This window comes from Triticum urartu, chromosome 7A (genome assembly GCF_056163025.1).
Source record: "Triticum urartu cultivar PI428250 chromosome 7A, HENAU_Tu73, whole genome shotgun sequence".
Taxonomy (NCBI): domain Eukaryota; kingdom Viridiplantae; phylum Streptophyta; class Magnoliopsida; order Poales; family Poaceae; genus Triticum; species Triticum urartu.
The window spans coordinates 411,512,377-411,584,465 of NC_141879.1; the positions used below are offsets into that span (position 1 = coordinate 411,512,377).

Consider the following 72,089-nt stretch of genomic DNA (forward strand, 5'->3'; position numbering starts at 1 on the left):
CTAGAGGGGGGGTGATTAGACACTTAATGCTAAAGTTGCAATTTTTAAGCTTTTTCAGTTTAAGTGGAGTTTAGGCATAATTTCAACATTCACAATACATATCAAGCAAGCATGCAAAGAGTGTATAGGCAGCGGAAAATAAAGCATGCAACTTGCAAGAATGTAAAGGGAAGGGTTTGGAGAATTCAAACGCAATTGGAGACACGGATGTTTTTCCCGTGGTTCGGATAGGTGGTGCTATCCTACATCCACGTTGATGGAGACTTCAACCCACGAAGGGTAATGGTTGCACGAGTCCACGGAGGGCTCCACCCACGAAGGTTAATGGTTGCGCGAGTCCACGGAGGGCTCCACCCATGAAGGGTCCACGAAGAAGCAACCACCCACGAAGGGTCCACGAAGAAGCAACCTTGTCTATCCCACCATGGCCATCGCCCACGAAGGACTTGCCTCACTAGCGGTAGATCTTCACGAAGTAGGCGATCTCCTTGCCCTTACAAACTCCTTGGTTCAACTCCACAATCTTGTCGGAGGCTCCCAAGTGACACCTAGCCAATCTAGGAGACACCACTCTCCAAGAAGTAACAAATGGTGTGTTGATGATGAACTCCTTGCTCTTGTGCTTCAAATGATAGTCTCCCCAACACTCAACTCTCTCTCATAGGATTTGGATTTTGTGGAAAGAAGATTTGAGTGGAAAGCAACTTGGGGAAGGCTAGAGATCAAGATTCATATGGTAGGAATGGAATATCTTGGTCTCAACACATGAGTAGGTGGTTCTCTCTCAGAACATATGAGTTGGAATTGTGTATGTGTTCTGATGGCTCTCTCCACGAATGAAGAGGAGGTGGAGGGGTATATATAGCCTCCACACAAAATCCAACTGTTACACACAGTTTTCCAATCTCGGTGGGACCGAATCAACAAACTCGGTCGGACCGAACAGGTAAACCTAGTGACCGTTAGAGATTTTTGGTGGGACCGACTGGATCAACTCGGTGGGACCGATGTGCTAGGGTTAGGGTAAATCCAAAACTCGGTTTGACCGATTACTCAAACTCGGTGGGACCAATTTGGGTAATAAGTGAAACAGAGAGTTGGCCAAGCAAACTCGGTGGGGCCGATTGCATATCTCGGTGGGACCGAAAATATTGCAATAGGTAACAGAGAGTTTGCAAGCCCATCTCGGTGAGACCGAGATCCCATCGGTGAGACCGAACTTTCTGGCAGTGGCTATGACAGGTGAAACTCGGTGGCGCCGGATAGGAATAATCGGTAGGTCCGAGTTTGGCTTTGGGTTTAGGTCATATGTGGAAGTGGGAAAGTAGCTGAGGATTTTGGAGCATATCATTAAGCACATGAAGCAAGAGGCTCATTAAGCAACACCTCATCCCTCCTTGATAGTATTGGCTTTTCCTATGGACTCAATGTGATCTTGGATCACTAAAATGTAAAATGAAGAGTCTTGAGCTTGAAGCTTTAGCCAATCCTTTGTCCTTAGCATCTTGAAGGAGTTCCCACAACCTTTAGTCCATGCCACTCCATTGTTGAACTTATCTGAAACATGCTAGATAGAAATGTTAGTCCAACAAGAGATATGTTGTCATCAATTATAAAAACCACCTAGGGAGCACTTGTGCTTTCAATCTCCCCCTTTTTGGTAATTGATGGAAACATACATCAAAGCTTTAGATAAAGATATAAAGAACAACAAGTAAAGCTTTGGAAGGACATGTAACAAGCATAGGCTCCCCCTACATGTATGCAGTCATGTAAATATGAAATATAGAGGCATGTGAGAGCATAACCATGACATAGTAGGCAATGTGTTACATGTATCTTGGCCATATGCATCAGAGCAAAAGATTATCAAGGAAAGTACCTTCATGCTCATGAGTCCTTCTTGCAAACAGTATGTACATAAGCAAGAACTCCTCATACTCATGATTTTGATGCATATACTTACCTTGTGGTCTTGAGTTGGCTTAGGATGGAATGAACCTGCACAAACAAAGTTAGATAACACAGGTACATCCACTAGCCAGAGCAAACAAAAGAAACCACAAGAATACCAAGACTGGGATGACATGTAGAGAGTGAGTACAAGGTACCACATTGGATTCAACATGTCCCCAAGAATAAAGGTATGCAATGAATTTGACTGATTTCTTTCCCTTAGGTGTCTTGCTCCCCCTGAATCTTACATGGGATATTGGGAGAAGAAAGGGAACAGAAAATCAGAGCTGAAAGATACAAATGGATAGAACTTAATGCAAATACATGTCTTTCCCCCAAAAAGGCATGTGACATCTCTCCTCTTGAACATCAAGCATCTGGGATCCTTGAGTATTCTCTCCCCCTAGAAGTCTCTCTCTCCCCCTTAATACTTTCTCTCTTGTAGGTTTGGTCCTTGAGACTTTTTCTCTCCCTTGATGTGATCTCTCTCTCCTACAAGCTTTGATGTGATCTCTCTCTCCCCCTTTGACATCAATTTCCAAGAAGGGCTTTCTGGAATCCGTCGTATAGGTTTGGTCCTTGAGACTCAGCACAAAGCAATGGATAAAACTGTGATGCTTGTAGAGGACAAGATTCATTGAGTAGAGCTGGATCAGAAGAAATATAGAACAAGTGGCAAACTATTTTTCCTGTTGCGAAGTCAGTGGCACCGAGTGGTATGTTTCGGTGGCACCGAAAAGATTCGGTTGGACCGAAAATTACAAGTCGGTGAAACCGAGTTCACACAGAGAAAAACACTTGTCACCTCAGCTCACTAGACATGTAGGATCTCACAAAGATTTGCAATGAATTACCTGAAGGATTTGCAAGGAATTAAATGCAGAAAATGCAGAACATAAACAGAAAGAAAAGAGAAGAGACTGAAAAATCTAGATGGAGTTTTTTTTGTTTTTGAAAAAGAGAAAGAAATTAAACATGCATGAGATACACACAAAAAGAACACAAGAGAACTTCATCTAGAGTTGGCGGTGACATAGTCACCTATGTTAGAGTATATTGACTTAGGAGTCAAGTGAGAACACTTGAGCATAGCTCATACTCATCGTTTAAGCTCAAAATGGGGTTACCATTTTTCGTTTAAGCATCTTGATGTATTCACATCTTGTTGAGTTGCTTTGACTCATGTCTTGGAGTAAAGCTTCTCTAAGATGGAATAACATACCTTGGGTGGTGGTGTGGTTCTTGCTCATGTAGTTGAACTTGTGTGGGTGCTCAAGGTTGATGTAGCTCATCAAGAGTTGGGAGCACCACTTGGAGTTTGAGTTCATCTACCTACATGGGTTAGTTCTTGCAAGGAAGAGCACTTGTGTATCCAAAAATGACAATCATGAAGCTCAACATAGAATTTGTCAAAGGATATGTTTGAATGGTTTTGTGCTTCCTTGTCTTCAACCACCATTGTGTAGAGTCTTGGTGATGTAGAGATTGCTCAAGATGTGAGTGAGTCGCAATCTCATGGAATTAGATTCAACCAAGCACCTACATGGGTTAGACAACATGCAAGGTGCAAATATATCCAAGACATAAGATAGTTATCATAAGAGATATATCATGGATTAGTCATAAGCTCATGTCTTGCATGTATCCAATGGAGTTTCTACTCCAAGTTCGAAGCATCAATGATGTTCAATTCTCCTCTCAACCTGCAAAACACTTTCTCATCAAGAGGTTTAGTAAATATATCCGCTAATTGCTTATCGGTGCGAACATGCTTAAGATCAATGTCACCCTTAGCAACATGATCTCGAATGAAATGATGACGAACTTCAATATGCTTAGTTCGAGAATGTTGTACAGGATTATGACCAATTTTGATAGCACTTTCATTGTCACAAAGTAGTGGAACATGTTTCACATAGATCCCATAATCTTTAAGAGTTTGGGCCATCCAAAGTAATTGAGCACAACATGAACCAGCGGCAATGTATTCTGCTTCGGCGGTGGATAAGGATACCGAGTTTTGTTTCTTGGAAGACCAAGACACAAGAGATCTACCAAGAAATTGACAAGTACCCGAAGTGGACTTTCTATCAACCTTATCTCCGGCATAATCCGAGTCGGAATAGCCAACAAGATCAAAAGAAGACCTCTTAGGATACCAAATGCCAAAATTTGGTGTATGGATTAAATATCTCACTATCCTTTTCACAGCCTTAAGATGACATTCTTTAGGAGCAGCTTGATATCGTGCACACATGCACACACTTAGCATAATATCGGGACGTGAAGCACATAGGTATAACAATGAACCAATCATAGAGCGATAAACCTTTTGATAAACCGGTTCACCATCTTTGGTCAAATCATTATGTCCACTAGTAGGCATGGGTGTAGACATACCTTTGCATTCTTGCATATTGAACTTCTTGAATAAGTCCTTGGTGTACTTTGTTTGAGAGACAAATGTACCTTCCTTAGTTTGCTTGATTTGCAAACCGAGAAAGAATTTGAGTTCACTCATCATAGACATCTCAAACTTCTCTGACATTAGCTTTCCAAACTTTTCACTAAAGAGAGGGTTAGTTGAACCAAATATGATATCATCAACATAAATTTGGCATACAAATAGTTCTCCATTAACCCTTTTAGTAAAAAGAGTAGAATCAATTTTACCAATTTCAAAACCACTTGTAGTAAGGAACTTGGTCAAGCATTTATACCATGCTCTAGGAGCTTGTTTAAGACCATAAAGAGCTTTGTGAAGTTTGTAAACATGATTTGGTTTCTTAGGATTGATAAAACCGGGAGGTTGTTTGACATAAACTTCCTCCTCTATTTCACCATTTAGAAAAGCACTTTTGATGTCCATTTGGTACAAGGTGATATTATGGTGATTAGCATAGGCAAGTAAGATGCGAATGGACTCAAGTCTAGCAACGGGAGCATATGTCTCACCATAGTCCATACCTTCGACTTGTGTGTATCCTTGGGCGACGAGACGTGCTTTGTTGCGAACCACTTGTCCATCTTCATCTTGCTTGTTGCGAAACACCCATTTGGTACCAATGATGTTGTGGTTGTTTTCGGGCTTCTCAACTAATGTCCAAACTTGGTTTCTCTCAAAGTTGTGTAGCTCTTCATGCATAGCGTTTATCCAATCCGGATCTTCCAATGCTTCTTCAACCTTCATAGGTTCAATGCTAGAGATGAATGAATAGTTTTCACAAAAGTTAGCTAAACGAGTCTTTGAGCGAGTGATTCTCCCGGTTTGTATATCATTTAAGATTTGCTCGACAGGATGATCTTTGGCAATTCTTGCTCGAACTCGTGAGAGCTTTTGCTTGGGTCTTTGTCGAACATATTCTTCATCTTGTTCTTCTTCATGGTCTTCTTCATTGTTGACGTTGTCGTTCTCTTGTCGTGGTGGAGAAGCAGGTTGTTGATGTTCGTCTTGATGTATTTCCTCGTTTTCTTCATCTTGGTGTGTCCCACTTGTGGATGCTTCCGTGTCAATTCTTGGTTCACTTTGTCGTGAAGTAGAAGCTTCCACTTGGACGAATGAAGTACTCTCCTTCACCTCCGTTGGACGAATTTTGCCAATGGACAAGTCTTGGATTGCTTCTGAAGGGTCTTTGTCTCCTACATCAATTGGCAATTGCTCTACTTGCGAGCCATTAGATTCATCAAACTTCACATCTACCGTCTCTTCAACCTTTCGGGTGAAATTGTTGTAGACACAGTAAGTGTGAGAGTTTGAGCCATAACCAAGTAGGAAACCTTCATGAGATTTAGGAGCAAACTTTGAATGACGATGCTTATCAAGAATGTAGCACTTTGAGCCGAATACTCGAAAGTATCCAACTTGGGGTTTGTTACCGGTGAGAAGCTCGTATGCCGTCTTGCCGAGTAGCTTGTGAAGATATAAGCGATTTGTTGCGTGACAAGCTGTCTCAACTGCTTCTTCCCAAAAGTGCTTCGGCGTCTTGTATTCATCAAGCATCGTTCTTGCCATTTCGATGAGCGTCCGGTTCTTCCTCTCAACAACTCCATTTTGTTGAGGTGTGTACGTAGCCGAGAACTCGTGTGAAATCCCTTCTTCGTCAAGAAAGGTGTCCACATTTGCGTTCTTGAACTCCATTCCGTTGTCACTCCGAACCTTCTTGATCTTCACGTCAAACTGATTTTGGGCCTTCCTAGTGAAGTTTCTGAAGATCTTCTGGACCTGCGACTTGTCATTAAGAAAGAACACCCACGTAAATCTTGAAAAATCATCAACTATAACTAGACCAAAAGAATTTCCACCGAGACTCTTGTAGGCGTTGGGACCAAAAAGATCCATATGAAGTAGCTCGAGTGGCCTCCTTGTGGTCATGATGTTCTTCACGGGATGTCTTCCTCCAACCTGTTTACCTGCTTGACAAGCACTGCAAAGTCTATCCTTATCAAATATGACATCGTTAACTCCAAGGATATGATTTCCTTTAATAAGCTTGTCAAGGTTTCTCATGCCAACGTGACCTAGTCGTCTATGCCACAACCAACCTTTTGAGGATTTAGCAATAAAGCAAGTTTTAGGTTGTGCCTTTTTAGAGAAATCGACAATGTAAAGATCACCTCTACGCATACCGGTAAAGACCATTTTATGATTGTCTCGACGAAATACTTGGCACTCTACCTCAGTAAATAGGACATTCAAACCGAAATCAGCAAGTCTAGATACTGAAAGTAAGTTGTAGCCAAGAGATTCAACAAGCATGACATTTTGAATGGAACTATCATGTGAGATGGCCACCTTACCAAGGACAACCACTTTACCCTTTGAATTATCACCAAAGGTGACATATTTTCGAGGGTCGTCATTTTCAGCAAGCTCACGGAACATCTCTTCATCTCTGGTCATATGATCAGTACATCCACTATCAAGAACCCATTCCTTTCCTCCTGACTCATATCCCCGAAGATTTGCCATACGACCAAAATGTCTTATTGCATCATCAAGATCGAATCACTATCATCATCATCATCATAGTATCCATGTTCACCATGATCTTGTGACTCATCATTTCCTAGAGAGGGTAATTCATTAGATAAATGATCATCAAAGTGGTCACCTTTATGAATTCTTATAGCTTCAAATATGATATCACTAATGATTCCAACATCTCCTTTAGCATGCTTAAGATTGGTAAGTTCAAATAGAAAATTACCAAAACTAGGATCACTAGAGTTCATCTTACTCAAGGCAATAGATTTATGGAGAATTTCATCCAAAGTTTTCAAGGAATGATCGGGAAATCGTTCCTCAAGAAATTTCCATATAGTATAGGCACAATTAAGAGTAGGCAAACTAGCAATCAAATTTTTGGGCAATCCTCTAATGATGAGCTCAATAGTTCTAAGATTGCGAATCATGTCAATATCTTCATCTAGGGTAGGATGCAAAGGATCAATATGAGGTGCACAAGGGCTAGCAATATACTTGTTCAAATGATATTGATTGAAAATTACAAGCATCTCATTTTTCCACTCATGAAAATATCTCCATCAAGAATAGGCACTCTATGTCTAAGACTCCCTAAGGTAGACATATCCATCTTCCTCCAATGGTGATTAAACCAAGGCAATGGAGACCAAAGCTCTGATACCACTTGTAGGATCTTGAAGTAGATGTGTCTAGAGGGGGGTGATTAGACACTTAATGCTAAAGTTGCAATTTTTAAGCTTTTTCGGTTTAAGTGGAGTTTAGGCATAATTTCAACATTCACAATACATATCAAGCAAGTATGCAAAGAGTGTATAGGCAGCGGAAAATAAAGCATGCAACTTGCAAGAATGTAAAGGGAAGGGTTTGGAGAATTCAAACGCAATTGGAGACACGGATGTTTTTCCCGTGGTTCGGATAGGTGGTGCTATCCTACATCCACGTTGATGGAGACTTCAACCCACCAAGGGTAACGGTTGCGCGAGTCCACGGAGGGCTCCACCCACGAAGGGTAATGGTTGCGCGAGTCCACGAAGGGCTCCACCCACAAAGGGTCCACGAAGAAGCAACCACCCACGAAGGGTCCACGAAGAAGCAACCTTGTCTATCCCACCATGGCCATCGCCCACGAAGGACTTGCCTCACTAGCGGTAGATCTTCATGAAGTAGGCGATCTCCTTGCCCTTACAAACTCCTTGGTTCAACTCCACAATCTTGTCGGAGGCTCCCAAGTGACACCTAGCCAATCTAGGAGACACCACTCTCCAAGAAGTAACAAATGGTGTGTTGATGATGAACTCCTTGCTCTTGTGCTTCAAATGATAGTCTCCCCAACACTCAACTCTCTCTCATAGGATTTGGATTTTGTGGAAAGAAGATTTGAGTGGAAAGCAACTTGGGGAAGGCTAGAGATCAAGATTCATATGGTAGGAATGGAATATCTTGGTCTCAACACATGAGTAGGTGGTTCTCTCTCAGAACATATGAGTTGGAATTGTGTATGTGTTCTGATGGCTCTCTCCACGAATGAAGAGGAGGTGGAGGGGTATATATAGCCTCCACACAAAATCCAACCGTTACACACAGTTTTCCAATCTCGGTGGGACCGAATCAACAAACTCGGTCGGACCGAAAAGGTAAACCTAGTGACCGTTAGAGATTTTCGGTGGGACCGACTGGATCAACTCGGTGGGACCGATGTGCTAGGGTTAGGGTAAATCCAAAACTCGGTTTGACCGATTACTCAAACTCGGTGGGACCGATTTGGGTAATAAGTGAAAGAGAGAGTTGGCCAAGCAAACTCGGTGGGGCCGATTGCATATCTCGGTGGGACCGAAAATATTGCAATAGGTAACAGAGAGTTTACAAGCCCATCTCGATGAGACCGAGATCCCATCGGTGAGACCGAACTTTCTGGCAGTGGCTATGACAGGTGAAACTCGGTGGCGCCGGATAGGAATAATCGGTAGGTCCGAGTTTGGCTTTGGGTTTAGGTCATATGTGGAAGTGGGAAAGTAGCTGAGGATTTTGGAGCATATCATTAAGCACATGAAGCAAGAGGCTCATTAAGCAACACCTCATCCCTCCTTGATAGTATTGGCTTTTCCTATGGACTCAATGTGATCTTGGATCACTAAAATGTAAAATGAAGAGTCTTGAGCTTGAAGCTTTAGCCAATCCTTTGTCCTTAGCATCTTGAAGGAGTTCCCACTACCTTTAGTCCATGCCACTCCATTGTTGAACTTATCTGAAACATGCTAGATAGAAATGTTAGTCCAACAAGAGATATGTTGTCATCAATTATCAAAACCACCTAGGGAGCACTTGTGCTTTCAGCTGTGCACCTACAACCATCGCCGGCCACGCGCCTACCCGCTCACAGCCGCGCTCCTGCCCACCCCCGGCCTCGCGCCTCACACCGCCCGCGCCTTCCTTGTCGCGACTGGAACCTCGCACCGCTGACCGCACGCCTCTCTCATTGTGAGCCGCGAGCCTCCCTCGCTGCGAGCTACACACCTACCCACCTCCAAGGCTACCCATCGTCCTTCCCGTGGCGGGCGACGACGTCTCCCCAGATCACTGTCGTGCGATGGCGGCCAGCGGTGTCCTTTGGCGCACAGGGCACGACTACCTGTCGGAGTTGGCTGGGTGCCGGTCGCTATGATTCGCCAAAAGACGATCTAATCGATCAGTCGCTAGCTTAACTAGCTCTGCTAAGCTCGTATGTATACGTGAGTTTACAGCTGCATGTGCATGTACTGCTACCTAACCAAGCATCGATTAAGCTGCTGGTCTACTTTGTTGAAGTTAGCTTGCAGCGTACGTGTGTTTGCCTACTGAAGTATACGAACTAGCACTCTAAATATCGACATGGCTCATGCGGGGGCGCCGCCGCGTGGTGGCAGCTCAGCTGACTGGATACTCTGCCGCCAACAGCGCGGTGGTTGGGTGACAAATGACTGCAGCAGGAGATAGGTGGCGGAGCAGTGGCTCAGTTGGTGAGGTGCAAGGCTAACCACGCACGGCTGTGTGTGGCGAGGGCGGCCGTTCGTGGTCCCTGCAGGCCGGCCGGTGTGGCGGTCAGGTGAGCCTCGTGCGCCGGTCGTCGTCGGGCCGACAAATGTGAGGTGGCAGTGCCTAGTCAGGAGTCGACGCGGTCAAAACCGCTTAACAGAGTCAAAACCAGGAGGAGGGTTTATTTCTGAACCACTTGGTTAGTTCAGGGTATAGCTTGACCGGTTTTGAAGTTTGAGGTTGAAAATTAAACTGAGTTGTTAGTTAAGGGTTGTAATGTGAATTTTTCTCATCCAAAGTTCAAACCTGTCAGATAGTTTCTCCGACGGTTCAATGAAGAAAGGCGCAAGGCCATTGGAGAAGAGGTGGCCCGGCTCTTGGCAGCCGGGTTCATTGTGGAGGTCTTTCACCCCGAATGGTTAGCTAACCCGGTGCTTGTGCTAAAAAAGAATGGCACCTGGCGTATGTGTGTAGATTACACCGATCTGAACAAAGCTTGTCCGGCTGATCCTTTTGCTCTCCCCCGTATTGATCAAATCATTGATGCTACGGCGGGTTGTGCATGTTTGAGTTTCTTGGATGCTTATTCCAGTTATCATCAGATTAAGATGGCGGTCAAGGATCAGGAGAAGACAGCCTTTATTACTCCTTTTGGAGCTTTTTGCTATGTGTCTATGCCCTTTGGGCTTAAGAGTGCCCAGGCGACTTACCAGCGGTGTGTGCAGAATTGTCTTCACGATCAAATTGGGCGCAATGTTCATGCTTATGTGGATGATATAGTGGTAAAATCCAGGAAGGAGGAAACCTTGGTCACAGATCTGAAAGAGACTTTCGATAATCTCTGAATCTACAAAATGATGCTTAACCTGGCCAAGTGTGTTTTTGGAGTCCCAGCTGGCAAGCTCTTGGGTTTTTTGGTGTCCAACCGAGGTATTGAAGCTAAGCCAGAGAAAATCAAAGCAATTACGTCTTTAGCCAAACCAACGTGCATCAATGACGTTCAACGGCTGGCGGGTGGTGTTGCGGCCTTGAGCCGGTTCATATGCCGGTTAGGAGAGAAGGCAATGCCTTTGTATCAGATGATGAAGAAAATAGATGATTTTATTTGGAGTGATGCTGCAAATACTGTTTTTGAGGATCTGAAGGCACAGCTTGCTGAGCCGCCGATTCTTGCTGCTCCAGTTGAAAAAGAGTCGCTGTTATTATATGTGGCTGCCAACTCACGGGCTGTTAGTGTGGCTATTGTGGTGGAGCACAAGGAGGCTGGCAAGGAACATCCGGTTCAACTGTCGGTTTACTATGTCAGTGAGGTGTTGATTGAATCCAAGCAACGATATCCACATTGGCAGAAACTCATATATGGGGTATTCATGGCAAGCCGGAAGCTTAAACATTATTTCCAGGGTCGCCCAATCACTGTGGTCAGCTCTGCTCCTTTGGGATACATCATTCAAAACAGAGAAGCCACTGGACGAGTCGCCAAGTGGGCAATTGAGCTTGGGTCTCATGGGTTGAAGTATGTGCCGCGTACTACAATCAAATCTCAAGCACTGGTTGACTTCATCAATGACTGGACAGAGATGCAGATGTCAGAAGAGAAACCAGACAACACCTATTGGACTATTCATTTTGATGGGTCCAGACAGTTGGAAGGCTCAGGGGCTGGAGTTGTGTTAACTTCCCCATGAGGTGACAAATTTTGTTATATGTTACAGTTGATGTTTCCTTGCACCAACAACGCAACAGAGTATGAAGCCTTTCTCCATGGTCTTCGAGTGGCGAAAGAGATGAGTTTGAGCCGGGTCAGATGTCTTGGTGACTCAGATCTAGTGGCTCAATAGGTATCTGGCAAATGGGATTCCAAGGACCCTCTCATGGCGGCTTATCGCCGGGAGGTTGATGCTGTTGCAGGGCATTTTAAAGGTTATCAGGTGGAGCACATTGATCGTCGAAAGAACGAAGCGGCTGATGCCCTAAGCCGGTTGGGATCTCAGCGTAAGCCGGTGCCACCTAACACCTTTTTGGATATTTTGCATAACCCCTCTATCAAGTTGCCCATAGAAGAATATTTAGTTGTTCCTGACCCGGAGGCGCAGTTGGTGGCCGCTCTTCACGTCATCCTAGATTGGACAGTGCCGTTTTTGGCTTACATGACCCTGGGAGAGTTGCCAGCGGATGAGACCCTGGCTCGACAGATAACCCGGTGGTCTAAGTCAATGACGATTTCAGATGGAGAGTTATATCATCGCAGTGTTTCCGGAGCGTTTCAGCGGTGTGTTTCCCCCAAAGAAGGTCAAGAAATCCTTTGTGAGATCCATGAAGGTGATTGTGGTCATCACGCCAGGTCAAAATCTTTGGTGGCCAAGGCGTTTCGTCATGGTTTTTACTGGTTGACGACTCATGCTGATGTAGAAGATCTAGTCAGTAGATGTGATGGATGTCAAAAATTTGCACGACGAGCGCATGTGCTGGCTCAAGAGCTCCGGATGATTCCAATCACTTGGATGTTTGCGGTCTGGGGGCTTGACATGGTGGGACCTTTCAAAATATCTAAGGATAAAAAGACACATCTCCTGGTGGCAGTTGACAAATTCACCAAGTGGGTTGAGGCGGAGCCTGTGAGTAAGTGTGACGCGGCCACGGCGGTTCAGTTCATGAAAAAGGTGACCTTCCATTTTGGTTTTCCACACAGTATTATCACTGACAATGGCACTAATCTGTCCCAAGGGGCTATGGAGGAGTTTTGTCAATGAGAGCACATCCAACTTGATGTTTCTTCTGTAGCTCATCCTCAATCCAATGGTCAAGCTGAGAGAGCCAATCAGGAAATTTTGAAAGGGCTCAAACCCCGGCTTAGGGTTCCCTTACAGCGAACGCTGGGTTGTTGGGTAGAGGAGTTACCCTCGGTGCTGTGGAGTATCAACACCACACCCAACAGGTCTACAGGTTACACACCTTTCTTCATGGTTTATGGAGCAGAAGCAGTGTTGCCTAGTGACATCCGTCATGACTCGCCCCGTGTGGCGGCTTATGTTGAAGCCAATAATGAACAAGCCAGACAGGATGCACTTGACTTGTTGGATGAAGAAAGAGACTTAGCGGCAGCCCGGTCAGCAATTTATCAATAGGACCTACGTCGTTATCACAGCCGCCGGGTTAAATCCAGGACTTTTCAGGAAGGCGACTTGGTGCTCCGGCTCATTCAGGATCTCTCAGATGCACACAAGTTATCCCCACCTTGGGAAGGACCCTTTGTGGTTAGTAAGAACTTAAACAACGGGTCATATTACCTCATTGACGTTCGAGAGCACCAAGACTCACGTAAGTCGGAGGAAGAGACCCGCCGGCCGTGGAATATTGCTCAACTTCGGCCATACTACACCTGAGCCGCCGGCTCTCATCACGTACATACTTTAACATTGTGTATACCATGTTAAGCGATAAAGTAAGACCATCGGTCTCTTTTCTTTTCAAAGATTATGCATCTTTGTTATTTCTTATTTTTCAAATGACTATTAAGGAGCTGATCATATTTGAATAAAGTATAACCTTTTTTGGTCCAGCTTATGATCGTATCCGAATCTAGCTGCAATCTCATGGTCACTTGGGGGCTTCCTGTTCAAACATAGGTCGTATTCGAACCAAAGAGAACATAGCTGTCGTAACCCTCTTGATCGGCTCAAAGCCAAACTCACTTGGGGGCTTCTTGATCATATCTGAATCATAGCTTAACCCCTTTTGGGTCCGACTTGGATCGTATTCGGATCAGGGTCGTTAAAAACCTCTCAAGGTCGTTTGGGGGCTTCCTGTTCAAACATAGGTCGTATTCGAACCAAAGAGAACATAGCTATCGGTACCCTCTTGATCGGCGCAACGCCAAAGCCACTGGGGGCTATATGGTCGTATTCGAACCTTAGCTTAACCCCTTTGGTCCGGTTTACTGATCGTATTCAAATCAGAAACCCCCAACCTTTTGAATACAGGGTTAAATCATGCTTATTATTTGTTACTTGCTTTTTAGTTTTTGTTGTTTCAATATTACAAACAATTAGCCTGGTCTTCTTCACGGGCTCGACTATTTGACAACACAGCTGCCCGGGTCATTCACACTGACGGCTTACGGATCAAAAGATGCAGCCTATCAAGGTATACTAATCATTGAGTATTCAAAAAAGCATTGGCTTTTCACAAAGATTGAATTATCAAATTCATCACATGGGTTATTTAAACCGGCGGTCTGAGGATCAAAAGGGACAAGGTATGGTTATTACTTATATGCATTAACTAAAGAGTTAGCCCTTGTCCTTTATTTATATCTGTCTCTGGTTCTTAATGTGGTAAACGTACTGGCTATAAATTGGGTGTTTTAACCTATTTGGTTCTAAGCCGCCAAGCCAGTCTTTTCCTTGTATTTACAGGAACAGAGTTCAAACATTGCAGAAACAAACATTAAATACGATGCATACATTGGCATCAGGAAACAGACTCCCATAAAAGGTGTTTTATGCGCGACGGCATAAGCAAAGCATACAGTATTTTCACAACTAAGTTATTACAAGGCTTTATAAGCCCATGAAGATGATCATTGTTCCTCCCTCGCCGGTTCACCACCTTCTGTTGGCTGGAAGTTGGGTTTTGACCAATCAAAACCGTTCACGGTGACAAATTCGGCTTCATCGTCGATCAGGCCGACCGGGTGAACTTCCGGGGCAAATGTATCTTCTCTCACCGGTGGGATCAAATCTGTTACCTTGTATGAGGGAGTGGCCATCTTCTTATTCTCACTATCAAAACTCGGCTGGTATTTATCAACATTGGTATCATCCCCAAGGGTAGTTGCTTGAGGCCGGACTCCGCGCACGCAAGCCATGAAGTCATCCTGATCAAAAGGAGACCCGTCTTCCTTCACGGTGGGATAGCCTCTGGCCACGTCCGCAGGGTCTAGGTCTGGCACCCAAGCCTTGGAGCGACTCAAGGCAGTCAAAGCTCCGGCTCGTGTGCAGGAGCATTTTACTTCTTGAAACCTGGTAGGAAGGATGGACAGTTTCTTCAGGACATCGCTAAGCCAGTTGGGTCCTTGATTAGCAGGAGAGATGGCGGCCAGAGCCCCCTGTGCGCCAATATACAGTTGTTCAACCAAAGTATATACTGGCTTCAGTTTAATCAACGGGTCTTGGCTCAGATTTTTGCTTCGAGGACCTGCATAAATTTTACACGCAAAGTTAGTTGGCGGATTAGACTCCGGATTTGCAAACAGCACGCAAAAGTTAGCCAGACAGCTTACCAAAGATAGCAGCTACCATTTGAGACACCCGACCCTTTAACCCGTTCAACTCTGTTGAAATCTCTTTTAGAGTTGTTTCTGCCGTCTCAGCACGTTGGGTCAAAAGCGCTTTTTCCTCTGCCCAAGTTTTCTCCTTGGCAGCAAAGCTGGTCTTTAAATTTTTCGTTGCAGAGAGACTTATTTTCAGTTTGGAGTTAGCGGATTTGATTTCTGTCTCCTGACTCACTAGCCGGGTCTTCGCATCAGTCAATTGAGAGTTCAATTCAGATAAGGCATTCTGCAAAGCATTTAGATGAGTCAAGATTTGGTTTCAAATTCAAAAATCAAGGTTCAAGTCTCAAGTACTTTACAAAAAAACCACTTGACACTTGGGGGCTAATGTATGCCAAATCAAATTTCTACGACTCCACAGACATATTTATGTCCCAAGTACCTTACAACGTAACAGCACTTGGCACTTGGGGGCTAATGTATACAGTTCAGCAAGTTTCTCAAAGGTTAAGCCGGAATATTAAGCCTTTTAAATACAGAACCAAACAATTTAAAGTACCAGTTCAGTTATTATCAAAATGAACCGGCCCTTGGGGACTACAGGTGAAGCTTTGATCTCTTAAAGTCAAGAAAAGTTTCAAAGGTAAAGGTCCCGGCCTATGTTTTAAAGTCTACAGATCAATTTGGTTCTCTCATAATCTGAAGACTTGGGGGCTGAAGGAATACAGATAAGCCGGAAAAACATACCTTGTATTTCAACTGCAGTTGTTTGACCACTTCAATCTCAGAGTCGCGGCTAGAGTGTACATGGTTAAGATAGCCGGATAAAATATCATTGGCATTGAGACGGTCATAGTTGGCAACGTCAAAGCGAACTTTCTGCCTCTCCAACGCCTCTTGTTTTGCTGTACACTGAGCCAGCACAGTTGGGTTCCCTGGTTCAATAAAGCGGCTCCCGGTAATCTTAACATCTTGTGCAGACGGAGACGGCGGGTTGGCTGAGGTTGATGGTCCGGTTGTGGAAGGGTTTACCATGGTTTCGTCAAATGACGGCTCAGGAGGATTTGCTTCGATGTCAATAGGCAGGTCTTCTGGAGCATCAGTTAACGGAGAAGAAGGCCTAGCCGAGTCAGATGCCAGCACCGGCGGGTCTTCCGCCGGCTTAGCTGCCTTCGTTTTCTTGGATTTAGCTTGGCCACTAAGAAAAAATGTTGTAGGATTGTCAGTATAAAGATACAGTTGAACAATCCAAAAGAAAGAAGGACTTCTGATTACCCGGGAGCAGTCTTGAAAGCCGAGAATTGCGTCTGCGATGAGTCGCCAGAAGAGCGAGAGACCTCCTGAAAGGATAAAATAGAGTTAAAAGAAATTCAAGGAGAAGGATCCATTAAACAGAGTTAAAGATAGAAATAAGTAAACCTCATTTGGACGTTTCCGAGGAGTTTGTTGAAGAACGACAGCTGGTTCATCTTCAATCCCAGCTTGACGACGGCTTTCATGTTCCTGCTTTTTCAAACGAAAGTTGGGATCCAAGTGAGCTAAAGGGTTAGAAAACCTTACTTTACGGATCACTCATCGAACTTTGTGTCTTGGTAAGGGCTCTGAGTCCGAGGAAATGATAGTTACCTATGCTTCCCCAGCCTGACTGGCCCCAGTGTCATCCTGGTAATAATCAGCATCAATAAGATTGTTAAAAGATTGGCCAAGGGAATCAAGGGCTACCTCCGAGTCAGATGTATCATCAAGCTTCATCAGGTCTTCGGCAGTACTCTTTTTCTTCTTTTTTGACCTCCGAGTCGTTTTCTTGGCGTTTATGGCGGCGGCTTTCGCTTTCTTCGCCGCCTCATGGTCATACTTAACTTTCCAGAAATCAAAATTGGACTGCAGACAGGTAAAGAATCAGGCAAGTATTAAAGCAATACAGCTGGAGAAATACAAAAGAGATAAATAAAGACATCCTTACTTTTGGAACCGGGTTGAGCTGACAAAAGGGGTTTAACCCGACGACACTGCAATCTTCATATTTCCTGTTCACCAGAAGAGTTGACATTGAGACAATATCTTCCTCTGTCAATTGAACGGGGCTGTGACGAAGGGAGTCCTCCGGGCCTCCACCATACTCATACATCAGCTTTGACCGGCGGCTCAAGGGGATGACCCGCCATGAGATCTAGCAACGGGTCAGATCAATTCCAGTTAACCCGTTACCCAACAGAGCATTGATCCTTTTGATGGATGGAAGCAGCCTCTTGCGTTCAGCAACAGTCAGCTTATCAGGAAGCGCGAACTTGGAGTCAAGGCGATCGGGGCGATAACCCGGCAGGGGCTTCTCGTTTGCTGGTGAAGTGTCCTGACGGTAGAACCAAGTCTGGTTCCAGTCCTTTGGATGGCTTGGTAAGACAATAAGGGGAAAGACGGCACCCTGTCGGCACTGGATTGATATACCTCCAAGTTCTAAACTAAGGTCGTTGGTGCACTCATTCTGCCGGTTCAGATAAAAGTATTCTCTGAACAACTCCACGGTCGGCTCTTGTTGAAAATATACCTCACAGAGCACTTGGAAATTACAGATGTTAGATATGGAGTTGGGCCCGATATCTTGAGGGTGGAGTTTGAAAAAATGGAGGACCTCTCTGAAGAACTTTGAGCCGGGCGGTGAGAAGCCACTGTTCATGTGGTCAGTAAAAACGATCACCTCACCATCTCTCGGACTGGGTCGTTCTTCTTCCGGATTAGGGGCACGATAAGACATGACAGCTTTTGATGGCAGTAATCCTATGACAAAGAACTCTTTTAAACGTTCCTTAGTTATGGTTGAGGGGACCCAGTTACAGATGGTTGGTGTCTTTGACGGCATGACGTGCAAGGAACTGGAAAGAAAAGCAACATGTCGGTTTAGTTTTACGGTGAAGTTAACAGTTAAAGGATGAAGATGCAAAACAAGTAATGGTGGCTTAATTAAGGGCTAATGACATATAAGGAAAAGAAAGCCGGTGCGGTAAGCCGCCATGACTACAGATTCTTTCAGAAAGCGGATTCAGCTAAGTGTTGGGACAAACAGGTTTCCCAAAATGCTTGATATTATTTCAGATCAAATGCATGTTCAAAATGGAAAAATTTCTAGACCTAAAAATACAGTCCAGATGAGTTCATTAGATCTAAATATAGCTCTTGTACCAGAAAAAGGGGTCTGTTAGTATCAAAAGGAGGCACCAAACAACTACTGCATGAACATACATCTCTTTTGGATCAGAAAGAAGAGACAATGGAAGAACTATGAAGAACTATGATGAACTGCGAAACCCTAATGAAGATCTGAGACACGAAGAAAAGAAGGCTTACGTTTGCAAGTCTATTGCGGAGGTCGCCGCGGGTTTCTCTGGATCGGTTCAGGTCGATGCAGCAGCCAGAGTCGGCGACGGAGATGAGGCGCGGCGGCGGCGAAGCTCGAGCAGCGAGCAGAGTCGCGAGAGGAAGAAGATGGAGAGAAAGAGAAGAATGAGGAAGGTCGGGGCGAGCCTATTTATAAAGGAAAAGGTGAACAGACAGGCACGAAAATCAAGGAAGAGCCGAATAAATGGTTATCCAGCTATACATGCGCTTCGATTCTCGGGAAACATTAAAGATAAAAGATCCGTTGGAGGATGACATCATGAAAGTTTTTGTGTTTCCAAGAGATGACGTCACGGCGGGTTACAAGGAAATTTCAGTAAAGATAAGAAGATGGATTTTTTACTAAGTATGGAAGATTGACAAAGAACAAAGTTCATAGTCAACCTGGGGCCTAATGTTGGGGATATTACTATCAGTTGAGACCCACCCAGGAGGGGCCGGATAAACCCCAATGGTGGGTTACGCAAGAAGCCCAGTAAACATCCAAGATTGTAGTTTATTAAGTAGTATAAAAGGCCCAAGGGCCTGAAGGCGGTTTAAGGCCTGATATTATGAACCGCCATATGTAAGGAAAGACTTGTAAAGAAAGGCATGTAAAGGAAGTCACTGAGCCGGATACGATTATGAGCCGGCCGGGACTCCGTAGGCCACCAGGCGTCAACCCATGTATATAAGGGGACGACCCGGTGGCGGCTTAGGGGAAGAGACAGCAAATCGATAACCAAGCCTGCGAGTTGAGCCTCTTGGAGATCGAAACCCTAGCAATACCAAACCCAACTAGACGTAGGCTTTTACCTTCATCGTAAGGGGCCGAACTAGTATAAAAACTCTCTCGTGTCCTTTGTCCCGATTAACCCCTTTAAGCTTCCTAGTGCGATGGCCTATGACTAAGTCCTTGCTCTAGGACATCTGCCATGCCAAATTCCATGACAGTTTCACTAGTAGCTTCTCTCAAGATAGCATAAGTATTACGGTGGGTGAACAAATTACTGTCGAGCAATTGATAGAATTGAGTATAGTTACGAGAATATCTAGGTACGATCATGTATATAGGCATCACGTCCGTTACAAGTAGACCGACTCCTGCCTGCATCTACTACTATTACTCCACACATCGACCGCTATCTAGCATGCTTCTAGAGTATCTATTATATAATTAAAACGATAGAAAGCCAACGGTGATGATTTGGCACTGTAAAAGCTAAGATGTATCAACGGCGAAGATCTAAAACTGTTTTTTTCTAGAAAAGATCTAAAACGGGTTGATATTAGGAAAGTGCACACGGACGTGTACTATTGCACGTGAATTTTTTTGCACCTGAAAAAAAAACTGAAACGGACATATCCTATTGCACGTAACATTAGGCAAGTGTACACGGACATATTCTACTACACGTGGAAGACTCTGACACGGATTGCTATTAGTCAAGGATGCGGTCGTATACTATTGCAAAAGTCATCCGTACAGAATTCAAACTCAGGAACCTTTGACTAATATAAAGGTTGGGGCAGACACCCCAGAACACCCATGGAACAATAGATGCCTGAACACCCATTGAAGGGAGATCCACACAACAACATATCCACACAAATCGAAGGGGCGACATACGTCGGGACGCCCAGCACATCGAAGGACGGAAGAAGAAACGACAGACACATGAAGTTTGGGTAATATATATAGCTTAAATCTTGAAGTCTGTTTACATCTTTCCATCCCTGCATGTCTTTGCAACCACCTTATGAACACCATGTTTTCCTGTTCATTAACCATTAGTTAGAACACTTCTTTCTAACCAAATTTCATTATTGCATTACCATATGAACCACTCCTTCTAAAATTGTTTTGAAGGCAACATCTCCATGGCGTACACGAAGTTGAGTGAGTTAACCACAAGAGGAAAGGCATGGAATATTAAAGCCAAAGTAATGAGAATGTGGGACTCGATCAATCCTTCGACTGATGAACTTATAAGCATCGATATGATCTTGATGGATGAGCAGGTATTTTCTTCACATAATTAACAATGGGGATTGTTTTATTGTTGAAATTACTACTAAGATTTTTCTTTCATTGAATTTTGAAGGGCCATACAGTTCATGCTACTATTTGGAAGAATCTAATAGACACTTATAGAGCAAAGATCAATGAGGGTTCTAGATATGCTTTTAGCAATTTTAAAGTTGTAGATTCAACAAAATATCAACCAGTCAGCAATGAAATTAAAATTACCTTTTTATACAACACAAAATTAAAGGAGATGAAAGGTTCATCGGATAATTTTCCAGATTACTACTTTGAGTTTGCTAGCAAAGATACCCTACAAGAACATCTAGAAAAAGACCAACAATGCTCAGGTATGTTGACAGCCATATTCTTACTTCCAAGTGGACAATTTAAATTTGATGTCATTTCTTGGTGGTTGTATTAATAAACTCAGATGGATAAATTTCTAATTTTGAAGTCTTTAATCTTCCAATTTGCAGATGTCATTGGGTTACTTACCAAGATTAAGCCAATAGAATCAAGGATAACAAAGAAGAAAACACCTGCAGATGTACGTCAGATTGAAATTCTAATGCCAGAGTAAGTGTATATCCATGTATCAACTTTTCACTAAAGGGTAAAGGCTGTTTTCTTCCACTTATATTATTATTACCATTAATTACTTTGGAATGAATTATTCAGGGGTGATAGAATCAGAGTATCATTATGGGGAAGATTAGCTCATCATTTAAGTGAGAATGTAATTGGCAATCAAACAATTATTATTGTTACCTCAACAACAGTGCAAAAATTCAATGGTAAGTTGAATCTGTTTACATGTCTTTTTTCATATCATAATAATGAATCTAACTAATTTATTGTTCATTAAATAGGTTTGTGCCTAAAGTCAACTAGCGCCACAAGATTATATACGAATCTAGATATACCCGAGACTTGGGAACTTCGTGGCAGGTATTAAGCACAATTTGTAGGTTCTGGTCATATAGAATTTCATAATATATCTTCATTTACTAACTTTTTTTATATCCACTCCACCGAAGAAACTTTACCAAAAATGATGGAGATAGATAAAAGTACTCAAGGGAAACTAGAAGATCAAATGTTTTACAGAAGGATAACCTTAAAAGAACTTACTAGAATTAGGCATGATAACCCAACAGATGAGGTAATGAATCAAAACTCTTTTAAGACATGATATTGTAGAAGCCTCCAATACCTACAGATGTATTTGACATATTTGTATGAGTGACCGCATATTCTTTAAAGAGCTATATTTTCTTCATCAACTTTCAGGACTTTGTGTTCACAACAATAACTACAATTGATTGGTTACAAGAAAATATTCAATGGTGGTACATGTCATGTGATGTTTGCAACAAAATTGCTACGAAAGAATCACATAATTATTATTGCAAGAATTGTGATACGTATTCAGAAGGTTTAACACCTAGGTAAGCATATTCTCTTGATTTGACCATCATTATGTACTATCACATTTGTGTTACACTAATGAAATGTGATTCTAGGTATCGTATTCGGCTTCAAATTAGTGATCACACTGCTACTACAAGTTGCAATTTATTTGATGAAGAGGCTGAAAGAATGCTCAATACATCAGTCTCATTCCTATTGGATTCCTTAGATGAAAAATCTGAAGAAGTCCCAAAGATTATACAAGAATTATGTGGACAAAGACTTATCTTTCGATTCAAACTCAACAATAAGAACCTCACTCTAGGCATGCAGAACTATGCAGTAAAGAAAATATTTGTGCCTGATGAGAAGCTTGAGAAGCGATACTTAGAGGATAAAGCTGAAGAGGTAATGGTCTATTAAACTATCAAATCTATTTAAACACCAACTATTATACTTTTATATGGAACTATTGAAGCAAGTATTTACAATTCTTAATCCATTGTGCTCAACTGGATTTGATGGATGATGAAGTGGACAACATGTTAAAACGAGAAACAAAGAAACCGAATGAGCCAGTCAAAAAGGTGATTGAATACTTCATTGTACAAGTTTTTATTTACATAAATTCATCTCTTAATTCATCCATTTATGTGATTTTTGCATGTACAAATCAGCAAGTGTGAACTTAGCAAAAACATATGTGAGTTGGTCCCTGTGAAAGAGGAGCCAGAAGATAAAAGCAATGGGAGTATAGTACATCAGAAGGAGCATCAACATCAAAAATCATCAACGAGTGTCGATGGTGGGAAAAGGAGGCGAAGATCTGTTGTATTATCAGACTCGGAAGATGAAGAAGTGGAAAATAGTATATCTGAAAAATTAGAAAAGGCAGCGCCCAAAAGCACCAGAAGTGTTCATGCAAAAAACAAGAAGACAAAAGTTGAACATGAAGGCTCCACAAGGATGACACGAAGTTTGACCAAGAAGACTAATAGCATCAAGACGATGTAATCGTCAACTCAAAGATCAAGTGCACCAAACAAGACCCAAGAGAGGAAGGACCTTTTCCAGAAATTTTCTGGGACAGTACTTTATCCTATATTTATTATTTTAATGTATCCGAGGACTGGAATATTTAGTGTGTTTTTATATATATGATCAATATGTATGAACAATATGACATTTTGTTTTCAAACAATTCAAGTATTGTATACTATTCAGAAGAGAGAATGACCAGTACATTCCTTTGATCTTAATCAATTTAGCATGGCATTTGTGTGGTTGGTCAAAGCTCTAATGTGCCTGCAACATTTGCTAAAACTACAATGTACTAGCATGGCCTAGAATATATGAGAACAAAAATGCTCAACTGTATTTGAAAAGATTGAGTTGGAAATCCATCTGGAATACTATGAAAAAAGTAATCAAAATCATCGACTGCGAATTGTTCCATATGAAGCCACAATGAAATTTAAACGGCAGAAAGATGGATTGAGATTTTATCCGGGGCGTATATTATTACATCACGAACAAGCATATGGATAGGGACTCACAGACTTAAGCTTATTTTTTTCTCACTAACCCTCAAAAGATCCGACCAAAATTATTTTGCAAACAAAATGTATTTGGGCCAGACGCATACCTAGCTGAACTAGGTACTGACTAGGCAGGATAGTTGAAGGCCAAACTTGAGCTGCTACTTGCGGCACTGATGCATCCAGGTTCTGCTCCTTAGTGCCTGCTGCGCGGCGCTGCTCCACGCAGGTTGATAGCTACTTGGTTCACCTCGCGAAAGCTCGCTTGTGCCGGCGTTTCCGTGCGGCCGCCGGCCGCGCCACCGCATGCCCTCCTTGGCGCAAGAGCTGATCCAGTGAGAATCTTAGCCCAGCAGGTCGCCGGAAGCTAATCGCAAGCGATTTGCTCATCCAAAGAATATCCTTTTAGAAGGAACTGTGCGGAAGAGGAATAGTCCATTGATATGAAGCGTGAGAAGATAATAAGCGGCGTAGCAGGAATTTTATTTTATTTTATTTGGACAGCACTGTAGCAGGAGAGTTGAAGTGCGAATAAAATACAGTACATTTTTAGGGGAGCTAGACAGCTTTCTGACAGCCAAGCACCAGCCCAAATTAGCTAATTAATCAGAAGTTGCTGGTGTAGGACTAACTATTAGTCGTTGCTCAAAAAAAGCTACTATTTATTCAAGCTAAATTTCCTTTAAAGACAATCTGTATTGTACTGTCCGATTTTGACTCACTACATGATTCCTAATCCTACACGTCTAGGAAAACATCTAACCATATCATTATATAAAGTGCATCATATCGCCTCATCGCCGACTGATCTGTCTTCTCAAATTCAAAGCAACTCGACGACTAAGCAGGCAAAGGTTCCAGGGTATTATATATTTTCTCTCTTTAATCTGTGCATTAGTTTAGCTTCCTTATCAGCCAACATATTCTCACAAAACTTTCTCCTTGGGTGATCTACATTAGTCAAATTGCTAGATCATAGTCTCAGAAAACAAACAAGAGGTATGGTCACATACACTCATCCCTCTGCTTATATCACATAAACATCATTCAACCATAATTTTACAAGACATACATTCATAAATGACCCATGATGCACTTTCTCAATAGCTACTTTTTCATGATGTCGGGAAGATCAAACACACGAGACGGCCGACAAATTGAAGGTATGGCAACAACTCCAGCAACTTGCATCCAATATACGCCGGCGACACCCAAACGATCACAGGCACAAAGAAACGTCCAACGAACTGAAGACACAACATCAGCACCATCAGCCTCAGGTAATATCCCGATGCAATTCTTCATGTGTGTGCCTGCATTTTGATCTCATACTGAACTATAAAGCTCTTTTTTTTTCATGCATCCTAACACTACCATGATAATAATGTGGAAGCTACAAAAAGAGCAACATGGTTGAACAATTATTGATTTTTAGTTCCCTACCAGATAAACAACATTAATCTCCAGATGTACTGTATGTGACAATGTCCATTAGTAGTCATCACCAAATGCACTTGCATGCCTGCAAAAGCAAAACACTATTAAGTACTCTCTCTGTAGAGATATAAGAGTGTTTAGATCACTACTTTAGTAATCTAAACACTCTTATATTTCTTTACAGAGGGATTACAAAATAAATCATATTACATGATACTATGTTAAGGAAACTATACACACTGACGAAATCACATTTGCAGATATGAGAGTCCAACATACGTTAGACCCAGCAGCTCACCAGACAAAAAGAAAGAAAGAACAACCTCTAAACTCAAGGAGTACAAAGCGGACAAGGACTGCAGAGGGAAGAAGAAATGCGAACACAGAGGCTCCTAAACGATTGAGAAAGGCTAATGCTGAAGAAGATAGGGAATTGAAGTGCGCCAGAAGCGAAACCAACAAAAACAACATTAGAGTCAATGTTGGAGACAACAACAGAACCAGAACCTCGACAAGTGCTAATAGCAAGCCATGGAACTTCGGAAGGCCAACATACAAATGCCAATATTGCAAAGCAGTGCTATGGTGTGAAGAAAGATTAAATTCAAACAAAGGAACTACGACACCCTCTTTTGGAATATGCTGCAAACAAGGGAAAATCGATCTGCCGCCACTAAGAGAACCTCCACCATACCTTAGAAACCTCTTAAGAAGTGAAGGGAAGGATTCGGTAAACTTCAAAGAAAATATAAGGTCATACAACTCAATGTTTTCATTCACATCGATGGGAGGAGCTGTGGACAAGGAAATAAACACTCGCAAAGGACCTTATGTTTTTCGTTTGCATGGACAAAACTACCACCATATCGGAACTCTTTTGCCTCAAGGTACAGACAAACCTTGGTTTGCACAGCTATACATCTATAATGCCAAAAATGAGGTGGAAAACAGGATAAGTGCGTCAAGATGCAATGATAAAAAATCAACAGTGGACCCCAATATCGTCAAAGAACTGAAAATAATGCTCGACGACAACAGCATCCTCGCAAAAACATTCAGAATGGCAAGAGATAGATTCCAAGAAGGAGACTACCATGATTACATACTTCGGATACTAGGCAAAAGGAACGGAACACACAACCTTCCATCCGCATCTGAAGTTGCAGCGTTGGTAGTAAGAGATCCAACCGAAGAGAGTGAAGGACGTGACATTGTTGTTGAGTACAAAAATATGGAGCCGCAAAGGATATCAGAGATCCACCCGAAATTCATGTCCATGCAATATCCGTTGTTGTTCCCATATGGAGAAGATGGTTTTAAACTTGAGATACCCTACAAGAAAACAAAAGGAGGTACAAATAGCAGGAAATACGTAACGTTGTTGGACTACTATGCATTCTACCTATAGCAACGTCCTGATCAAGGAATGTTACTACTCAAGTCCGGGCATTTTTCACTGCAATTTTGGGAGGATGTATACACATGTATCGAGCAAAATAGACTAAACTAGATCCGACACAATCAAGGAAAGCTACGAACTGAACTTTATAGTGGATTGCAGGATGCGATTGAGCGAGGGGACACAAGAACAGAGCAAGTTGGAAAGAGGATAATTGTGCCTTCATCTTTACAGGTGGTAGAAGAAACAAGGCACAATATTTGCAAGATGCCTTTGCAATATGCCGTTGGGCTGGATACCCAGACCTATTTATAACATTCACATGCAATGCAAAGTGGCCTGAGACCCAATACATGCTAGATGAAGTGGGAGGTGGCCAAAAGCCAGCCGATCGGCCAGACATTGTGGACAGAGTATTTATGATCAAACTAAAGGAGCTAATGAGAGACATAAAAGAAAAGAAATACTTTGGAGAAACAGTTGCAAGTAAGTCCCATTGACTATCAATCTTTACTCTTTCTTGCATCATCTTATAGTCCGTCAGACTGTTGCTCTTTAGAAACATGCATCATCTTATACTCCGTCAGATTCTAGCTCTTTAGTAACATGCATTCCAATTTAAGCTAAATCTGACAAACTATTAATCAACTGCAGTCATCTACACAATAGAATTCCAGAAGAGAGGACTCCCGCATGCGCACATACTAATATTTTTGAAGGACAGACAAGTACCCGGAACCATCGCAAATCGAAAAAATAATAAGCGCTGAGATCCCAAACAAGGATGAGGATCCAGAGGCATTTGAAGCTGTTGAGAACTTCATGATGCATGGCCCGTGCGGAGAGGCTAAGAAAAACTCACCATGCATGGTGGACCATAGATGCACCAAGCATTTCCCAAAAAGATACAATGCCAGCACTACCATTGACGAGGACGGATTTATAGTATATAAAAGGAGGGATGACGGAAGGCAGATCAAAAAGGGAGGGGTGATGCTCGACAACAGATTTGTCGTGCCATACAACCGGAACCTTCTGGTCAAGTATCAAGCTCACATAAATGTTGAGTGGTGCAATAGGTCCAGATCAATCAAGTACCTATTTAAGTATATCCATAAAGATGACGACCATGTTACAGCCTTGCTCAAGGAAAGTGGCACGGCAAACGAAACTGACGAGATCAAGAAATACCTAGAGATGAGATACATATCAACATCAGAAGCATGCTGGAGGATATTTCAGTTTGATCTTCAGTATCGCGATCCAGCAGTTGAGAGGCTACCTTTCCATCTTGAAAATGAGCAACAAGTCGTTTTTCCAGACTCCACTGATCTTGAAAAGATAGTAACAAGGGACGGATCTAAAATCACCAAGTTCACTTAGTGGATGGAGGCAAATAAAATATATGATCTAGGAAAAGGATTGACTTACGCAGAATTCCCTACAAAGTTTGTATGGAAAAGCGAAACAAAATGTTGGCAGAAGCGAAAAAGGGACTACGCAATTGGAAGAATCTACTATGCACATCCCGCAAGTGGCGAGAGATATCATATGAGGATGCTTCTAAACACCAAGAAAGGATGCACATCATTTGAGGACATTAGGACCGTTGATGGAGTCATTCACCCAACATACAAATCAGCATCCCAAGCCCTCGGATTTCTCGATGATGACACTGAGTGGATTGACTGTATCAATGAAGCATCAAGTTGGGCTTCCGGAACACAACTGCGTCAGTTATTCACCACCATATTGTCCCATTGCGAAGTCACAAACCCAAAGGTATTGTGGGATTCAACATGGGAGGCATTGTGTGAAGATATGCAATACAAAAGAAGGACTATTCTAAACTTTCCAACACTTTGGCTTACAAACACACAGAAGAAAGCGCATGGTCTGATTGAGATAGAAAAACTGATGAGGCAAGTAGGAAAGTCACTAAAGGACTATCCAGACATAGAACTACCAAATGCTGCAGAGCTAGAAGAACTTGGGAACAGACTAATAAACGAAGAGGTCAACTACGACATGGACAAACTCAAGGATGAGCACAAAATCATACTAAACAATCTTAACCAAGACCAGAAAAAGGCCTATGATGCAATAATGGAGTCAGTCGACAAAGGCCTAGGAAAGCAGATATTTGTCGAAGGCTACGGTGGCACAGGAAAAACCTATCTATGGAAAGCAATAACGACAAAGCTAAGATCAGAGGGGAAGGTAGTGCTTGCGGTAGCATCATGTGGCATTGCAGCGTTGCTTCTCCAAGGTGGAAGAACAACACACTCAAGGTTCCGTATTCCACTTAATATCACTGAAGAATCAACGTGTGAAATAAAACAAGGCTCGCATTTGGCTGAACTGCTAAAGAAGACCTCACTTATATTGTGGGACGAGGCTCCTATGGCAAACAAACACTGCTTCGAGGCACTAGACAAAAGCCTAAGAGATATTCTAAGGTTCACTAATGAAAACAGCTATGAAAAGCCATTTGGTGGAATGACAGTTATACTAGGAGGCGACTTCAGACAAATCCTGCCAGTTATAACCAAAGGAAGGAGAGAGCAGATAGTAAATGCTTCAATCAAAAGGTCATATCTGTGGAAACACTTTGAAATATTTGAGTTAACACAAAACATGCGGCTAAAGTGTTTGTCAGATGATCCAATACAAAAGCAAAAGGTCGCTGAATTTGCAGAGTGGATACTACAGATTGGCGATGGCAAAACAACATCAGATGAAGGAGAGGATTGGATAAAAATACCAAAAGACCTACTGCTAGAGAAAGGAGAAAATCGTAAAGAACAAATCGTCAAAAGCATAAACCCAAGTTTGCTGCAAAATTACCGTGAGCGGGATTACCTAGAAGAAAGAGCAATACCATGTCCAAGAAATGATACAGTCAAGGAGATAAATGACCACATAATGAGCCAAATACAAGGTGAAGAGGTGACATACCTAAGCCTGGACACAGTGTGCAAGGCAACGACAAATACCAACATCATGATGAACATGCAGCCTACTGAGCTCCTCAACACCTTAACGTCCCCAGGAATACCAGACCATAAGTTAAAACTGAAGGTAGGTTTGCCGGTCATGCTCCTACGCAACATCAACCAAGCAGCAGGCTTATGCAACGGTACAAGAATGACAATTACACAACATGGAAACAAATACATCGAGACACAAATAATCACAGGAACACATGTCGGCCATAAGGTATACATACCTCGAATCATCATGTCACCAAGCGACTCAAAATGGCCATTCGTGCTGAAAAGAAGGCAATATCCATTATCAGTGTGCTTTGCAATGACAATAAACAAGAGCCAAGGTCAGTCCTTAAACAAGGTAGGCATATATTTGCCTAAGCAAGTGTTCTGCCATGGACAACTATATGTGGCACTATCAAGAGTGACAAACAAGGAAGGATTGAAGGTGCTGATCGATGACGAAGAGTGTCCAACCGAAGATGTCACAAAGAATATTGTTTACAAAGAGATTTTTTAATTGATAGTGCAGTTCCTCAAGTCATTAGACAATTCATGTATAATTACATAGAGTCACAGACAACCTTACCATACATTTTGAACAACACATTTACTTGGTTGGCATGTTAAATTTTTAAATAATTATTAATCCATAGATATATATGTTTGATCTTTCTGTAAAATATTAAATTTAAAATTAGTTATTTATCCTTGAATATTTTTAACACAAAAAATATCGCAGCAGATGAAACAATGAAATCACCAATGGATTCCACCTACAATAAGCTTTTCACAATCTCCCACATTATAGCCATGACCCACAACTAAAATACATTCACGGTTAATCTCAAAATCCAAATCTTTTAAAAAAGTTCTATAGAAAGTTCACCAATTAATTCCCCTAAATAGCCATTACTAATCTCTCACAATCTAACACTCACATCTCTCTCACAAATAGTTTCCGATTCCCCAAATCTCCTCAATTTGTCTCTCTAAAAACATAGGCATTAGCCTCCTCGAGCGAATAAATGTATGCGTATATATGGTTCTTTAATCTTTCAATAAAATATATAAATTTCTGTTCATTAGTTCTGTATCCGTGAACTAACTCTATCATGTTTGTACACATAAGTTCTTTCTACATTAATATTTATATAAACTTAGAAGTAATTTCTGAGAACAAAAAATACAGATCGTACCTTTTTCATTTGGCAATGGATATCAACTCTACTGAATATAACATCATCTCTCTCATACCACATACTTCCAGAAGATCACGATACCAACTCTAATCCCTCTAATGAATAGTCCCCAATTCTCAATCTATTTTGTAGCAGATCCAAGAAAAAGTTCCTGCAGCAAGGAGATTTAAATATCTTCTTTACTAAATCTTGAGCGTGGTTGTGGCATGGAGATTTTACCCAACAATTTCTAATCTGGGATGACATTTACCTCATGTGAGATGCACAAAAATTAGGGATTTTACCTGTGAAGGGCTGAAGGCTCCCTCAAATCCATTCGGAAAAAGAGATCGGGAGAGACGCTGCGGCATACATCTTCCATCCGCTGAAGCTATGGTTGGCGGCGGTACGCAGCCGAGCCAGCGACGAGCGCATGCGATGGTGCTGCCACTTAGTGGCGGCGCCACGGTAGGGGCGACTATGGTCGGCCGCCCCGGGTCGCCGAAATCCCCGTATACGAAAAATACGATTCGTTTGCCGCATGGGCTGATACATGCGGGGACTTGCACTGGACTGCATGGTCAAACACAAGCACAGTAGCAGCCCATAGCCCCAATATGTTAGCGGCCACGCCCCAATCCACCGAACACGTACATGCAATCCGAGTAAACCCCCAAATCGAGCCATGCAGCCAGCGCCCAGCGAGGCCAACCTAGCTGCCGCCGACTCGCCGCCACAGAGCTCTGCCTCGCCGGACCGCCAGCCACCGTCCGCCAGTCGCCGGGCACCTGATCCAGATCTAGGTCCGTGGATGAGGCGAACCAAAAGAAGATGTCCCGGGTCTGGGAGGAGGCAGCGACGGCAGAGCATCTAACTCGTGCAAACGCGCAGCTATAGTTTGCAAAATCAGCAAGCGCAATCAGCAGGTAGTCCAACTCCAATCCATTTTCTTCTGATGTTGATCTTCAATGTGTACCAACTACAAATTGTTGCTTATTTTGGAACCAATTGCTGCAATCCAGTGCTATACATGGTTATGTTGTAATGTAGGATTTTGTAAGAAAATGAAACCAATTGCTACTTATTTTGGAAATCACCTAACTAATGAATCTCAAGCTCCTGTTCCTGTTCATGAAACTGATGCAAACATTTCATCCAATAAAACCTCGGATGCAAACATTGTAGAAGATCTTGTTCATGAACCTGAAGTATCTAATCAGGGTTCTCATGATAACACTTTGCGAACTTCTATTATAATTCAACATGATCCGGGACTCCGAAAACAAATTTATGATTATTCTGCTCCAGAATTCAAAGATGCAGCGAGGAGGGAATATTTGAAGAAAGACCCATATCAGCAGTATGGTCATGATTTCCCTCGCAGCATGTTCATGTTAGATTTTGTGATTTTTGGTGATTACATCACCTAGTTGTTGAGAATCTTGAACTGTTCTACATCATTGGTTATGTTAATTTTACCGTGGATCTAGCTTCATATTTGAATTTTATGAGGTTTGGTTCAGCGGACTTGCATTTGTCAATGAAAAAATTTGCACCTCAAATATTCCGCCCCGGCTAAGTTCAATTCCTGGATCCGCCACTGCTGCCACCGAAAAGAAGGGGAGAAGAGCTGTGCTAGAGGCCTTCTTGATGATATTTTGGTCCAATCTTTTTCTAGACGATATTTTGGTCCAGTCAAGAATAGAGTACGAATGGAATCTACTTCACACATAGCCGTACAGTTCCATATAAAAGAATACTTCGAAGCTTCTATTCCCTCCGTTTCTAAATATAAATCTTTTTAAAAATTCCAATATGGACTACATACAAAGCAAAATAAGTGAATGTACACTCTAAGATATGTCTATATACATCTGTATGTAGTCTGTATTGAAATTTGTAAAAAAGACTTATATTTAGAAACGGATGGAGCAAAAGACAGTCACAAAAAAGTTTAAATCTATCATGCATAATTTTCATGAAATGAACAAAATGAATACATAAATAGAAAGGGCATTTCCTTTTAATAGTTTTTATGTTAGCTAAATGGTTCGATTCTTAATTATATATAAAAAAATATTTTTAATACAATACAAACGCAGACACTCATACATGTGCATATAAACTCACTCCTATGAGGGCAGGCAAGCACACGTACGAGTGGATTAAAGAGACTTACTCGACTTATCAGCAATAGTGTCAAAGTCAAGGATTTGAACGCCGATAAGTTGGGAATACCACTGTACTCCTAACTATATAACCATAGGCTGGTTCGCAACAAAAAAACACAATACTTAATACCTTCTAACACACACTCACGAATATAATAAAAATCTTTCGAAATAAATCTATCATATATAATTTTCATATAATGGAAAAAATTAGCACATACAAAGAAAAAATAATTTCATGCTAAAATATTTAATGAATGCTAAAATATCACACCATAATGTTAAATGCACAAATAAAGTCAAAAGTCCAAACCAATGTAATCATAAATAAATAGTCTAGCCGCGCAAATGCGCGGGTAGCTCCGCTAGTTAAGTTCATAAGAACGAAGTAACGCTTTCAGCAAGATGACATGATGTAGAGGGATAAACTCATGCAATATGATATAAACCTCGTCTTTTTATCCTCGATGCCAACAATACAATACATGTCGTTTCCCCTACTGTCACTGGGATCGAGCACCGCAAGATTGAACCCAAAACTAAGCACTTCTTCCATTGGAAAAAGATCAATCTAGTAGGCCAAACCAAACTGATAATTCAAAGAGACTTGCAAAGATAACCAATCATACATAAAAGAATTCAGAGAAGATTCAACTATTGTTCATATATAATCTTGATCATAAACCCACAGTTCATCTGATCTCGACAAACACACCGCAAAAAGAGTTACATCGAATAGATCTCCAAGAAGATCGAGGAGAACTTTGTATTGAGATCCAAAAAAAGAGAAGAAGCCATCTAGCTAATAACTATGGACCCGAAGGTCTGAGATAAACTACTCACACATCATCGGAGAGGCTATGGTGTTCATGTAGAAGCCTTCCATGATCAATCCCCCCTCCGACGGAGCACCGGAAAAGGCCCCAAGATGGGATCTCACGGGTACAAAAGGTTGCGGCGGTGGAATTAGGTTTTAGTGGTGCTCTCCGATCTTTTCAGGGTAAGTAGGTATATATAGGAGGAAGAAGTAGGTCGGTGGAGCCACGAGGGGCCCACGAGGGTGGATGGAGCGCCCAGGGGGGTAGGCGCGCCCCCTGCCTCGTGGCTTCCTCGTTGGTTGCTTGACGTCCACTCTAAGTCCTCTGGATCACATTTGTTCCAAAAATCGCGCTCCCGAAGGTTTCATTCAGTTTGGACTCCGTTTGATATTCTTTTTCTGCGAAACACTGAAATAGGGAAAAACAACAATTTTGGCTGGGCGTCCGGTTAATAGGTTAGTCCCAAAAATAATATAAAATTGTATAATAAAGCCCATTAAGCATCCAAAACAGAATATATAATAGCATGGAACAATGAAAAATTATAGATATGTTGGAGACGTATCAAGCATCCCCAAGCTTAATTCCTGCTCGTCCTCGAGTAGGTAAATGATAAAAAAAGAATTTTTGATGTGGAATGCTTTCTAACATATTTCTGAATGTAATTTTCTTTATTGTGGCATGAATGTTCAGATTCGAAAGATTCAAGATAAAAGTTTAAAATTGGCATAAAAATAATAATACTTCAAGCATACTAACTAAGCAATCATGTCTTCTCAAAATAATATGGCCAAAGAAAGTTATTCCTACAAAATCATATAGTTTGGTTATACTCTATCTTCATCACACAAAATATTAAATCATGCACAACCCCGATGACAAGTCAAGCAATTGTTTCATACTTTTGATGTTCTCAAACTTTTTCAACTTTCACGCAATACATGAGCGTGAGCCATGGACATAGCACTATAGGTGGAATAGAATGGTGGTTGTGGAGAAGACAAAAAGGAGAAGATAGTCTCACATCAACTACGCGTATCAACGGGCTATGGAGATGCCCATCAATAGATATCAATGTGAGTGAGTCGGGATTGCCATGCAACGGATGCACTAGACCTATAAGTGTATGAACGCTCAACAAAAGAAACCAAGTGGGTGTGCATCCAACTTGCTTGCTCACGAAGACCTAGGGCAATTTGAGGAAGCCCATCATTGGAATATACAAGCCAAGTTCTATAATGTAAAAATCCCACTAGTTTATGAAAGTGACAACATAGGAGACTCTCTATCATGAAGATCATGATGCTACTTTGAAGCACACGTGTGGAAAAATGATAGTAACATTGTCCCTCTCTCTTTTTCTCTAATTTTTGGGGCCTTCTTTTTTTCTTTTGGCCTCTTTTTTCGTCCGGAATCTCATCCCGACTTGTGGGGGAATCATAGTCTCCATCATCCTTTCCTCACTGGGACAATGCTCTAATAATGATGATCATCACACTTCTTTTTACTTACAACTCAAGAATTACAACTCAATACTTAGAAAAAAAATATGACTCTATGTGAATGCCTCCGGCGGTGTACCGAGATATGCAATGAATCAAGAGTGACATGTATGAAAGAAAATTATGAACGATGGCTTTCCCACAAATACGATGTCAACTACATGATCATGCATGGCAATATGACAATGATGAAGCGTGTCATAACAAACGGAACGGTGCAAAGTTGCATGGCAATATATCTCAGAATGGCTATGGAAATGCCATAATTGGTAGGTATGGTGGCTCTTTTGAGGAAGGTAATGGCAGGTGATCTGGTACCGGCGAAAATTGCACGACACAAGAGAGTCTAGCAATGGTGGAAGGATGAGAGTGCGTACAATCCATGGACTCAACATTAGTCATAAAGAACTCACATACATATTGCAAAAATCTATTAGTTATCAAAACAAAGTGCTGTATACTTTTGGGGAAGGTGTATGGTGGGCGTATGATATCGGCGAAAAGTGTGCGGTAATAGAGAGGCTAGCAAATGTGGAAGGGTGAGAGTGCGTATAATCCATGGACTCAACATTATTCTTAAAGAACTCACATACTTATTGCAAAAATCTATTAGTTATCGAAACAAAGTACTACGCGCATACTTCTAGGGGGATAGATTGGTAGGAAAAGACCATCGCTCGTCCCCGACCGCCACTCATAAGGAAGACAATCAATAAATAAATCATGCTCCGACTTCATCACATAACGGTTCACCATACGTGCATGCTACGGGAATCACAAACTTCAGCACAAGTATTTCTCAAATTCACAACTACTCAACTAGCATGACTCTAATATCACCATCTCCATATCTCAAAACAATTATCAAGTATCAAACTTCTCATAGTGTTCAATGCACTTATATGAAAGTTTTTATTATGCCTAAAAGCAAATTACCATGTTGTTCTAAAGTACTCTCAAAATAATATAAGTGAAGCATGAGAGATCAATTGTTTCTATAAAATAAAACCACCACCGTGCACTAAAAGATATAAGTGAAGCACTAGAGCAAAAACTATATAGCTCAAAATATATAAGTGAAGCACATAGAGTATTCTAATAAATTCCGATTCATATGTGTCTCTCTCAAAAGGTGTGTACAGCAAGGATGATTGTGGTAAACTAAAAATCAAAGACTCAAATCATACAAGACGCTCCAAGCAAAACACATATCATGCGATGAATAAAAATATAGCTCCAAGTAAAGTTACCCATGAACGAAGACAAAAGAGGGGATGCCTTCCGGGGCATCCCCAAGCTTAGGCTTTTTGGTATCCTTGGATTTTACCTTGGGGTGCCTTGGGCATCCCCAAGCTTAGGCTCTTGCCACTCCTTGTTCCATAATCCATCAAATCTTTACCAAAAACTTGAAAAAAATTATGTCTTGACTTGGCATATATCTCCCCGGCAACCACGCCAGAAATCCTTCTTGCTACCTCTTAAGCATGCGTTGATTTTTCCTTGAAGAGGAAAGGGTGATGCAGCAAAGCAGCGTAAGTATTTCCCTCGGTTTTTGAGAACCAAGGTATCAATCCAATAGGAGACCACGCGCGAGTCACCTCGTACCTACACAAACAAATAAGAACCTCGCAACCAACGCGATAAAGGGGTTGTCAATCCCTTCACGGCCACTTGCAAGGCTGAGATCTGATAGAGATAATAATAATAAGATAAAAATTTTGGTATTTTTATGATACAAATTGAAAGCAAAGTTTGCAAAATAAAATAGATTGAAAACTTGTATGATGGAAAATAGACCCGGGGGCCATAGGTTTCACTAGTGGCTTCTCTCAAGATAGCATAAGTATTACGGTGGATGAACAAATTATTGTCGAGAAATTGATAGAATTGAGCATAGTTATGAGATCTAGGTATGATCATGTATATAGGCATCACGTTCGTGACAAGTAGACCGACTCCTGCCTGCATCTACACTATTACTCCACACATCGACCGCTATCCAGCATGCATCTAGAGAATTAAGTTCATAAGAATGGAATAACGCTTTAAGCAAGATGACATGATATAGAGGGATAAACTCATGCAATATGATATAAACCCCATCTTTTTATCCTCGATGGCAACAATACAATACATGTCGTTTCCCCTATTGTCACTGGGATCGATGTAACACCCTCGATGCGAGTATATCTCCCACGTGTCGAGGCACGACTTAGAGGCATAATCGCATTGAAGGCATATGTCGCAAGTTAGGCAATCTTCACAACATCCCATGTAATATAGATAATAAAAGGGGAGATAACATAGTTGGCTTACACTCGCCACGTCAATCAAGTACATAAATAACATTACATCATCCAAACACTCATGGCCCGACTACGGCGCCAAAATAAAAGATAACCCAACATGCGACACGGTCCCGATCACCCCCAACAGGGCACCACTACTGATCATCAGGAAAGGAAACATAGTATCGTTGAGAGTCTTCGTCGAACTCCCACTTGAGCTCAAGCGCGTCACCTGGAGCGGAATCATCAGGCCCTGCATCTGGTGTAATAGTAATCTGTGAGCCACAGGGACTCAGCAATCTCGCACCCTCGCGATCAAGACTATTTAAGCTTATAGGTATGGCAAGGTAAATATATGTGGAGCTGCAGCAAGCGACTAGCAAATATGGTGGCTATCCTGTTCGCAAAAGAGAGCGAGAAGAGGAGGCAAAGCGCGAGCGAGAAACTAGAGAACAACCTGCGCAAACATTACTCCAACACCGTGTCCACTTCCCGGACTCCGCCGAGAAGAGGCCATCACAATAACACACTCAGTTGATTCATTTTAATTAAGTTAAGGTTCAAGTTATCTACAACCGGACATTAACAAATTCCCATCTGCCCATAACCGTGGGCACGGCTTTCGAAAGTTCAAATCCCTGCAGGGGAGTCCCAACTTAGCCCATGACAAGCTCTCACGGTCAACGAAGGAATAGACCTCCTCCCGAGACGTTCCGATCAGACTCGGTACCTCGGTTCTTCAAGACACTTCGACAGGTTAAAACTAATCCAGCAACACCGCCCGAATGTGCCGACAAATCCCGATAGGAGTTGCACATATCTCGTTCTCAGGGCACACTCAGATGAGCGCTCCATACAACTAAAACCAAACCTCGAGTTTCCCCGAGGGGGCGCTGCACAGGACTCTAGTTTGGACCAACACTCAGAGGAGCACTGGCCCTGGGGGGCTAAAATAAGATGACCCTCGGGCTCCGGAAACCCAAGGGAAAAAGAGGCTAGGTGGCAAATGGTAAAACCAAGGTTGGGCATTGCTGGAAAAGCTTTAATCAAGGCGAACTATCAAGGGGTTCCCATTATAACCCAACCGCGTAAGGAACGCAAAATCCGGGAACATAACACCGATATGACGGAAACTAGGGCGGCAAGAGTGGAACAAAACACTAGGCGAGAGGCCGAGCCTTCCACCCTTTACCAAGTATATAGATGCATTAAGATAACAAGATAATATAATGATATCCCAACAAGTAAATAAAAGTTCCAACAAGGAACGGCCTCCAATCTTCACCTGTAACTAGCAACGCTATAAGAGGGGCTGAGCAAAGCGGTAACATAGCCAATCAACGGTTTGCTAGGACATGGTGGGTTAGAGGTTTGACATGGCAATTTGGGAGGCTTGAAATCAAGTGGTAGGCATCGTAGCATTGGCATAGCAAAAGAGCGAGCATCTAGCAAAGAAAGATAGTAGTGATTTCGAGGGTATGATCATCTTGCCTGCAAAGTTGTCAGAGTTAACTGGATCCTCGAAAACAAGCTCAACGGGCTCCTCGTTAGCGAACTCGTCTCCCGGCTCTACCCAAACAAGACAAACAAGCAACAAGGACACAATCAACCACGTGCAAGGATCAAACAATATGATGCAAACATGGAATGCTATGCGGGATGCGATGCGGGATGCAAATGCAAGATTTGACAAGGGATGCATGAACCTGGCCTCAACTTGGGAATCCAAATGTGCCACTGGAAAGATGAGATGAAATTGCTTGAGCACATTAATCATGGCAAAAATGACAAAAATCTAAATGGAGCAGCAGATCTGACAAATATCTCAAGTAGTCCTCTTCTAACAGCATTTCGGGCATCAAGATGAACTCAAATGAAAATGATGCAATGGAATGAAATGATGTGCTCTCTGAGATGAACATTTTGATATGCTATATGCCCAAAACGGTGCTACGGATGCAAAGTTATGGCACGATGAACAGGGCAACATGAACTAGAGTTTCGGGCAAAAATTCAAACGTCGGGATCCAGATCCAGATCCGGGGCACGCGGTTCGAGGTTCGTCGGCCGGAGTTCGCTCAAGGTCGCCGGAGCAGGGACTTGCCGGAGAGGGGCCTTGAGAGGAGGAGGGGCCGGCCGGCGAGGAGGAGGGGCCGGGGCGGCGACTCGGCGGCGGCGGGCGGCGCGGGACCGGGCCGGCGAGCGCGGGTGGCGGCGAGCTCGCGCCGGTGAGGTCTTCGGCGATGGCGCGGCGGAGCTGGAGGAGTGCGGCGGCCGGAGCGGTCGAAGGCGGCGGCGGGGCGAAGGCGCGGCGACGCCGCGGGTCCGGGTCGCGGGGCCGGCAACGGGCTCCCCGGGCCGCGCGGTGGAGGAGGCGGCGGTCCACCCGGGCGGCGACACGTGGCGGCGGCGGCGCGGGTCGGACGTGTCCGGCCCGGCAAATTTTTGTCCGGTGGCGGCGGATCTAGGATTTTAGGGTTTCGCCCGGGATTTCGAATGGGGGGTCTTTAAATAGGCATAGGAGGAGCTAGGAGAGTCCAAACGAGGTGCGGTCTTCGGCCACGCGATCGTGATCGAACGCTCTAGATGATGGAGCAGGTTTTGGTGGGTTTTGGGCCAAATTGGAAGGGTGTTGGGCTGCAACACACACGAGGCCTTCTCGGTCCCTCGGTTAACCGTTGGAGTATCAAACGAAGTCCAAATGGTACGAAACTTGACAGGCGGTCTACCGGTAGTAAACCAAGGCCGCTTGGCAAGTCACGGTCCAATCCGGAAATGTTTAATCCCCACACACGAAAGAAATGTAGAATTGACCACCGGAGGAGAACGAAGCGCCGGAATGCAAAACGGACAACGGGGAAAATGCTCGAATGCATGAGATGAACACGTATGCAAATGCAATGCATATAATGACATGATATGAGATGCAAGACAACGATAACAACACACGGAGACAAAAACCCGAACCCGAGAAAATAAAATAACTTAACGCCGGATACGGCAAGAGTTGGAGTACAAATTGGGAAAGTCATATCCGGGGTGTTACAATCGAGCACCGCAAGATTGAAACCAAAGCTAAGCACTTCTCCCATTGCAAGGAAGATCAATCTAGTAGGCCAAACCAGACTGATAATTCGAAGAGACTTGCAAAGATGACCAATCATACATAAAATAATTCAGAGAAGATTCAAGTATTGTTCATAGATAATCTTGATCATAAACCCACAGTTCATTGGATCTCGACAAACACACCGCAAAAAGAGTAACATCGAATAGATCTCCATGAAGATTGAGGAGAACTTTGTATTGAGATCCAAAGAGATAGAAGAAGCCATCTAGCTAATAACTATGGACCCGAAGGTCCGAGGTAAACTACTCACACATCATTGGAGAGGCTATGGTGTTGATGTAGAAGCCCTCCATGATCAATGCCCCCTCCGGCGGAGCGCCGGAAAAGGCCCCAAGATGGGATCTTATGGGTACAGAAGGTTGCGGCGGTGGAATTAGGTTTTCGTGGTGCTCTCCGATGTTTTCAGGGTACATAGGTATATATAGGAGGACGAAGTAGGTCGGTGGAGCCATGAGGGGCCCACGAGGGTGGAGGGCGCGCCCAGGGGGTAGGCGCGCCCCCTGCCTCGAGGCTTCCTCGTTGGTTGCTTGACATTCACTCCAAGTCCTCTGGATCACATTTGTTCCAAAAATCACACTCCTGAAGGTTTCATTCTGTTTGGACTCTGTTTGATATTCTTTTTCTGCAAAACACTAAAATAGGCAAAAAAAGCAATTTGGGTTGGGCCTCCTGTTAATAGGTTAGTCCCAAAAATAATATAAAAGTTTATAATAAAGCCCATTAAACATCCAAAACAGAATATATAATACCATGGAACAATCAAAAATTATAGATACGTTGGAGACGTATCATGCGTATTGTTTTGTCCGCACGCTGTTTGGATTGAAGAGTGTCGGGTCCACTTTCGCAGTGCAGTCCAGATTGGTTTTGAGCCACAACTGCACAGAAACACCGAAGCGTATGTGGATGATATTGTGGTCAAGACCAAGGATAGAGCCACCCTTGTTCAGGATTTGAAGGAGACATTTGCTAATCTGTGCAAGATCAACTTGAAGCTCAACCTAGAGAAGTGTGTGTTCGGCGTTCCCTCCGGCAAGCTTCTTGGGTTCTTTGTGTCCCACCGGGGGATCGAAGCCAACCCTAACAAGATTAAGGCCATCGAGCAGATCCAGGCGCCAAGGACAGTCAAGGTTGTGAGGCGTCTGACAGGATGCATTGCCGTGCTAAGCAGATTCATCTCCAAGTCTTCCAAGTGCAGCCTGCCGTTCATCAAATTTTTGAAGAAGGCAGGGCCCATGAAGTGGACACTGGAGGCATATGCGTCTTTGCAAGAGTTGAAGACCTACTTGTCCTCTATGCCTACCTTTGTTGCTCCCAAACCGCAAGAGCTGTTGTTGCTATACTTGGCAGCAACCAACCAAGTGGTTAGCGCAGCTTTGGTGGCACAGTGGGAAGTCGATGCAGCAGAGAATGAGCAAAGACCGACAGAGTCAGAAAAGGATCAGGGCAGAAATGAGCACGACAGCGAGATTGACCCCAAGGATGCGGCAAGGAAGAAAGTGGTGCAACGCCCAGTGTACTTCGTCAGCTCCTTGCTACAAGGGGCTAGATCGAGGTAGTCTGGCGTGCAGAAGTTGATCTTTGGCCTCATCATGGCCTCAAGGAAACTACACCACTACTTACAAGCCCATGACATCACGGTTGTCACTCGCTTCCCATTGCAAAGGATACTCCGAAACCCTGAGGCTACTGGCAAAATAGTGGATTGGGCTTTGGAGTTATCCAGCTTTGGTTTGAAGTTTGAGAGCACAGCAACAATCCAGAGCAGGGCATTGCCGGAGTTTATTGCAGAATGGACACCAACCCCTGATGAGGAAGTGCCAGAGACAGCTATCCCCAGCAAGGAATCGCCCCAAGAATGGATTATGTATTTTGATGGTGCCTTTTTCCTACAAGGTGCAGGGGCTGGCATGCTTCTTGTTCCCCCTCCGGGGAGCACTTGAAGTACGTCATCCAGATGCATTTTGCCTGGGAAGAGGCAACCAACAATAAAGCAGAGTTCGAAGGGCTCCTTGTCGGGCTCAAGATTGCAGCAGAATTGGGAATTAAGAAGCTGATCATTCGAGGAGATTCACAGCTTGTGGTCAGACAAGTCAACAAGGATTACCAAAGTACATTGATGGAGGCATGCGTCGAGGAAGTGAGAAGATTGGAGAAACACTTTGATGGATTGCAAACAGAGCACGTACCCCATGCAGAAAACAGCATAGCTGATCATCTACGAAAGTGTGTTGTGCAGAAGCTTCCGGTGGAACCAGGGACTTTTGTTCTCCATCTTACTCAGCCCTCTGTATCCCCGTCAACAATGGCCCAAATAAGGAGAAAGTTGGAATCCGGTAAGCCTCTCCCGGTAGAGCCGCCCGCTCTTGGCAGAGACCCTGCCGGCAACAACTCCTCGCCGCTCCCGTAGCTGGGCCCATGGACCCCACGAACGAGGCAGGTGCTCCCGCAGCAGAGGAGGTGCCGCTAGTCCTTGTTACCGAGCCCCAGGCTCCAACTTGGGAAAGGCACATAGTCCACTTCTCCAAACCGGAGAGCTTCTTGGCGACCAAGATGAAGCTGAAAGAGTAGCCTAGAGGGCCAGTATGTACCAGTTTGTCGATGACACTCTGTACAGAAGAAGGCCCATGTCGGGATCCCGATCCTAAGTCACACCGATCTAGCATGTAACACATCATATCACTTTGCGACCTCATGCACGGTATTCCCACGGGTGCCACCTTACCTGGCCTGGGACCGTTTGCGCCTTTTGGCTCACATATATGATAGTGTCGCTAGCATCCATATGACAGAGAACCCGGGCTGACATGACTAGTCGTGAATCCAAGGTAGCACTAACTTACAGGGATAGGCATACATGACCCGGCAACGAACGTGTCGATCATCAATGTATGAATCCAAGTCGCAGCAAGCTACAAGGACTTAAAGGAACAACGCGTGACATTTCACCGAAGGGACAGACACAAGAACGAACAAGGACACATGCCGGCCAGCCTAAGTGTTCCAGAGCAGTAGCAAGCTACCATGGCTAAGTGGAAGCACTAGGAGACATTTCCCCATAAGAAAGGCTACCTAGAATAACCAACTAGGTGTCGGATCCCACACATAGGAATACACATTACACGTACGCATAACATGCAAGTATGTGTTGTACAACATGGCATCACAACATAATGTTGGAAATGTGCCCTAGAGGCAATAATAAAATGGTTATTATTATATTTCCTTGTTCATGATAATTGTCTATTGTTCATGCTATAATTGTGTTATCCGGAAATCGTAATACATGTGTGAATACATAGACCACAACATGTCCCTAGTGAACCTCTAGTTGACTAGCTCATTGATCAATAGATGGTTACGGTTTCCTAACCATGGACATTGGATGTCATTGATAACGGGATCACATCATTAGGAGAATGATGTGATGGACAAGACCCAATCCTAAGCATAGCGCAAGATCGTGTAGTTTGTCTGCTAAAGCTTTTCTAATGTCAAGTATCTTTTTCCTTAGACCATGAGATTGTGCAACTCCCGGATACCGTACGAGTACTTTGGGTGTGCCAAACGTCACAATGTAACTGGGTTGCTATAAAAGTACACTGCGGGTATCCCCGAAAGTATATGTTGGGTTGGCACGAATCGAGACTGGGATTTGTCACTCCGTATGACGGAGAGGTATCTCTGGGCCCACTCGGTAAGACATCATCGTAATGAGCTCAATGTGACTAAGGGGTTGGTCACAGGATGATGTGTTACGGAATGAGTAAAGAGACTAGCCGTAACGAGATTGAACAAGGTATCGGTATACCGACGATCGAATCTCGGGCAAGTGCTATACCGGTAGACAAAGGGAATCGTATACGGGATTGATTGAATCCTTAACATCGTGGTTCATCCGATGAGATCATTGTGGAACATGTGGGAGCCAACATGGGTATCCAGATCCCGCTGTTGGTTATTGGCCGGAGAGATGTCTCCGTCATGTCTGCATAGTTTCCGAACCCATAGGGTCTACACACTTAAGGTTCGATGACGCTAGGGTTATAGGGAATAGATGTACGTGGTTACTGAATGTTGTTCGGAGTCCCGGATAAGATCCCGGACGTCACGACGAGTTCCGAAATGGCCGGAGGTAAAGATTTATATATGGGAAGTCTAGTTTCAGTCACCGGAAAGGTTTCGGGGTTCATCGGTATTGTACCGGGACCATCGAAGGGGTTCCGGGGGATCCACCGGGAGGGTCCACATACCCCGAAGGACCTAATGGGTTGTAGTTGGGTGGGAACCAGCCCCTTAGTGGGCTGGTGCGCCCCCCCAAGGGCCCAAGGCACCTAGGGTTGGAAACCCTAGGGGGCCGCTGCCCCCCTCGGGGGGGAGGGGGGCGGGCGCCCCCCTAGTTGAAAACCCTAAGGGGGCCGCTGCCCCCCCCCCCCGAGGGGCCGCCACCCCCCTCTAGATGGATCAAGGAGGCCGGCACCCCCTCCCCTTCCCCTATATATAGTGGGGGTTTTGGGGCTGCCAGAGACACGAGTCTCCCTCTCTCCTGACGCAGCCCTACCCCTCTCCCTGCTCGTCTCTCGCAGTGCTTGACGAAGCCCTGCTAGAGTGCCATGCTCCTCCACCACCACCACGCCGTTGTGCTGCTGCTGGACGGAGTCTTCCCCAACCTCTCTCTCTCCTTGCTGGATCAAGGTGCGGGAGACGTCACCGGGCTGCACATGTGTTGAACGCGGAGGCACCGTTGTTCGGTGCTTAGATCGGATTCGGCCACGATCTGAATCGCTTCGTGTACAACTCCTTCATCTGCGTTCTTGCAACGCTTCCGCATCGCGATCTTCAAAGGTATGAAGATGCACACCCTCTCGTTGCTAGTAAACTCCATAGATTGATCTTGGTGATGCGTAGAAATTTTTTAATTTCTGCAACGATCCCCAACACATAACTCAACAACTCATATAGATAAAGGACCAGAAGAGCCAGCATAGCATTATATTACAAACAGGGGTCACATGACCCATCATTGTGATGACCCGAGACGGGCGCTCCAGCCTTCCATGTTTTTCGTTGCCCCGTTTTTTATTTGTTTGTTGCATCGCATCATGTCATCATTCGCATTGCATCATGTCATGATGCAACTCGTTTTAAAACTCAACAAAATAAATTGTATGGATCTTCGGTCCATTTAAATCAAGGGAAATGTACATGGTGATTTCTCTTTATAACATATATCCTCCCAATATTATTAGGGAGCTATAAAATTATATTCCATTAATTTGGAATTTACCACAACACACATGCATGTTAAATCCCTTCGTTTCCTTCTTCAAGTTTTAACTCTCTAACCTTGCCTATAATTCTTTTCCCATCTATCGAGGCTCTTTCTATATTCTCAACATTTTTGAGCACTTCTAAAACCTAGTCCCAATTCAAACCCATTTGAATGATATTCAAATCAGTTTCAATTTAAATCTTGAATTCATGCCAACTTCTATCTTCTTGGATCAAGCTCATTTTTGTGGGTCCAGGAAATTATCTGCGTGTCCAACTTCTTCCCCAACACCTCCTTTCTTCTCCTTTTATTCTTTGTTATTTTCTGTTTATAGAAAATAAGATAGAGGGAGAGAGATTCCAGCGCAGCCCACCAGGTCGGCCCATCCTTCCCCCGGAGTCCACCAGACCGGCCCTCCTCCTCCTCCTTAACCTAGCACCAGGGAGCTCCTCCCGATCGATCCCCATCTCCCCCTTCGTCCTCCTTCCTCCTGGCACCGCCGCCACACTCACAGATGCACGCACACAGCGCCATGCCTCCCGATCCGGTGACCTGCGCCTAGGCTAACCGTCCTTCGCCCGGATCCGGTCTGGATCAGCATCCCGCGACCTCCTTCGCCTTCGATCCGGTGCCGTCGGAGGCTACCAGCGTCGCCCAGGCATCGCAGATCCTCCATGCGCGCTGCTGACCCTCAAGCTCGCCGCTGCCTCCCGCGGCGCCCCTTCACCTTACAAGACCCGCATGGCCGCCGGCCATGGAGGCCTCCGTGCTGGCCCATCGTTTCTCCTCCGCGCCATGCTTCTCCTCCCGCGCCAACGCCCTCCTTCGGCTTCTCGTGCCCGCAGCTCCATCCGCTAGCTTGTGCAGCCATGGCCGCCTTAGGAGCCTCGCGCCCCGACCCCCTTGCCGAGGCCACGGACGCTCGCGTCCCCGACCTTGCAGCAGGCGCCGCCGCGCCTTCTTGCCTGCTCCGCGCCCTTCTCCCTCCTGCCGCCGAGCGTCGCCAAGTCCCCTGCTCAGCCGCCCTGCCCCCCCCCCCCCCCCCCCCCCCCCCCTTGCCGGACCTGCTCCATCTTCGCCTCCTCGTTGATCATCGGTTGCACCACGCGCCAAGTCCCGGTTCGTCCTCTGCTCGCAGCTCCATCCAGGGCCGCATCTTTGCGTTGACCACCAAGACACGAGGCCTTTTGTGTTGCTTCATTTTGGATGCACCAAGTTCCTCTTTCGTACCCGTGAAGTGTACGACGACTCGTGTGCGACTACGTGCATTCGTCAAGTACCCTGGAACCACCGATGCCTCCAAACCGCAAGTCCAACAACCACCCTGAGTATTCGCCAAGACCGTCAAGATCGAGACTGCCCTGAACCATGTCGTCTCCTCGGATCGTCAAGACCATTTCGAGATGCCAAGTACCACGTCGCCCGGAGCCCTCGGATCCGTCAAGTTTGACCACAACATGTGTACGACTACCATCGCCGAAGACTGTCAAGTGAACCTAACGCCGCCGTGGATTAGGCAAGACAACATGTACCACTACTTCCACTAAGACGTCCCAAGAACGGCTACTTCCCCTACACCGCAGTGAACTTGTTCCGCCCCGAAAATGTATGCTTCAAAGGTATAACGCCGAGATGACCACCCGTGGACCGTGTGCATATGATGTGTGTATGAGATGGTTGCATGTATCTGTTGCTCCCCGCGCACGATGTATCTCTTGCACGTTCCTCATTGTTTGCCATATCGTCGACCCGTGGGAACCTGGTAACCGGGATCACCCTACCATCTCTAACATGTTCCGCACATCCGCACACTTGCTCTTGTGCACCGGAATCTCAATGAGTTGTCGGATCATCGGAATGTTGCCGTGGCACCATTTCCATTGTCGTTGCCGTGGCACCCCTTTCGCGCCGCCACATTGAGAAATGCTTCATAACATGCTCATGCCGACATTTTCTTAAAATTGCATAAAACTTGTATATGTCATCCGCATCATTATAACAACTTTTAAAAATTTTGTTTGTATTAAATTGCTAAATAACATGTGGGGATTTACCAGAATTGTTGTTTGTTGTTTTCGGCCTCATTCAAACTTGCCTAAATAGGTAGTTCATGTATGCTTCACCTTTTGCCATGTTTAACAACATTTAATATTGTTGAGTAGATTAAACGTAAGAGAACTAAACAATTAAATGTGGTGTTCCGTCAATATGCAACTCATTGCATATTGATCTCCATTTAATTTTTAGTATTGTTTGTTACACTTTGCATTGCCATGAATCATTAAACTGGACATGCATCATACTTGGTTGCGCATCATGTCATGTTTATGTGATGGTTGTTTACCATGATGGTTGCTTCTTTCTGGTTGCGCTTCTCCTTGATAGTTTCGGTTATGTTGCGATTGTGAGGATCCATTCGACTACGTTGGTTCGTCTACTTCATGGACTCGTTCTTCTTCCTAGCGGGATTTCAGGCAAGATGACCGTCACGTTGGATCTCACTACTATCTTTGCTATGCTAGTTGTCTCGATGCTATCGCTATGTCGCGCTACCTACCACTTGCTTATCAAGCCTCCCAAATTGCCATGATAGCCTCTAACCTTTTACCCTTTCTAGCAAACCGTTGTTTGGCTATGTTACTGCTTTGCTCAGCCCCTCTTATAGCATTGCTAGTTGCAGGTGCAGTTATAGGTTGTTCCATGTCGGGACATGGATATCATGGATATCATGGGATATCACAATATCTCTTATTTAATTAACGTATCTATATACTTGGTAAAGGGTGGAAGGCTCGGCCTTATGCCTGGTGTTTTGTTCCACTCTTTCCACCCTAGTTGCCGTCATACCGGTGTTATGTTCCTTAATTTTGCGTCCCTAACACAGTGAGGGGTATGGGGCCCTCTTGACAGTTCGCTTTGAATAAAAATGATATAGGATGAAATCCTAGAGGGGGATCTTTTCACACTTGGAGGGGGAAAAGGGCAAACTCTCAAGAACACAAAGAGGAAATCACTCAAACAATTCCCCAATTACACATCCACTAGAATAGCAATACAAGATCCACAAGTCACAAACACAATCAAAGGAAAGATACAATGGCATAGTTCTTCCCACTCCTAGGAGATGAGGTCTTAAAGATAGTCTTCTCCTAGAGGAGGTCTTGAAATCCACTAGGATTCTTCCCAAAGGGGCCTTGATTCCACAAGTGGGAAGGTAGAAGGAGCAAAGCTCACAAATATCTCATCTCATACTTTGCTAACCCTAAACATAGCCCTAGGTACGGTTTATATAGTCTTGGGGTCGAAGTAGATGAAGAGGGGCTCAGATTGGGGATCACAGCCGTCCATCCTGGGAGGCCCATGCGCACGGGGGTCCCGTGGGCACGGTACAGGCCCGTGCGCACGGGGTGCTCCAGCGTCAACTTCCTGGGTAGTCCATGGGCACGGGGTCTCGGGGGCCCGTGCGCATGGGGTCACCTGGGACTTCCAGTTTTGCTGCTGTTGCACTCCGTCTTGGTCCGCGTGGCCTTGGGGTGGTTCCTCTTCTCCTTGGGGGTGCTCCTGAGCCTCTTGGTGGTGTTCCTCTTCGTACCTAATGAGACATAGCGTATCTTGGTGAGGTAGCAACAATGTTCCATTCATATCCATATGCAAGCTAAGTAGGAAGGAGTTCACCTCGGTTTCCAAAGGACGTGCTCTAGCTCTTGTCATAGGTCCACGTGGGGCTTGATGTGTCGGTGTAGAGTCCATGGGGATGATGGAAGGATGCTCTGCATCATCTCCCCCCCTTGGGAGAGATCCGTCCATGGATCGTGATCTTCATCACCATGGTACTTGGCCAAGTCTTTGACGTTGAATGTGTTGCTCACATTGTACTTGTCTTGTGGGATGTCGACCTTGTAGGCGTTGTCGTTGTAGCGTGCGAGTACCTTGAATGGGCCATCGGATCTTGGAAGTAGCTTGGACTTGAAGTCCTTGGGAAAACGATCCTTGCGGAGATGTACCCAAACTAGGTCACCCGGTTGGAACACCATTGGGGACTTGTTGGAGTTGCACTTGGTCGCGAGTCATTGTACTTGGCGCTCTATGGTGTGCCGTGTATCTTCATGCATCTTCTTGAGGTGGTTCACTCGGTCGCTCGCGTCCATGTTGATGCGCTCTTGTAGTGGTAGAGGAAGAATGTCCAATGGGGACAATGGGTTGAATCCATAGACGACCTCGAAAGGGGACTTGCCGGTAGTCGAATGTCTTGCATGGTTGTAGGCGAACTCGGCGATTGGGAGACACTCCTCCCACTCCTTGATGTTCTTCTTGATCAAGACTCGTAGTAGAGTGGAGAGTGTACGGTTTGTCACCTCCGTTTGGCCGTCGGTTTGAGGGTGGTACGCCGTGGAGAAGAGTAACTCGATTCCGAGCTTGGCGCATAAGGTCTTCCAAAAGTAACTCAAGAACTTGACGTCGAGGTACGAGACAATTGTCCTTGGCATTCCATGAAGACGTAATATTTCCCTACAAAACAAATTTGCAACATGTGAAGCATCGTCTATCTTGTTGCAAGGAATGAAATGAGCCATTTTGGAGAAACGATCCACAACAACAAATACGGAGTCCTTGCCATTTCGAGTTCTAGGCAAACCAAGTACAAAGTCCATGCTAATGTATTCCCAAGGTTGGTATGGAATTGGTAAAGGCATATAGAGACCATGAGATTGAGCTTTGGACTTAGCTTTGCGACATATAGAACACCGGTTGGTGAAACGATTGACGTTCTGAAACATCTTTGGCCAAAAGTAGCTCTTCGAGAGCGTGGAGAACGTCTTGTCGTGTCCGAAGTGTCCCATTAAGCGTCCTCCATGGGATTCCTGCAAAAGCAACAAACGAAGAGAGGACTCGGGAATGCAAAGTTTGTTAGCTCTCATAAGATATCCATCTTTTAGGTAATAGCATTCCGAAGATGTATGCGACAAACACTTGGCATAAGGAGTAGAAAAAGTTGCATCATGCACATACAAGTCTTTGATATGCTCGAAGCCAATGACATCTAACTCAAGTTGCGTGACAAGCATGCATATGCGGGAAAGATCATCCTCTACGATGTTTTCTTTGCCCTTGATGTACTTTATGACATAGGGAAAAGACTCAATAAATTCACTCCATTTAGCATGACCTTTGTTCAACTTTGTTTGTCCCTTAAGGTACTTGAGAGTCTCATGATCGGTATGAATGATAAACTCACGGGGACGAAGGTAATGTTCCCATTCATGCAAATCGCGGACTAAATCATATAGCTCTTTGTCGTAGATAGTGTAATTGAGTTGCGCTCCAGAAAGTTTCTCACTAAAGTAAGCTATGGGGCGCTTCTCTTGCGTTAACGCACCTCCTATGCCATTACCACTAGCATCGCAATGAATTTCAAAAGGTTTATCAAAGTTGGGTAAAGCAAGCACGAGAGCATGAGTAAGAAAATTCTTAAGCTCATTGAATGCGATATCTTGGGATGGTCCCCAAATAAAAGGCGCATTCTTCTTGCTCAAATCATGCAAAGGCGAAGCAATGGTGCTAAAATCCTTCACAAAGCGACGATAGAAACCCGCAAGACCAAGGAAACTACGCACCTGATGCAAGTTGGTTGGTTGCGGCCAAGTCTTAATAGAATTGATCTTGGACTCATCTACATGAACACCCTTAGAAGAAACAACAAAATCCAAGAAAACAATCTTATCAACACCAAAAAGGCATTTCTCCATATTAGCATAGAGGCGCTCTTTTCTAAGAGTGTGCAAAACGGTGCGGACATGAGTGACATGCTCTTTGATAGATTTGCTAAACACAAGAATGTCATCGAAGTAAACCACAACAAATATACCAATGTAAGGGCGAAAGACATGATTCATAAGGCGCATAAAAGTGCCCGGTGCTTCCGAGAGACCCATAGGCATGACTAACCACTCATACAAACCAAACTTGGTTTTAAATGCGGTTTTCCATTCATCACCTTCTTGTATGCGGATTTGATAGTAACCACTCTTAAGATCAATTTTGGAAAATATAGTGGCACCACTAAGTTCATCTAGCATATCATCTAGGCGTGGAATGGGATATCGATAGCGAACGGTGATAGCATTGATAGGTCTACAATCGGAGCACATGCGAAAGCTACCGTCACGTTTTGGCACAAGAATGACCGGTACAACACAAGGACTCAAACTTTCACGCACATGTCCATGGTCTATGAGATGCTTTACTTGCCTTTGAATTTCTTTGGTTTCTTCGGGGTTGACGCGGTAGGGAGCTTTGTTCGGAAGCGGTGCTCCGGGGATGAGGTCGATGCGGTGCTCAATGCCTCGTAGTGGAGGTAGTCCTGGAGGTAGCTCATCGGGGAAAATATCTTGAAATTCCTGCAATAGAGAAGATAACACCAAAGGTAGATTGTGAGAGGTGTTAGTTTTTGGTGCCTCGTCCTTGCACAATAGGACATAGTGTAGGACACTTGATGGGTTCTCACACACTTCTCTCATCTCACGTTTGGTGGCAAATAGGACTAAGTTTTTCTCGTCGCTCATCGTGGAGGCACTCAATTTGGGCTTGTGGCGCTCACTCTCTTTTTGGTGGTTCGCTCGCTCACTATTCTCTCCACGATGGGTGTTTTGCTTGTCGGCGAGCACTTGGCTTGGAGACATAGGACGTAGTACAAACTCTTTCCCTTTCATTTTGAAGCTATAGTGATTGGTACGCCCATTGTGAATGACACCTCGGTCGAATTGCCATGGCCGCCCAAGAAGGAGGTGGCAAATGGTCATCGGAAGGACATCACACTCCAAAGTGTCTTCATAGGCGCCGATCTTGAAAGAGACTTGTACTCGATGCTCGACTTGTATGGTTCCGGTGTCACTTAGCCATTGAACCTTGTAGGGGTGAGGGTGCTTCATCTTGACCAATTGGAGTTTGGAGCATAGTTCTTCACTTGCTAAGTTGTGGCAACTACCTTCATCGATGATGACCTAGACGGACCGTCCGTTGATGCCGGCCTTTGTGTGGAAGATATGGCATCTTTGATCTTCGTTTTGTTGATGTTGAAGAGTCAAGACCTTGGAGACAACAAGAGCGGGACTTGAATCTTCATCACAAAAGACTTGATCATCTTTGTCTTCGTTGTTCACTTATTGGTGCATGGCCACTTGCTCAAGGGATTCCATTTCTCCTTCACTCATGGAGTTGTAGGTTCCGTCGTCGTTGCGGATCATGGTGCGCTTGTTTGTGCACTCGAAGGACTTGTGGCCTCGGCCTCCGCATGTGAAACATTTGATGGAACTTGTCTTGATGGTCTCATCGGTTGGAGTAGATGATGATGAAGCTTTCGGCTTGAAGTTGCTTGTAGTAGGAGGACGACTTGTGCTTGTCGAAGTCTTCTTATAACTTGACTTGTCGCCGGTACTTGGTGATGCTCTAGTTGAGGTAGGAGTTGCCGAAGTTGCGAGAGCTTGATAAGAGGAGCCGTAGGTCTTGGATGAGTACTTGGCATATTTGAAGTCATCTTGCACTTGGCGTTCCGCTTTGGTGGCTTGGTGCACTAGCTCGATGAGATTTGAGTATGGTTGGAAGTCGGCGATCTTCTTGATGGGATGGTTGAGGCCATTCAAGAAGCGTGCCATTGTTTGCTCATCATCTTCCGTGACATTGGCTCTTATCATTGCAATCTCCATCTCCTTGTAGTATTCTTCAACGCTCTTGGTTCCTTGCTTGAGTTGTTGGAGTTTCTTGAAGAGGTCGCGGTTGTAGTAGGTAGGTACGAAGCGTGCTCTCATGACATCCTTCATTTGCGCCCAAGTAGTGATGGGTGGATCACCTCTTGCCTCTCGGCGCTCAATGACTTGTTCCCACCAAATAAGGACATAGTCTTGGAACTCAAGGGATGCCATCGCGATCTTCTTCTCTTCTTCATAATTGTGCAAACGGAAGATCTTGTCAACTTTCAATGCCCATGAAAGGTACTCTTTGGGGTCGGTGCTTCCCTTGAACCTGGGCATGGTGAACTTGAGCTTGCCGTAGCGTTGCTCTTCATTATATTGGGGTCGGGGATGATGACGCCCATGTTGTAGATGATTGTTCAACTAGTGGTGCTCTTGACCCGGAGGGTTGTCAACCTCATGTTGCTCTTGTCGTGGAGGATTTCCATTGTTTTCATGCTCTCGATGAACTTGATGGTGTTGGCGAGCTTGTGGGGGAGCTTCGCGAGCTCGAGGAGGAACTTGACGATGCACGCGAGCTTGAAATCTTTGTTCTTGAATTTCTTCGCGAAATGCTTCCTCTTGTTCACGGGCTTGATGGCCTCGGTCGGCAACGGCTTGACCCGAATCACATAGAGCTTGTTGTGTCGCAAGTGCTTGAGCGTCACGGAGTTGTTGTTCTTGACGTTGTTCCTCGGCATCTTGTGCATTTTGGTGTAGACGCGCGCGTTCTTCCTCTTCATGTTGGCGTTTGACGTTGCCGTTCTCGTGCTAGCGCAAAGGCTTCTTGGGTTTGACGTCATCGATGCTCTTGCGAGTCGGTGTCGCGTAGAGGATTGCAGTTTGTGTGATGCTCGTTGCGCGTGGCACGTCGAAGAGTGTTCGAAGACAGTGTACTTGAACCAGAGATGATGTCATCGGAGTGTCGACTTGAGCGGCTCCGTCTTGAAGAGGACGAAGTTGTAGAAGAGTGATTGACCATCATGGTTCGGATATCGTCTTTGAGGGAACTCAATGATGTGTCGAAGTAGTCCCTTGTACGTTGCTCGGATTGTCGTAGGTCGGTGGCGAGATTGTCTATGCGGTCGCCCAAAGCAAGTTGTTCTTGATGCAAAGCTCGATGTGTGCCAAAGAGTTGCGACTTGGTGACGAAGTTTGTCATGTCACCATCTTGTTCTAGGAAGAGTGGATTGGTAGAAGAACTCGGCCTATCCATCATGAGAAAGTGGTGGTGAGTAGGAAAAATGAGAGAACAAAACCAAAGTTACCTTTTCCGAAGATTGTGGATGTAACAAGTACGATCTCATGTGATGCTATAATAGGGGAATTGGTATCGGGAATTGTTTCTCACACCTACAAGTAAAAGGCTTATGGAGGAGCTCGGTTAGGATGGTGGCAAAAATTTCAAGCAAATGTTAGTCAAGATGTCGATAAGGTTGAGAAGATTCACAAAAATGCAAGTAAAAAGAAATAGATCAAACCCAATGGTATCACTAGGAACACACACACGGAAGATAGATGGGATCCGCACAACCAAGGGGTGAGCTCAAAATGTGCAACCACGGAAAATGCTCTTGTAGTGCGAATACTAGATAGACGCTAGCTCGATTGCTCAAATGGGCTAGATATGCATGTGCACCAACCTATAAGAGAAACGTGTCGTCTTCAATCCCAACTATGCCATGTAAGAGGTGTCAAAGATGATATGCAAAAATGGCTCGATGCTATTGCTTACAAGCTCTTTGTTGCTCCTCTTTTGCTTAAAAGCTTTTCTTGTTTTTTTTGAAGCTAGAGCCAAGTATGATATGAGAAAAGTATGTAAGATATGCATGGGAGAGACTTATGGCACTAAGATGATAACAAGATCACTACGGTGCACAATAGTGCGGCCCGGCAATTCTCAACTTGCTAGTCTCGATGGGTAAGCTACGCGAAATGGCTCGAGTTATCAATGCAAAAGCAAGGGTGAGATGTCGTCGCGGTTACCGTCCGATCTAACGGTATGAATGAAGTTGTTGAAGACGGTGTGGTGTCCGAGTTGATGATCGAGTGGCGGCGATGATGATGTCCAAATGCGCCTAAGTAGCCGAAACACCTTAGGACACAAGAGAAACCGCGGTCCGAAACTCAAACAACCACGCGAAATAGTGCGGAAGAACACGAGTGTTGGTAAGGAAGCAAAATGGTGCAAAACAAAAGATGGCCGAAAGTTACTGGATGGTCCGTGCGCACGGGGTAAGTGAGGCCCGTGTGAACGGGGTCCCGTGTGCACGGGGTCTCGAGGGCCCGTGTGCATGGGGTGTGCTGGGAGCGGATGAAAAGCTCCGGATCCGTGGGGAATTTCCAAGTTAAGGCAATTTCGAGGGTTTGGAAGGTGGGGAAGCAGGAAGATGGGTAGATCCACTTGCCAAACTCCAAATTCGTGGATCAAAACAACCAAATCTCACAGGATACAACAAATTGCAAGAAATTTTTTTGGGCTATTTTTGTGGGGATTTTCGAATTTGGACGAAAAACAACAAAATCAAGCTAGCAAATGGGGGGATGGGACTCCATGATGTGAATCAACCTTGCTCATGATACCAAAATGATATAGGATGAAATCCTAGAGGGGGATCTTTTCACACTTGGAGGGGGAAAAGGGCAAACTCTCAAGAACACAAAGAGGAAATCACTCAAACAATTCCCCAATTACACATCCACTAGAATAGCAATACAAGATCCACAAGTCACAAACACAATCAAAGGAAAGATACAATGGCATAGTTCTTCCCACTCCTAGGAGATGAGGTCTTAAAGATAGTCTTCTCCTAGAGGAGGTCTTGAAATCCACTAGGATTCTTCCCAAAGGGGCCTTGATTCCACAAGTGGGAAGGTAGAAGGAGCAAAGCTCACAAATATCTCATCTCATACTTTGCTAACCCTAAACATAGCCCTAGGTACGGTTTATATAGTCTTGGGGTCGAAGTAGATGAAGAGGGGCTCAGATTGGGGATCACAGCCGTCCATCCTGGGAGGCCCGTGCGCACGGGGGTCCCGTGGGCACGGTACAGGCCCGTGCGCACGGGGTGCTCCAGCGTCAACTTCCTGGGTAGTCCATGGGCACGGGGTCTCGGGGGCCCGTGCGCATGGGGTCACCTGGGACTTCCAGTTTTGCTGCTGTTGCACTCCGTCTTGGTCCGCGTGGCCTTGGGGTGGTTCCTCTTCTCCTTGGGGGTGCTCCTGAGCCTCTTGGTGGTGTTCCTCTTCGTACCTAATGAGACATAGCGTATCTTGGTGAGGTAGCAACAATGTTCCATTCATATCCATATGCAAGCTAAGTAGGAAGGTGTTCACCTCGGTTTCCAAAGCACGTGCTCTAGCTCTTGTCATAGGTCCACGTGGGGCTTGATGTGTCGGTGTAGAGTCCATGGGGATGATGGAAGGATGCTCCGCATCAAAAACTCTTGCAGCAAGGCCCAACATTGGTTTTACCATTTGCCTAATAACAACTAAAACTTGCACAGGGACCGGCTAGCACCCGAGGACTCTTAATCAATCCTCGGGCCAATGCTCCTCATGAGTGTTGGTCCAAACTGAGCGATGTACGGTGCCCCCTGGGCAACCAGGGTCTCAGCAAACCCGATGTCTTGCCCATCTGGTGTACCCTGAGAACGAGATACGTGTGACTCCTATCAGGCTAGGTCGGTGCATCGGGAGGTCTTGCTGGTTTTGTTTTACCATTGTCGAAATGTCTTGTGCACCGGGATTTCGAGTCTGATCGGAGGGTCCCGCGATGGAGGATTGTCTCCGCAGATCGTGAGCTTGTCATGGGCTAAGTTGGGACACCCCTGCAGTGTTTAAACTTTCGAGAGTCGTGCCCACGGTTATGTGGTAGATGGGAATTTGTTAATATTCGGTCGTAGAGGACTTGAAGTAAACTCAACTAAGATACACCAACCGCGTGCGTAACCGTGACTGTCTCTTTTCGGGTGCGTTCAAGAAGAGAACACGGTTGGGTTATGTTTGAATGTAAGTAGTTCAGGATCACTTCTTGATCATTACTAGTTTGCGACCATTTGCGTAGTTTCTCATCTTACTCTTGTACTCGTAAGTTAGCCACTATACAATGCTTAGTCGCTTGCTGCAACCTCACCACTTATCCATTCCGTACCCATTAAGCTTTGCTAGTCTTGATACCCATGGTAATGGGATTGTTGAGTCCTCGTGGCTCACAGTTTACTACAACAACAGTTGCAGGTACAGGTAATGCGATGATCTGATGTGAGAGCGATGCTTGATTGCTTTTAGAGTTCTTCGATCAAGGGATAGGTTCCGGGTCGGGGAGCCTGGGATTAGCAGGGTGGATGTCATTCTTCTTTTCGTTTATTTCATCCGTAGTCGGATACTGCTCTTCTATATGATGATTGCTATGTATTGATGTAGTACTGTATTCATGTTGTATCTTGTGGCGAGTGTAAGCCTTTACCTTGTATTCTCATCTATTTAGTACATGGTATGTTGTAATGATATCCACCTTGCTATGCGCTCGAAATGCGATTGTGCCCTGATCAAGAATTCATCATGTGATTGGGATAGAATCGCATCTTGGGCGCTACAATCATTCAGAGCATACAAGCAACGGAAGCATAACATGTCTGAGTACAGACAACTACAAATGAAAAAGGCTGAGAAGCCTGACTATCTACAAGACCCTCCCAAGGGTACAAGATCGTAGCTGAGGTAACAAGCTACTCATCGAAGTCCATGAGGACCTACTAGTGAGACCGAGGTCTCCTCTGCAAAACATAAATAAAGAAAATGTGAGTACAAAGGTACCCAGCAAGACTTACATCAGATCCTATCATACATGCATTAGTATCAAGAAGGCAATGTGTGGTTTGGCTGCAGCAAGCCAGCTTTGACTCAGTGGCTATCTTGTTCTTCGACCACGAGTAACTTCTTTGAGGTGAGAAAACGCACACGAGTCCACTAATCGCCACTTCAATACACTACTATGGATTCATTCTTGTCTCCCTACGAGAAGGCCATCCATAGCACTCACACTTGTGTTGAGCATTTTAGAGTATCCACTTCAAGTTGTCTATGTACCATATAAGTATCCAAGTATCCATAATAGAGGACACGGCTATTCGAATAGATCATGTTAACCCTGCAGGGGTGTACTTCTTCACACACGCTCTCGGCACTTACTGCCATGTACATCTCATGTATCTCGGCAACCTTCAAGCAGAATCCTGGCGAGGGTGTCGGCCACGACCTGACTAACCACGCAAGACTCTGGTCCAGGTTTATCGCCTATTCGGGTTCCATCCACAAGGAGATCCGGCCGGGGTTTCACTCACGGCCCCAAACGATGTGTGTAGGGTCCCCAAGCCCACCTCACCGGATGGATGTACGCTTGGTACACCGTGCCACGGTGGCTTGTCTGTCCCAAGTCCACCCTGTCGGATGCCACTCGGTAGAAAAATAGCACTACCTACAAACACCAGAAACTAGTTGCAACACCTGGACAGAGAAAAAGACGGTTAAAAAGCTAAGAGGGGTCGATTTACCGAAACCCAATGTGTGGTAGTAGCTAGTATTGGACAACATACACATAACTCAATGCTTAAGGACAGTCCTAATGAGACAACCCACCATGTACTCCTACATGGCCTCTCACCACTACCTTTACCAAATCGTGTTCACACGCTTAACTCTCTACATTAGAACATGGCATAACACTCCAATTCATTACCAATGAATCAGACCTGACACAACTCTAAGCAATAGCAGGCATGGCAAGGTAGGAACACAACATGGCTCAATCAACTCCTACACATGCTAGTGGGTTTCATCTATTTACGGTGGCAATGACAGGTCATGCAGAGGAATGGGTTCAACTACCACAACACAAAGTAGCAGTTGAATCATTGTTGTCCTAATGCAATAAAAGAGTGCATGAGCGAGAGAGTGGGATTGTATCGAAATGACCAAGGGGGTGTTGCTTGCCTGGAAGATCAATAGGGGGCACTGCTCCGTAGACAGGTACTCTGGAGCACTCGTTGGAGCAGGACCTATCGAGAAGGACGGTGTCGCCAATCAGTACACAAGCATATGCAACAATATGATGCATGATCATGGCCTGTAGATGTGATGTGGTTTATCCTAATGTAACTAGCAACAAGTTCAATGGAGCTCATTTGAGTCAAGGATTCAAATGCAACTCCAAACTTAAGCATTTTAAATGCCCTCAATGTGTTTTCACTTATACAATAGGTATTAGTTGGTTTGTCATGCATGAACCTATTACAGATGGATAGATTGAATTTTTATGATAATTTTTCATATATAAATTATTTCAATCTGAGCTATGGTTGAATTTCTGTGATTTTTTGAAGTTTAAGCAATTTTCTGGAAATTCTGACTTATTTTAAATCCATAAAATGATTAATTGCATCAGCACTGCATCATGCCTGCATCCGCAAGTCAATAGCGCTGACCAGGTCAAACTTGACGTGTGGGGTCCACACATCAGTGACATGGTTAGTTAACAGGGGTATTTAGCCTAACTAAAAGGATTAGTGGGCGCTGGGGCCCACTGTCAGTGTCTTTAAGGGGTGTTAGTGTTAAACTAATCTCCTGGCCGGTGGGGTCCACCTGTCAGGCCGGCGAGGCCGTCGCCGGCAACCACGGGACATGACGGTGTCCATGTTATGGGCAACGGGGGCGGCCTTTGAGAGCACCATGGCATAGCCTGGGCTCGTTCGCATCCAGGAGAGCAAGCGGGAGGCTGCGGGGGCGCCAGAGCTCATCGGAAACGAGCTCGGGGTAGTGGTCGGAGCACGGCCAGGTGCGCACACGGTGCTGCAGTGCACGGCAGGAGCTGCGGGCGGTGGCGTTGGCCTTCTGGGAGGCTGCTGAGCGCGGGAACATGCGTGGGCGCGAGCTGCGGTGGCCCTGGCCACGACGGTGACATGAACGGCGGCGAGGAGCTATGGTCATGGCGGGGAACGGAGCTAGAGCATGCAAAAACGAGGGGGAGAAGAGGCGCACGCAAATTGAGTGGACATGAGGAAGGGAGTAGTTGAGAAAGACATTACTACTCCACTGCATGCATGCGAGTAGTTAAGTCATGGGTTTCTACTTCCATTGGTCTCCTTTGTATGTTGTGCCAATTTTGACCATATTTTTAAGTAACATAATATTTATGCATCTCATAAAAAGTGGCACAAAAAAGGGGGCCAATAAACTAGGACGCATGCAACATGATCAATTTTTGCTAGGGCTACTATTAGTGGCCTTTGTATTTAAATATGGACGGAGTGGAGTACTAGTACTATCTTTATCTTAGCCTCGTAGGGTCTCCCAGCGCCTAGGCTCACCTCCCCGCCTCGCCCACCGGATCCTGCCATGGAGGATCCCACCATGGATAATCCCTTAGATCCCAGGATCTCGCGGGATGCCGTCTCGCTGCGGCCCGTAACACTGCCACCTTTGAGCGAAGCCCATATGTGTTTTAGAGGGGATCCATTGCTCTAGAATCACATATCTGTGGCGCCGGAGGACATGCCAAGGCTGCATTTCAGGTGGTAGGCAGCAAGGGCAAATCAGATCGAGGAAGCGTCGCATCGATTGGAGAGAAGTTCGAAGGAGCTGCGCCTGGCGCATCACAAGGTAGAGGAGCAAGTTGATCTCAGGGGAGAGATGCTGAGGGATGTCAGCATCTGGCAGCGTCGTGTTGATTTCGAGCTAGGGCTAATGGCAGAGATCATATTCACGATGTCAACTATGGAGGAAAGAACGAGCATGCCTGTGGAATGGCATGAGCAGCCGGTGCAACTGTTCAAATGGGCGGTAGGAGAAGACAAATCACGGGACCAGCTGCAGTGGCGCCGCTGGGCATGCATCGTAGGCGAGGTGAGCTGGCCTCCTTCCCCGCCTGCGATGTAGTGACCTACTCGGTTGCTGCTGCTGTGAACTTGCGACGCCATGGCAGTTTGCAACCGTGACAATCACTCCATCTATATGTATTGTATTCTAGTGAAAATACTTGGTCGTCTGGAAGAAGATGGTAATTGATTTATCACTAGTTTTTGAATGCTTGGTTGTGACAATCACACGAAACCACAACCAGAAGTCTCCATCGCGTAATACTTATGGTTGGTCACACAAATAGACAGTCGGTCGGACCCGTGACACGCATCGGCTTGGTCTGATATGTATGACCAGTTACATCACTTACTTGTGCGACCGTATTTGACCAGTAGTACTTGAAAATTGTGTCCTAGGAAACTCATCGGGAGTCGTTTCGGGCCTCGAAAACAAAACCATCAATTAATCTTTAGCTTGTGTCCATCACATTCCAAAATGTATAGTATAATTAAGTGCAAACCTGCTCACACCTAGTACTACATATCAAACCTGAACGTGTTCCCACTATGCAGGTTTTAGTACTAGTGCTAGTACTAGGTTATAAAAAGGGGAACTAGTACCTAGCCAAAAATCACTCTACCTCTTCCTCCCATAAGTCTTTCTTGTTCATTTGTCCTTGCCATGGCCGGTGTGCAGAGCTGTAGGTTGAGAACTACTCATAAGAAGGGAGCGGCAACCAAGTCCACGGAAAAAAGAGAGGGCTCGCCTCCTCGCAGAGACCTCGAAAGATCTCTCACGGGCAGGTGAGGGCTCCTAGGAGCGCCCTAGCTGCGGAGGCGAGTGCTCCCAGGAGTGCCCTAGCCGCAGAGGCGAACATGCCGAGCTAGCGGCGCTGGAGTCGTTATCCCTTGACGACATGCCCGATCAGTTCAATAAGAAGGAGGAGTTCATTAACGGCTTGGTGGCCCTGCTGAAGGAGAGCCTCGACGACATGCCCGCTTAGCTCAATGAGCAGGGGGAGTTGACCGCCGGGTTGGTGATGCTACTGAAGAAGAGCAATTCCTCGGATAAGAAGGCAACCAGCGAAATCCTACAACTTCAGGAGGACAAGGCAAAGCTCTGCCATGAGCTCAACCTGCTGACGGAGGACAAGGCAGGCTGGAAGAAGATGCATGAGAAGAGTAGTTCCTCAATGAAGATGTTGCAGGCCCTTGTCATGGAATAGAGGGAGGAGTTGGCGAAGCTTCGCATCGAGCACCCGACTGCTGTCAAGGTACGTAATGCGGCTATGGAACAGATGATGAAGGCTTGCGTCAAGAAATCCCGCGTCATGGACAGAATGAAGAAGATGGCGGAGGAGATGCGCAAGGAGATGGAGGGCGTGGAGGTGATGAAGAAGCAGTTACGACGCCGCGGCCAGCAACCCTTCATGCAGTAGAGAGCAGTGCCCCAGACTTGTGTGTGCGTCTTCCTTCTTTTTTGGGGTGATAATCTTCCTTCTTCTTTTACTCCTGTGTTTCTTCTTTTACTTCGGGTGTTTCTCCGCATGTGTCACGTTCTCTGCGCGGCATGAATAGAACAATGCTAACGATGAGCGGCGCAGTGGGATTGATGACTAGCAAATTAGATCATTTTTTATCACCATATGGCACCGGGCTGCCGTGTTTCGTGCTCCTTCGTCGTACTAGTACTCCAGTGGAAAACTTGAGTATACCGCACAGTTCTTTGCTCCTCCTCAGGTTGTTGTCAACATTTATACGAGCAATCGAATCACAAGGCCCCGCCTTCCAGTAGTAATGAGCCATCAAATCACAAAGGCCCTCGCCTCTCATGAAACCGACCAAGCAAGATTGCCCCGCCCTCTAGCCTTTTAAAAAATGTATACTTCTGTAAAATAGTAGTATCGATGGATTGCGCCATGGAGCAAAACTAACAAGATGCAATTAAAGAAAAAAGGTGGTACATATAGAGAGCGCTCGTCTCCAAATTATGCATATAGTACTATTAAAAAAGCTAGTACGCGCTTAAATGGGGTGCTAAATTCTATTAAAGAAATTAGCATACCTATTTAATTCTTGGGTTCTTATTATTTATGCCACTAGTTGTGTATCACTACTCAGTTTTTCCATTAGAAGTTACAACTACTAAAAAATGCCATCAATCTGTGAGATGCTTGCTCAAAATGCAATTAGATATCTCAAAAATGCCATCGTTCTGTTAGATGTTTGCTCAAAGATGCCATTAGACATTGTTATTTTCACGTCAAACCCGTTGACCATGTTATATGATAGAAATAAGCCGATTCTCACAATGATAAGTGTGGCCCCGCTTGTCGTGAGTAACCAAGCGAATAATTTTACAGGAAAATAAGAACACTGTTGGGATCAAGTAGGACCCACACTTTATTGTATTATAGTGAGATAGAGGGAGAGCTGGCATGTTGGTTCATAGATATTTATGTCATTATAACATGGCAAAAGAGATTTGAGTCACAATAATGGTGTCCAGCACAACACACCCCTCAAATAAAACTAAGCGCCTTGAAATTCTTTGACAACTAAACTGCTGGCTATATGATGTTGGCCATATATAATGTGAAGAAACGAGTGGTAGTACTATACCAACTAAAAGACGAACTGTAAGAAATACTAGTATATGTACGTACTGAAGAGTTAAAGTAACGAGAAGGAACATAACGTAGTTCTGCTGGGGGCTTAGCACAACACACCCCTCAAATAAAATGAAGGACCCTTGAAATTAAACTAAGCAACTAATCCGGTAGACACCGCATTAGAACCACCATGAGCAACGACACTGCCACCTTACTCGGACTCCTCGTCCACGTGCTCGACTTCGTCCTTGTCCCTCTTCCTCTTGGTCGATACTTCTTTGCTTGAACCACACACTTGGCTCTTTCTCTTCATCCAACCCTTGTAGATATTGAAACAAAGGTAGGCATCCATTGCAGCGTACTAGATGTGGTCTATATCTAGTACATTCCACTGCCATGCATGATGATGAAACTTGGGCGGAGGTTTCTTCAGTTTGCCATACGAAGGATGAACCATGGCTCCTGCTAGGGTCAGCATCGAAGGCTGATCACGGGAGGGCACCAGCCCATTCTTTCAGAGGTCGAAGGGCTCACCTACAACAAGGCCTATCCAACCCAGGACTCTTCTGTCAGTCATAAAGTCTATAGTAATGAATTTGACTAGGCCGCCCGCGAGGAACTTCTTAAATTCCTCGCACTCAACGTCGGCATGGCATATGTGGTAGACCAAGCACAAGTTATGCACACAAACCTGTATCACGACGGGCTTCATCTTCTCTTCCTCCTTTAGATTCTTCTCTTTGTCTAGGGCTATGGTGTACTCAACATCTAGCCTAGCAACCCACTCATCATTTGAGTTTTCGAACATGCGTCTGAAGCGAGCAAGGCATCCTTTCACCGTTCTGGAAGAACGGGTGTAGATGATGTCGAACTCATCACCGATGATAGTTCTAACCTTGTACTCACCGCCGATCATGGAGATTTGGGATGCCATGGATTTGGAAGGAGGGTTAGGATTAGTGGAACTGTCATAATGTGAAAGGACGGGACGACTAGGAGGGAACTACCGTAATGTTAAAGGGCATCCGGGGACGAGTAGGAGCGAACTACTAGCGGTTTTTTGATTGTAAAAATGCTGAGTGGGGCGTGCGAACGGCAGGGTAGTGGCTTTCTTGGTGGATAAATGGATTCATGCACAGTACTATGGGGGCCCAATTAGATGCCATGTCTACTCGACGCCCAATTAAATGGCTTCATGCATTTGCGTGTTCGCACGTCAAGCGTCGGGAAAATTACAGGTGGGTGAATATCCTATCCTGGAGGGTTATTCTGCAAATTTCGACTAGAAGCTCATCATTCTACAAATTACAAGTTCGACTAGAAGCTTTCCATTCTCCCATGATACGGGCTTCTGAGAGCCCTTGGATCTGAGATCGAGCGGTTACATGGCATGATTCTAGACGTATGGGTGAATATCCTGTCCTGGAGGGTTATTCTACAAATTTTCAGCAACTTAGCATGTGACCGTTCGATCTCAGATCCAAGGGCTGCCAGCAGCCCGTATCATGGTCGCGCCCACCACGACCGTCGCCTCGCTCGCGCAGTCCCGCCCTTGGAGATTTAACACGATGCGTTAGGCTATCTGATGTTGGCATGTCATACATAGTCATCACTTAGTCACTCATACAACAAGGTTAGCTATAAGGTTGGCTATAAGAGTATATTTTTGACTTCCCTCTATCTCTTTCTTTGTAGTATTTATTGCATTTGCCAAGGAGTGACCTCTTCCAAAGAAATGGTGCTTAGATGAGGTGCTAAGGGCATTAAATGGCTTAGCAACTGAAGTCCCCAATGCATAGGTGCTTAGTTTTTTATTGCTAAGCTTGCTTCATTTAATTAGCTATAGACTCAAAATTATCTTTTCACCTAGGTACACGCACTTAGCACCATTTCTTCCTGGGGTCACCAAACTAGTCTCTATCTTCTTAATTAACTTGCCACATCAGACTTTATGCCTATGTGGTAGGCTTAGCACCTGTACTAGCAAGTACAACAGTGGGCTATACACCCGCTTACATGGCATTTTTGCATATGTGTAGGAGAGAGGCAAGGAAAAAGTGGAGGAGTGGGCTCTCATGCAAGAGCCAGCCTCTACATGGTGGAGCATTGGGAGGGGCACCTGTATACCATGGAGGTGGTCAGGAAGCGGGTGACTAACGCCGGTTGTAGCGCCAAAGTTAAAATGATAATGGCAAGTCAAATCACGGGGCCGCATGAGGGAGTCCTGGGTTAAGGGGCCCTCACGCTTCCGGACTATATGACATGGGCTGGACTAATGGGACGTGAATATACAAGACAGAAGACTTCCTCCTGTGTCCGAATGGGACTCTTCTTGGCATGGAAGGCAAGCTTAGCATGCAGATATGAATATTCCTTTCTCTGTAAACCGACTCTATACAACCCTAGCCCCCTCCAGTGTCTCTATAAACCGGAGGGTTTAGTCCATAGAGACAATCATAATCATACAGGCTAGTCAATTAGGGTTTAGCCATTATGATCTAGTGGTAGATCAACTCTTGTAACCCCTATACTCATCAAAGTCAATCAATTAGGACGTAGGGTATTACCTCTATCAAGAGGGCCTGAACCTGGGTAAAACATCGTGTCCCTTGTCTCCTGTTACCATCAATCCTTAGATGCACTGAGGGAATCCTGGATTAGGGGGTCTCCGGACAGCCGGACTATATCCTCTGGCCGGACTGTTGGACTATGAGGATACAAGATTGAAGACTTCGTCCCGTGTCTGGATGGGACTCTCCTGAAGGAAATATGCCCTAGAGGCAATAATAAAGTTATTATTTATTTCCTTATATCATGATAAATGTTTATTATTCATGCTAGAATTGTATTAACCGGAAACATAATACATGTGTGAATACATAGACAAACAGAGTGTCACTAGTATGCCTCTACTTGACTAGCTCGTTAATCAAAGATGGTTATGTTTCCTAACCATAGACAAAGAGTTGTTATTTGATTAATGGGATCACATCATTAGTTGAATGATCCGATTGACATGACCCATTTCATTAGCTTAGCACCCGATCGTTTAGTATGTTGCTATTGCTTTCTTCATGACTTATACACGTTCCTATGACTATGAGATTATGCAACTCCCATTTGCCGGAGGAACACTTTGTGTGCTACCAAACGTCACAACGTAACTGGGTGATTATAAAGGAGCTCTACAGGTGTCTCCAAAGGTACATGTTGGGTTGGTGTATTTCGAGATTAGGATTTGTCACTCCGAATGTCGGAGAGGTATCTCTGGGCCCTCTCGGTAATGCACATCACTTAAGCCTTGCAAGCATTGCAACTAATGAGTTAGTTGCGTGATGATGTATTACGGAACGAGTAAAGATACTTGCCGGTAACGAGATTGAACTAGGTATTGGATACCGACGATCGAATCTCGGGCAAGTAACATACCGATGACAAAGGGAACAAACGTATGTTGTTATGCGGTCTGACCGATAAAGATCTTCGTAGAATATGTAGGAGCCAATATGGGCATCCAGGTCCCGCTATTGGTTATTGACCGGAGACGTGTCTCGGTCATGTCTACATTGTTCTCGAACCGTAGGGTCCGCACGCTTAAGGTTTCGATGACAGTTATATTATGAGTTTATGAGTTTTGATGTACCGAAGGAGTTCGGAGTCCCGGATGAGATCGGGGACATGATGAGGAGTCTCGAAATGGTCGAGACATAAAGATTGATATATTGGAAGCCTATGTTTGGATATCGGAAGTGTTTCGGGTGAAATCGAGATTTTACCGGAGTACCGGGAGGTTACAGGAACCCCCCGGGAGCTATATGGGCCTTAGTGGGCTTTAGTGGAAAGGAGAAAAGGGGCAGCCCAAGGTGGGCCACGCGCCTCCCCCCTCCCCTAGTCCTATTAGGACAAGGAGAGGTGGCCGGCCCCCCTCTCTCTCTTTCCCCCTCGGGGAATCCTATTCCAACTAGGATTGGGGGGGGGGGGAGTCCTACTCCCGGTAGGAGTAGGACTCCTCCTGCGCCCTCCTCCTGGCCGGCCGCCCCCTCCCCCTTGGATCCTTTATATACGGGGGCAGGGGGCACCTCTAGACACACAAGTTGATCCTTGAGATCGTTCCTTAGCCGTGTGCGGTGCCCCCTGCCACCATATTCCACCTCGATCATATTGTAGCGGTGCTTAGGCAAAGCCCTGCGATAGTAGAACATCAAGATTGTCACCACGCCGTCGTGCTGACGGAACTCCTCCCCGACGCTTTGCTGGATCGGAGCCCGGGGATCGTCATCGAGCTGTACGTGTGCTAAGAACTCGGAGGTGCCGGAGTAACGGTGCTTGGATCGGTCGGATCGGGAAGACGCACGACTACTTCCTCTACGTTGCGTCAACGCTTCCGCAGTCGGTCTGCGTGGGTACGTAGACAACACTCTCCCCTCTCGTTGCTATGCATCACCATGATCTTGCGTGTGCGTAGGAAATTTTTTGAAATTACTGCGTTCCCCAACAGTGGTATCAGAGCCAGGTTTTATATGTTGATGTTATATGCACGAGTAGAACACAAGTGAGTTGTGGGCGATATAAGTCATACTGCTTACCAGCATGTCATACTTTGGTTCGGCGGTATTGTTGGGCGAAGCGGCCCGGACCGACATTACGCGTACGCTTACGCGAGACCAGTTCTCCCGACGTGCTTTGCACATAGGTGGCTTGCGGGTGACAGTTTCTCCAACTTTAGTTGAACCAAGTGTGGCTACGCCCGGTCCTTGTGAAGGTTAAGACAACACCAACTTGACAAACTATCGTTGTGGTTTTGATGCGTAGGTAAGATTGGTTCTTGCTTAAGCCCGTAGCAGCCACGTAAAACTTGCAACAACAAAGTAGAGGACGTCTAACTTGTTTTTGCAGGGCATGTTGTGATGTGATATGGTCAAAGACGTGATGAGATATAAGTTGTTGTATGAGATGATCATGTTTTGTTGAAGTTATCGGCAACTGGCAAAAGCCTTATGGTTGTCTCTTTATTGCATAAGATGCAAGCGCCAAATAATTGCTTTACTTTATCGCTATGCGATAGCAATAGTTGCAAGAGCAATAGTTGGCGAGACGACCACGCGACGACACATTGATATAGATCAAGATGATGGAGATCATGGTGTCATGCCGGTGACGATATAGATCATGACAGTACTTTGGAGATGGAGATCAAAGAAGCAAGATGATGATGGCCATATCATGTCACATATTTTGATTGCATATGATGTTTATCTTTTATACATCTTATTTTTGCTTAGTTTGACGGTAGCATTTTAAGATGATCTCTCACTAATTATCAAGAAGTGTTCTCCCTGAGTATGCACTGTTGCGAAAGTTCTTCGTGCTGAGACACCACGTGATGATCGGGTGTGATAGGCTCTACGTTCAAATACAACGGGTGCAAAACAGTTGCACACGCGGAATACTCATGTTATACTTGACGAGCCAAGCATATACAGATATGGCCTCGGAACACGGAGACCGAAAGGTCGAGCATGAATCATATAGTAGATATGATCAACATAGTGATGTTCACCAATGAAACTACTCCATCTCACGTGATGATCGGACATGGTTTAGTTGATTTGGATCACGTGATCACTTAGAGGATTAGAGGGATGTCTGTCTAAGTGGGAGTTCTTAAGTAATATGATTAATTGAACTTAAATTTATCATGAACTTAGTCCTGGTAGTATTTTGCAAATTATGTTGTAGATCAATAGCTCGCGTTGTTGCTTCCCTGTGTTTATTTTGATATGTTCCTAGAGAAAATTGTGTTGAAAGATGTTAGTAGCAATGATGCGGATTGGATCCGTGATCTGAGGTTTATCCTCATTGCTGCACAGAAGAATTATGTCCTTGATGCACCGCTAGGTGACAAACCTATTGCAGGAGCAGATGCAGACGTTATGAACGTTTGGCTAGCTCAATATGATGACTACTTGATAGTTTAGTGCACCATGCTTAATGGCTTAGAATCGGGACTTCAAAGACGTTTTGAATGTCATGGACCATATGAGATGTTCCAGGAGTTGAAGTTAATATTTCAAGCAAATACCCGAGTTGAGAGATATGAAGTCTCCAACAAGTTCTATAGCTAAAAGATGGAGGAGAATCGCTCAACTAGTGAGCATGTGCTCAGATTGTCTGGGTACTACAATCGCTTGAATCAAGTGGGAGTTAATCTTCCAGATAAGATAGTGATTGACAGAATTCTCTAGTCACCATCACCAAGTTAGTAGAACTTCGTGATGAACTATAATATGCAAGGGATAACGGAAACAACTCCCAAGCTCTTCGTGATGCTGAAATCAACGAAGGTAGAAATCAAGAAAAACATCAAGTGTTGATGGTTGACAAGACCACTAGTTTCAAGAAAAGGGCAAAGGGAAGAAGGGGAACTTCAAGAAGAACGGCAAGCAAGTTGCTGCTCAAGTGAAGAAACCCAAGTCTGGTCCTAAGCCTGAGACTAAGTGCTTCTACTGCAAAGGGACTGGTCACTGGAAGCAGAACTGCCCCAAGTATTTGGCGGATAAGAAGGATGGCAAAGTGAACAAAAGTATATTTGATATACATGTTATTGATGTGTACTTTACTAGTGTTTATAGAAACCCCTCAGTATTTGATACTGGATCAGTTGCTAAGAGTAGTAACTCGAAACAGGAGTTGCAGAATAAACAGAGACTAGTTAAGGGTGAAGTGACGATGTGTGTTGGAAGTGGTTCCAAGATTGATATGATCATCATCGCACACTCCCTATACTTTCGGGATTAGTGTTGAACCTGAATAAGTGTTATTTGGTGTTTGCGTTAAGCATGAATATGATTTGATCATGTTTATTGTAATACGGTTATTCATTTAAGTAAGAGAATAAATTGTTGTTCTGTTTACATGAATAAAACCTTATATGGTTACACACCCAATGAAAATAGTTCGTTGGATCTCGATCGTAGTGATACACATAATCATAAATATTGAAACCAAAAGATGCAAAGTTAATAATGATAGTGCAACTTATTTGTAGCACTGCCGTTTAGGTCATATTGGTGTAAAGCGCATGAAGAAACTCCATGCTGATGGGGTTTTGGAATCACTTGATTATGAATCACTTGATGCTTGCGAACCATGCCTCATGGGCAAGATGACTAAGACTCCGTTCTCCAGAGCGAGCAACTGACTTATTGGAAATAATACATACAGATGTATGCGGTCCGATGAGTGTTAAGGCTCACGACAAGTATCGTTATTTTCTGAACTTCACAGATGATTTGAGCAGATATGGGTATATCTACTTTATGAAACATAAGTCTGACACATTTGAACAGTTCAAAGAGTTTCAGAGTGAAGTGGAAAATCATCGTGACAAGAAAATAAAAGTTTCTACGATATGATCACAGAGGTAAAATATTTGAGTTACGAGTTTGGCCTTCAATTAAAACAATGTGAAATAGTTTCACTACTCACGCCACCTGGAACACCATAGTGTAATGGTGTGTCCGAACGTCATAACCATACTTTATTAGATATAGTGCGATCTATGATGTCTCTTACCGATCTACCACTATTGTTTTGGGGTTATGCATTAGAGACAGCTGCATTCACGTTAAATAGGGCACCATCTAAATCCGTTGAGACGACACCGTGAGAACTATGGTTTGGCAAGAAACCTAAGCTGTCGTTTCTTAAAGTTTGGAGTTGTGATGCTTATATGAAAAGGTTTCATCCTGATAAGCTTAAACCCAAATCGGAGAAATATGTCTTCATAGGATACCCTAAAGAAAATGTTGGGTACACCTTCTATCACAGATCCGAAGGCAAGATATTCGTTGCTGAGAATGGATCCTTTCCAGAGAAGGTGTTTCTCTTGAAAGAAGTGAGTGGGAGGAAAGTAGAAAACTTGATAAGGTAATTGTACCTTCTCCTTTATTGGAAAGTAGTTCATCATAGAAATTTGTTCCTGTGACTCCTACACCAATTAGTGAGGAAGCTAATGATGATGATCATGTAACTTCAGATCAAGTTACTACCGAACCTCGTAGGTAAACCAGATTGAGATCCGCACCAAAGTGGTACGGTAATCCTGTTCTGGAGGTCATGTTACTTGAC

At 44.6% G+C, this 72,089-nt stretch overlaps 2 protein-coding genes across 2 annotated transcripts; both read left to right on the top strand.

Moving 5' to 3' along the window:
- Window positions 1-20,480: 20,480 nt before the first annotated feature.
- Window positions 20,481-23,052, top strand: LOC147959776 (replication protein A 70 kDa DNA-binding subunit B-like). The gene is made up of 10 exons (XM_087532897.1): window positions 20,481-20,621; window positions 20,705-20,975; window positions 21,105-21,204; window positions 21,307-21,422; window positions 21,498-21,577; window positions 21,653-21,790; window positions 21,919-22,076; window positions 22,152-22,445; window positions 22,553-22,623; window positions 22,703-23,052. Exons 1-10 carry the CDS (start codon window positions 20,481-20,483, stop codon window positions 23,050-23,052), a joined length of 1,719 nt encoding a protein of 572 aa, XP_087389023.1.
- Window positions 23,053-25,115: 2,063 nt separating this feature from the next.
- LOC147959777 (uncharacterized) lies at window positions 25,116-27,772 on the top strand. Its single transcript, XM_087536608.1, has one exon. The coding sequence runs from the start codon at window positions 25,276-25,278 to the stop codon at window positions 26,419-26,421; it is 1,146 nt and encodes a 381-aa protein (XP_087392734.1). The 5' UTR covers window positions 25,116-25,275; the 3' UTR covers window positions 26,422-27,772.
- Window positions 27,773-72,089: the final 44,317 nt, after the last annotated feature.

What these genes read in the sequence shown, in the direction of transcription:
- LOC147959777 (XM_087536608.1), top strand. Translation starts at nt 25,276, where the DNA reads ATGAGAGTCCAACATACGTTAGACCCAGCAGCTCACCAGACAAAAAGA.
- LOC147959776 (XM_087532897.1), top strand. Translation starts at nt 20,481, where the DNA reads ATGGCGTACACGAAGTTGAGTGAGTTAACCACAAGAGGAAAGGCATGG. An exon ending in ATGATAACCCAACAGATGAG is followed by an intron (nt 21,791 to 21,918) that starts GTAATGAATCAA and finishes ATCAACTTTCAG; the next exon opens with GACTTTGTGTTCACAACAAT. An exon ending in TTAGAGGATAAAGCTGAAGA is followed by an intron (nt 22,446 to 22,552) that starts GGTAATGGTCTA and finishes TTGTGCTCAACT; the next exon opens with GGATTTGATGGATGATGAAG.